This window comes from Anomaloglossus baeobatrachus, chromosome 4 (assembly GCF_048569485.1).
Source record: "Anomaloglossus baeobatrachus isolate aAnoBae1 chromosome 4, aAnoBae1.hap1, whole genome shotgun sequence".
Classification (NCBI taxonomy): domain Eukaryota; kingdom Metazoa; phylum Chordata; class Amphibia; order Anura; family Aromobatidae; genus Anomaloglossus; species Anomaloglossus baeobatrachus.
Window position 1 is genome coordinate 652,044,534 of NC_134356.1, and position 60,948 is coordinate 652,105,481.

General features: G+C 46.4%; 15 non-coding genes across 15 annotated transcripts; 5 read left to right on the top strand and 10 right to left on the bottom strand.

Moving 5' to 3' along the window:
* Positions 1-14,573: 14,573 nt before the first annotated feature.
* On the bottom strand, positions 14,574-14,646 carry TRNAK-UUU (transfer RNA lysine (anticodon UUU)). Its single transcript has one exon. It is a non-coding gene; the product is annotated as a tRNA-Lys (tRNA).
* A 1,744-nt stretch (positions 14,647-16,390) lies between these two features.
* Positions 16,391-16,463, bottom strand: TRNAK-CUU (transfer RNA lysine (anticodon CUU)). Its single transcript has one exon. It is a non-coding gene; the product is annotated as a tRNA-Lys (tRNA).
* Positions 16,464-21,070: 4,607 nt separating this feature from the next.
* TRNAE-CUC (transfer RNA glutamic acid (anticodon CUC)) lies at positions 21,071-21,142 on the bottom strand. The gene has a single exon. It is a non-coding gene; the product is annotated as a tRNA-Glu (tRNA).
* A 12,531-nt stretch (positions 21,143-33,673) lies between these two features.
* Positions 33,674-33,745, top strand: TRNAE-CUC (transfer RNA glutamic acid (anticodon CUC)). The gene has a single exon. It is a non-coding gene; the product is annotated as a tRNA-Glu (tRNA).
* A 1,409-nt stretch (positions 33,746-35,154) lies between these two features.
* Positions 35,155-35,227, bottom strand: TRNAK-UUU (transfer RNA lysine (anticodon UUU)). The gene has a single exon. It is a non-coding gene; the product is annotated as a tRNA-Lys (tRNA).
* Positions 35,228-35,825: 598 nt separating this feature from the next.
* TRNAK-UUU (transfer RNA lysine (anticodon UUU)) lies at positions 35,826-35,898 on the bottom strand. Its single transcript has one exon. It is a non-coding gene; the product is annotated as a tRNA-Lys (tRNA).
* A 4,564-nt stretch (positions 35,899-40,462) lies between these two features.
* Positions 40,463-40,535, bottom strand: TRNAK-UUU (transfer RNA lysine (anticodon UUU)). Its single transcript has one exon. It is a non-coding gene; the product is annotated as a tRNA-Lys (tRNA).
* Positions 40,536-41,130: 595 nt separating this feature from the next.
* TRNAK-UUU (transfer RNA lysine (anticodon UUU)) lies at positions 41,131-41,196 on the bottom strand. Its single transcript has one exon. It is a non-coding gene; the product is annotated as a tRNA-Lys (tRNA).
* A 3,648-nt stretch (positions 41,197-44,844) lies between these two features.
* Positions 44,845-44,917, bottom strand: TRNAK-UUU (transfer RNA lysine (anticodon UUU)). Its single transcript has one exon. It is a non-coding gene; the product is annotated as a tRNA-Lys (tRNA).
* A 1,104-nt stretch (positions 44,918-46,021) lies between these two features.
* TRNAK-CUU (transfer RNA lysine (anticodon CUU)) lies at positions 46,022-46,094 on the top strand. The gene has a single exon. It is a non-coding gene; the product is annotated as a tRNA-Lys (tRNA).
* Positions 46,095-47,609: 1,515 nt separating this feature from the next.
* Positions 47,610-47,682, bottom strand: TRNAK-UUU (transfer RNA lysine (anticodon UUU)). The gene has a single exon. It is a non-coding gene; the product is annotated as a tRNA-Lys (tRNA).
* Positions 47,683-48,746: 1,064 nt separating this feature from the next.
* On the top strand, positions 48,747-48,819 carry TRNAK-CUU (transfer RNA lysine (anticodon CUU)). The gene has a single exon. It is a non-coding gene; the product is annotated as a tRNA-Lys (tRNA).
* A 2,300-nt stretch (positions 48,820-51,119) lies between these two features.
* Positions 51,120-51,192, bottom strand: TRNAK-UUU (transfer RNA lysine (anticodon UUU)). The gene has a single exon. It is a non-coding gene; the product is annotated as a tRNA-Lys (tRNA).
* Positions 51,193-52,305: 1,113 nt separating this feature from the next.
* Positions 52,306-52,378, top strand: TRNAK-CUU (transfer RNA lysine (anticodon CUU)). Its single transcript has one exon. It is a non-coding gene; the product is annotated as a tRNA-Lys (tRNA).
* A 7,110-nt stretch (positions 52,379-59,488) lies between these two features.
* TRNAE-CUC (transfer RNA glutamic acid (anticodon CUC)) lies at positions 59,489-59,560 on the top strand. Its single transcript has one exon. It is a non-coding gene; the product is annotated as a tRNA-Glu (tRNA).
* The last annotated feature ends 1,388 nt before the right edge of the window (positions 59,561-60,948 follow it).

Below are 60,948 nucleotides of genomic sequence, written 5' to 3' on the forward strand. Positions count from 1 at the left end.
CAATTTTGTTTTACGCATTTGGTGAAGAAAACATAGTACCAAAAAAGTGAATGAGGTGTCTGAAATATTATGCCCATTATATTTTCCTTGAAGATTAGCAGTAGATGCAAATCTGCAGCATGTTAATTGTTAGGGTATGTGCGCACGTTGCTTTTTACCTGCTTTTTACCTGCTTTTTTGCTGCTTTTTCTTCTGCGCTGTTTAATGCCAAAATGGATGTGTTCTTCTATTCAAGCAAAGACTATGGGAATTTGGGTTTCTTGTTCACACTATGTTGTTCAAAATGCTGCCTTTTTGTGGCAGAACTTTGGTCAAAAACTCAGCTTTGCAGTGCAAAACCCAAATGGCAAAAACAATTGACATGTTGCTTCTTTGAAAAGCTGAGTTTTTGACCAAAGTTCTGCCTCAAAAAGGCAGCATTTTGAACAACATAGTGTGAACAAGAAACCCAAATTCCCATAGACTCGGCTTGAATAGAAGAACACATCCATTTTGGCATTAAACAGCGCAGAAGAAAAAGCAGCAAAAAAGCAGGTAAAAAGCAGGTAAAAAGCAACGTGCGCACATACCCTTACAGCAGATTTCACCCATACCAATGATAGGGGGAAAATATGCAACAAAACTGTATATTTTACTCATTGTTTTCCTACATCAAGATATGCAGCAAAATTTCAATTCCTTAATGTGTGCACATAGGGTTAGTCCCTGTCCTGTGTCCTCCCCCCACAATTCAATATTAGTTCCTGTATACTTACTGCCCGACCCCCCAATTCATTATATGTCCCTTATAGAATCATATTGAGCTGGGAGGTGGTAGTAGCTGAGAGCGCTGTCCCTGGGTAGTAGGGCTAAGAAAGCTGTCCTTGGGTAGAAGAGCTGAAAACGATTTGTCCCTACTTAGTAGGGCTAAGGGTGCTATCCCCGGTTTGTATGGCTAAGTTGGCTGTCCACGGATTGTAGAGCTAGGGGTGCTGTCCCCGGATTGTAGGGCTAAGGACATTATCCTTGACATCATAGTCCAAGATTGATTGCTCTTTTTGCTAAGTATTTGCTGCATCTGCTCTAAATCGAAGATGGAACCTGCTCCCTTTGCTTTTGCCACACTGTATTCTAAGTGCTGGCTACATCCGCGCTGATTTAATGATTCAAAGATGGAACCTGCTTCCTGTGCTTATAACACCCCCATTAAGTGTCTGGTGACTGCGTTCCTTCCATGTCAAAAATAGCACCCGCTTCTTATGTTGGTGCTGCCCCCTCCATTGGCTGTATCCGTTTCAATTCCAAGATGGTGTTAGGTTGACCTAACCCAGTATAATAACCCAGTATCTACTCACAGTGTTCCTCTTGCGCGTTGAGGAGAGGGGAGATCAGATGTGGGGAGCATAAAGAGAAGAATAAGGTTCAACTCTTACCTGGCCAGGTGTTTCTGGTCCCCATGTCTGGTCCACTCCTCCTCTGAATGGCAAGACAGTCCACTGCGTCCTGGGATTAACACGGGTCCCTGTTCGGGCGCCAGATAATGTTAGGTTGACCTAACGGTCACAGCTGTTGCCAGCGATGTCCGAATGCAGAGAGGGTACCGGTGACCCCCCCCCTCTGCTACTCCGTCTCAATGAAAACAAGCGGACGCTGTTATACACATAAGACTGAAGATGTGCGGCTCCGAATAGAAAGTGTATTGATATTGTTTACATTACAAAGTTATACAAAGTTGATTAGGGCGTAACTATGCAACATACATATTCATTAAAGGCGTGAATTACATATTCCCAGCAAGAGAAATTAATATAATGACTTGTACTCCAATAACAAGATGTTTTTCAGTCGTCTCTAAGTCAAAACATTCTGCGTCCTTGAGGTTGGTCTCACAGTTTATTACGCAAATAAGTCTGGTTCGGTCTTGCCAGGGAGAATGAATTTCTATTATTTTCTAAGTCAGTGAAAAAGGTTAAGGCTATGTGCGCACTAGAAATGTGAAGTTTCTCAAGAAAATTTCTTGAGAAACTTCTGCCAGTGAAAGATTTCCGGACCTGCGGAAAAAATCCGCACCAAATCCGCATGCGGTTTTGCCGCGGATTTGCCGCGGATTTACCGCGGATTTACCGCGGATTTACCGCAGGTTTGTCCCTGCAATAAATAATAAAGATAATCGATAGACAGATAATGGATAGAGGGAAAGATGGATAGATGAATAGATGAATAGATAGATAGATAGAGGGATAGATAGATAGATGAATAGGTGAATAGATAGATAGATAGATAGATAGAGGGATAGATAGATAGATGAATAGATGAATAGATAGATAGATAGATAGATAGATAGAGGGATAGATGGATAGATAGATAGATAGAGGGATAGATAGATAGATAGATAGATGAGAAAAACCTATATAATGTTCCACCCCCCTGCATTTTCTAAGCTGGCACCCTTTAGTGACTTTCATGTGGCACTAAAGGGTGCTTAGCCTTGTATTTAGCCATAAAATAAATAAATAATTAAAAAAAAACGACGTGAGGTCCCCCCATTTTTTGTAGCCAGCTAGGGTAAAGCAGACGGCTGCAGCCTGCAGACCACCGCTGGCAGCTTCACCTTGGCTGATAATCCAAAACAGTGGGCACCCCACGCTGTTATTTTAAATTATATAAATAATTTAAAACAAAAAACGTGCGGTCTCCCCCATATTGGATCACCAGCCAAGGTAAAGCGGACAGCTGGGGTCTGATATTCTCAGACTAGGGAGGTCCACTGTTATTGGACACTCCCCAGCCTAAAAATAGCAGGCCGCAGCCGCCCCAGAAGTGGCGCATCCATTAGACGTGCCAATCCTGGCGCTTTGCCCCAGCTCATCCCGCGCCCTGGTGCGTTGGCAAACGGGGTAATATATGGGGTTGATGCCAGATGTGTAATGTCACCTGGCATCAAGCCCTGGGGTTGGTGAGGTCAGGCGTCTATCAGATACCCGACATCACCAACCTAGTCAGTAATAATTAAAAAATAGACAACAAAAAAAGTTTTATTTGAAAAAACACTCCCCAAAACATTCCCTCTTTAACCAATTTATTGAAAAGAGCACAATCAATTCCACGTCCGGCGTAATCCAATAAGGGGGGGGGGGCACGGCGATCCATACCATAGTCGCTGTCCCAGTCAATGAAGAACAGAATGTTCCCCATTGGCTGGGAGAGCAATGCAGTGACCTGAGCTAACATCAATAGGTCAGCTCAGGTCACTGCAGGGGATGGCGAGCGCTGCCATCAGGAGCATAGATGAGATCATTACCTTCTGTGATCATCTCCTGTACTGCTGACGTCAGCGCTGTCACTGACTTCTATGCCCGCCGCGTTGTCAGAAGTATCGCGAGAGCCCGTGACGTCACCGCTAGTGACAGTCTCGGGCCGCTCGCGAGACGGGCATAGACAGCAGTGACCGCGGTGACGTCAGGAGGCAGGAGATCGTCACAGCAGGTAATGATCTCACCTCCTGACAGCAGCGATCGTCATCCCCGCGGCTCCCAGCACTGCAGGATGTCAGTGTCTGCCTGCGCTGCCGCGTGACAGGCTGCTGACACTGCGGGCAGACACTGACACGCTGCAGTGCAGGCAGCCGCGAGGCTGGAGCGGGACACAGACTGCACGGGCACCTGGAGGTCGCACGGAAGTGCTTCTGTGCGGCGTCAAGGGAGTGTGACGTGTGTTTACTCTGCTCCGCCTCCTCTTCCTGGCATAATGACATCGCTTCCTGCAAAACCGCAGGCAGCGATGTGCATTCCCGCAGGTAATTCGCGGCTATTCCGGTGGTATACCGCACATCATTGCTACCTGCGGAATACCCCCGGAATACCGCAGGTACCTGCGGAAATTAATGGACATGCACATTTTCTCAAGAAAGTTTCTCGAGAAAATTTTCTCAAGAAATTTTCTTGAGAAAAATCCGCACAGTGCACACAACTATTTTTTTTTCTCATTGAATTTCATGGGAAATGTCTGCACAAAGATTGCAGACATTTCTCAAGAAATTTCCGGGGCAAATCCGCGGGTAAATCCGCAGGTAAAAAGCTCTAGTGCGCACATAGCCTAACTCTTTCGTCACAATCCCCCCTATTGGCGTGATTGATGGACACGGGGCCATCGAGAAGCTGTGGACTATAGAGAAAGCAGGCTAGCCTCCAGATACTTTCTGAGCCGCGGGTTTGCTCAGGGAGTGTCGTCTCACATCCGTCACCCAGGACTGCCTGCATGCCTCTCGATAGGAGTCTCATCATGATACGCCAAGGTGATTTCTAGAGGAAAGAGTAGAGAAGAGAAAAAAGGCATATTAGTGATTTCATACAGGTGCTGAATAATTATTGTATCTACATTGTTTCACGCTGCGGGAAAACAAAGCCATTAGCAACTTGAACACTACATAAGCAACTAGTAAACAGAGTAACACTTGGAACACTGATAGTCTGTTGTAACAGCCTCCCCATTGAAACACTTTGTTTATTGGGACTGGTATGGCTAAGTATGGCATGGAAGAGGCTGTTACAGGTGCGTGTGTACATATCCAGCAGTCTGTGATCTCAAGTTTTTCAGCTAACACTTCATGATGGGTCTCAAATAAATTCTGCCGTGGTGTAGAAGGCCCCAAAAAGGGAGTACACATAGAAATACTTATCAGCAGTATTAGGCCTTCTTGCAGTGGCTGGCATGGACCCATGTCGATCTCCCCTCAAGTTTGACGGAGGTTGGAGTGGTCAGCTGGACAGTCAAAGGCCCTTCGAATCGTGGCTCAAGGGTCTTTTTCACGTGCTTCTTTAGGTAGACCCGGTCACCAGGCTTTAGAGAGTGGGTTCCTGGAACGGCATCAGGATCAGGTAGAGAAGAGTAGACCCTTTGGTGGGTTTCAGTTAGTCTCTTCTGCAGGGAAACAACATAAGACGTTAGGCTATCACATTGCAGGTGTAACTCCTGTGGGAAGTAGCATCCTAATCTGGGTGCACTACCAAAGAGTATTTCAAAGGGTGAGAGCCTGTGCTTTCCCTGCGGGGTAGTCCTTATAGAGTAAAGAGCTCTGGGGAGACATTCTGTCCATGGTCTACCAGTCTCCTCCACTGCCTTGGCTAGTTTGAGCTTTAGAGTTCCATTTAACCTTTCCACTTTCCCTGATGACTGTGGGTGGTAAGGCGTGTGTAAGGCTGACTGAATGCCTAACAGGGCACAGGTGTTCTGGAAAACTTGTCCAGTGAAATGGGTACCTCGGTCTGACTCTATGACTTCATGGAGTCCAAACCGGGGTACCAGCTCACAGGCCAATTTCTTTGCTGTAATTCGGGCCATGGCTGAGCTTACAGGATAGGCCTCTGGCCATCCTGAGAAGAGGTCTACACAGACAAGTACAAACTCGTAGATGCCATGTTTTGGCAACTGTATATAGTCTATTTGTACTCTTTGAAATGGGGCAAACGTCTTTGGCATGTGTCTTTGCGGGGTTTTAGTTAGCTGGCCTGGATTGTGTTGTTGACAGATGTGACAAGCTTTTATTCTCTGGGAGGCGTATTGTCTGAAGCTGGGGGCTACCCAATATGGTTGCATCTGGTTCATGATTGAGTTTGTGCTACCGTGTGTGGGATAGTGGAGTACTTGGAAAATGGCAGGGAACCAACTGCGTGGCAGGACGGGAAGTCCGTTTAGGCGCCAAATCCCCTCCACCTTTTCTGCCCCCTTGGCCCGCCATCCGGCCTTTTCTTCCTCAGAGGCGTTTTCCTGTGTCTCAAAGAGGTTCTGCATTTCTTCCTCCGTCGTTGACACTGTTTCCGTCTCCTTCAAAGGGAGTAAGGCGGCTTGTTTTGCTGTTTGATCGGCCAAGCGATTTCCCCTTGCCTCGGGTGTTTGAGCCTTGGTGTGGGCAGCAACCTTTATAATTGCTAGCTGTTTTGGTATCAAGGCTACTTCCATTAGTTTCTTCACTGAGGCTCCATGCCTGATGGGATTTCCTGTTGCTATGAGGAATCCTCTTGTCTGCCAGATAGTGCCAAAATCGTGCACAATGCCGTGTGCATAGGCTGAGTCCGTGTAGATGTTCGCTGTTCGTTCTTCCAGAAACTCAATTGCCCAGATGAGAGCAAGAAGTTCTGCTTCTTGAGCAGATATGCGTGGAGGTAGCGGTTGCTTGGCTAAGACTGCATATAGAGTCACTACTGCAAATCCGGTGTGGAACTTGCCTGCTTCATCAGCGTATCTGCTACCATCCACAAAAAGTTCAAAGTCTGAATTTGTAAGTGGTGTTGCCTGAATATTGTGCAGGGGCTTTGCCTCATGTTCAATGAGTTCCTGACAATCATGATCAAATGGTGCGCTGGTACGTTTGTCACTCTTTTCTGTCCTCTCTTCTGTCCCCCCTTCTAAACTTGTAAAGATCAACAAGGTTTAGACTTGTAACTCGAGCAAATGAGATGTTTGGGGGTAGCAACAGCGTGCACTGGAGTCTGACTTGTCTTGCCATGGAGAGGTGTTTCAACTGCACTTGATTGAGAACAGCATAAATGTCATGGCTGGTAAGGATGGTAGTCGGGAAATCGAGTGAGATTTCAGATGCTTTCTGCAGTATGTTTGAAACTGCTGTAACAGCACGGACACAGGTTGGTGCTGCTTTTGTGACGTTGTCAAGTTGAGAGGAGTAGTACCCGATTATGTGATGTTTGTCCGTCTTCTGGTGGGTGAGTACTCCTACGGCAAATCCTTGAAGCTCTGCTACGAACAGATTAAAGGTGAGATCATAGTTTGGTAGTGCCAGAGCAGGTGCATCAATCACTAGTTCCTTGAGCTTTTGAAAGTTTTGTCGAGCTTCTTCTGTAAGGGAAAAAGGAACATTCTTTGTGCAATCATACAGCGGTTGCATGAGTAGTGACGCATTGGGAATCCACCGTCTGCATTTATCTCTGCTTGCTTTGCATCCTACTTCTGCCAGAAAGGTAAGCATTCCTCTTCACTAGGGCAGCACAGTAGTAAATCATCCACGTACTGGTAGATGTACTGCGAGAGGTAGCGGGAGGGGGGATAGTCTCAGCTGCGGTGGCGTAATTCCAGGCTTGACTGAAACTTTTACTGTGGGCACGGGTAGTGTGCCGAGGTCACTTTTTGATGTGGACCAGAGTTTTGCAGGAACTTGTAGAAGTATTGGATCCGTGTTTACTTTACGTGTAACATCAGATTCTGGTTGATCTTCTATCATCTGGAGAGTGCACAGGATTTCTTCTGGGATATCTTCTGGAATTTGCAGGATAGCAGATCCATCTTCATTGTAGACAATCTGAGCTTGTAGTCTTGATAGTAGATCTTCTCCCACTAGGGCATCTCCACCCAGGGGGGACACTAAGAATTTAGACACGAACATGTGTGGTCCCAGTTTCACCTTCAGTGGATGTGTTATTGGGATTATCTGGGCTTGTCCATCAAATCCGGATACTACAGTAGCTTCAGATGAGATGGATCCTTCAGGCACTAGGTTCCTGGGGTTCAAGAGCGTGAGGCTCCTGAGTCCACCAAAGCTCTTATTTCCTTGTTGCCAATGTGAAGGGGGACGTGTATAAATGGACCTCTGGCATCCCTATCCCGTGCTGCCACAAGTCAGGCAGTCTTCTCCTCCTGACTCTCGGGTTGGTTTTGAGTGTCCCTCTTCTTCTTTCTACAGTCTCTGATCACATGTCCTCTGATCCCACAATAGTAGCAGGTCGGTGCCTTCCTTCTTGTACCTTCTGGCTGACCGTCCACTGCTGCTATGACAACTTTCTTGTTGCTCCTTTTATCCTTTGCGTCGGTTTCTAAGCCACTTGCTTTGTTGACTAGAAGATCTATGTCTTCCATGTTTCTCCATTCTGGGCAGCATGCTTTCAATCTTTCTGCCAGAGGTGCATGTATTCCATCCATGAAGGATCTTACCATCAGCCGACGTATTGCACCCGCTTGTAAGTCCAGCCCTTCATCTGCGAATGACTGCATTAATCTGTAGTAAAATGAGCTGACATTCTCCACAGGACCTTGATGCACTGGTCCCATTGTGCCCTTAGTTCTTTGCTCCTGGGCGCAGAAGAGATTGAGTCTTATCATGAAATCTTGGCCCGATTCCACATTACGGGTATTGTCCGGAACATGTCCTGTCAGGTGGGCAGTGAGTTTGGCATACAGTTCGGGAGACATTTTAACTCTACACAAACCTTCCATGTCCAACCAAGTGCTTCTGTAGGAGACCTGTATTTGGTTCAGGTAACGTGAAAAACTGACTGGGTTTCTAGTCGGGTCTGGAGCATTTTGCAGGAAAGCCATCTGCTCGGCTGGAGTCCAGGGTACGAAATCTTCATACGTACGAGTAACTGCATCTCTGGGAGCATCTGGGTTTTGTGGATTAACAGGTGGTCTTATCAGGACTCTTCTTTCCACTACGGGATAAAGAGGCACTGGTGCTGTGGCTTGTAGCTTGTGCTGTGGGGCTCCACAGGCTAGGCATGTTTCACTCCAGTCCGGATTTTGTTGGCCACAGTTTGTGCAGGTCCATCCCGGGGATCCTGCTATTTTTGAAGCTGTTCCAGGAGTAGCTGACAGGTACAGCGGAGGCTGTTGATCCTTATTAGTCTGCTTCCCAGCTTCTTCCCATGTGTCTGATTCTTCATGATATATCCAACCTTGATCGTGGGCTGTATTTGCCATGTCAGAAAGAGTTCTGACTAGTTTAGTCCATGATTTATGTGCTATCACTCCTGCTCTAGTAGCTGTTATTGTGTCCCATTTGTTGGGGTCCAATTGATCCTTCCCCTTCAATCCAAATGTCTTAAAAACTTCCTTGGACTGACTGGCTGTTCTTTTGCCATGATAACACATAATGAGATGCTGCAGGGTGCATCCAGCTCTTCTGTCTTTTGATATTCCTTGCCCCATTCTTCTTCTTCTATCTTCTTCAGCTTTTAGACCCTTGAACGTCCTTTGGACTAAACCTACCTATCCTGGAGATACTCAGAGACTAACTCCTTTTGTATTCCCACCTAAGGTGAGGTCTAGAATCACCTTTCCTGGAAGTACCCAAAGACTGATTCTTGATCTTTATTCCTACTGAAAGGTGGTGTCCTAACTTCAGAGGGGGCTGAGTATGTTGAATGGTGCTGGGTTACCCTTCTTGTACCAGAGATACACTCTATATCCGATAGCAATGGCAAACAGAGCTATTCCCACTAACACTAGGGCAGTGAATATCACATCCATTGGACAGAGCAGGTACACTATTCCCTTTCAACACTCACTGATGTATGGGATCTATGACAACCAACAAGGACAACAGCACAGAAGTAAAGCGCAGGAGAGCAGACACGCGACACACGGAGAGGCAGAGAAACACAGAGAAACAAACAAGCAAACAAGGCACAGAAAACATCAGCTGGCAAGGCTCTCTCAGAGTTCAGTAGAAATCCGCCAATAACCCAGTATCTACTCACAGTGTACCTCTTGCGCGTTGAGGAGAGGGGAGATCAGATGTGGGGAGCATAAAGAGAAGAATAAGGTTCAACTCTTACCTGGCCAGGTGTTTCTGGTTCTCATGTCTGGTCCACTCCTCCTCTGAATGGCAAGACAGTCCACTGTGTCCTGGGATTAACACGGGTCCCTGTTCGGGCGCCAGATAATGTTAGGTTGACCTAACGGTCACAGCTGTTGCCAGCGATGTCCGAATGCAGAGAGGGTACCGGTGACCCCCCCCCTCTGCTACTCCGTCTCAATGAAAACAAGCGGACGCCGTTATACACATAAGACTGAAGATGTGCGGCTCCGAATAGAAAGTGTATTGATATTGTTTACATTACAAAGTTATACAAAGTTGATTAGGGCGTAACTATGCAACATACATATTCATTAAAGGCGTGAATTACATATTCCCAGCAAGAGAAATTAATATAATGACTTATACTCCAATAACAAGATGTTTTTCAGTCGTCTCTAAGTCAAAACATCCTTGAGGTTGGTCTCACAGTTTATTACGCAAATAAGTCTGGTTCGGTCTTGCCAGGGAGAATGAATTTCTATTATTTTCTAAGTCAGTGAAAAAGGTTAACTCTTTCCTCACAATGGCACAGTGTCAAAATTGCAAAAAAAAATTCCCCATTTTGTCCCACTTTGAATTCTTTTCTCATTTTTCTGTACATTGTTTTGTAAAGGCAATAGTGTCATTCAAACCTATAACTTGTCCTGCAAAATATTAAGCCCGCATAGAAAAATAAATTAGTTTTACCTCTTGGAAGAAGGGGGAGGAAAGAAAATCAAAAATTAAAATTTCACAGGCTTTTAAGGAAATCTATCACCAGGTTTTTGACACCTAATCTGAGAGCAGCATAATGTAGGGGCAGAGACCCTGATTGCAGTGGAGTTCCAGGAGTGTTTCACTTACTGGGCTGCTTAGTGTAGTTCTGATATAATACCTGTTTAATCAGCAGTAGATGATCATTTGAGGACTACTTGGCGTGCTGCATATTCATCAACTCTGGAAAACTGCTAAATCTGCAGCAGAGAAAAGAGTGATTTTATTGAAATTACAGCAAACAGCTCAGTGACACATCACTGGAATCAGGATCTCTGCCCCTGCTGCTCTAAGATGGTGGAGCAAAACCCTGGTGACAGATTCCCTTTAAGGCAGAGGTTGGGATCTTTTCTGAGGCCCCTGAGTAGATTCCCAGGGACCACAGTGATGAGGTCAGCTGCCTGCAATGCACTCTCGTCCCACAGAAAAAAAGAGGAGCAGCATCCTCACTGTCTCCAGTGCTGTACTTGCCTCCTGGTGCTGTGTGACCCCCTCCAGGGCTGTGTGCCACCCCCCACTGCCATCTGTATGCTCCCCTGTGCTGTGTACTCACCCCCCCATGATGTGTGCCCCTCCAGTCCTGTGTGCCACCCCCAGTGCTGTGTGCCACCCCCACTACTTTGTATTCTCCCCATGCACTGTACTCCCCCACTTCTGTCTCTGCCCCGCCCAGTGCTGTTCATACCCCCAGTGATGTTTGTGTTCCTCCAGTGATGTCCGTGCCTCCCAATGCTAAATAGGATAACTGAAGTGAGCACTAATATATATTATGAGTGCAAGCCAAAAAAATACATAGTACATAAGGATAAGGCTGCACATCAAAGTTAGATAATAGTATAATGCTATAAGCATACCGAAAAACATTGAAGCATACAATGAAAAATGCCACTTGCTAACTTGAAAGTGTGAATAATGAAATGCATACCTGCCATGAATATTAGGAAAAAGGAGATATTTAGCAATCGCATTGATCAATGTAACTGAGCCCCAAAACCTCGTCTAGGTATATCTCTATATTGGGGTCCTTAGCTCTATGACCCTAACTGTGTGTCATCTCATTGCAATGAGTGCCTGCCAGTGCTGTCCATGCTCCCTTTGTGATGTCCGTGTTCCCCTTGTGATGTCCATGCCTCCTAGTGATGTATATTCCCCTCCCAATGCTGTCTATGCCTCCATGATGTATATACCCTCCACTGATATCTGTGCCCCAAAGTGATGTCTGTGCCCTCCAGTTCTGTTCATGCCACCCAGTGATGTCCATGCCTCCCAGTGTTGTCTGTGCCTCCCCAGTGCTGTATGTGCCCCCCGTGCTGTCTGTACCTCCCAGTGCTGTCTGTGGCCCACAGCCATATATATACTTCCTAGTGATGTATATACCTTACAGCGATGTCTGTACCTCTCAGTGATGTATGTACCCCCAGCATTTCCTGTGATGTATATGCCCCCAGCAACTCCCATCATGTATATGCCACAGTATCTTTTGTGATGTATGCACCCCTCCTTTGCTGTATATTTCCCAGCCCTTCTGTGATGTATATGCCTCTAGCCCCTCCTGTGATGTATATACCCCCAGCTTCTCCTATTATGTATGTGCACCCAGCCTCTTCTGTGATGTCTATGCCCCACATTCTCCTGTGATGTATACACTATAATCTCCTTGTCTCCTGTGATGTATGTGACCCAGCCTCTTTTTTGATGTGTATGCCCCAACTTCTCCTGTGATTTATATACCCCAACCAATTCTATGAAGTCTATGCTCCAGGCTCCTCTGTGTTGTACTGTATATTCTGTAGCCCCATGTCTCCTGTGATGTATATGCTTCCAGCCTCTCCAGTGATGTATAGATGCCCCTGCCCCTCCAGTGATGTGTATGTACCAGCCCCTCCTCTGATGTATATATGTTACCAGCCCCTCCTGTGATGTATATATGTTCCCAGCCCTTCCTGTATACACAGGAGTCCCCAGTGTATCCTATGTGATTTATTTACAGAAGTTCCCAGAGTCTTAGGGGTGCTTCACACACGGCGAGCTCGCTGCCGAGATCGCTGCTGAGTCACGCTTTTTGTGACGCAGCAGTGACCTCATTAGCGATCTCGCTGTGTGTGACACTGAGCAGCGATCTGGCCCCTGCTGCGAGATCGCTGCTCGTTACACACAGCCTTGGTTCATTTTCTTCAAAGGCGCTCTCCCACTGTGACACACAGATCGCTGTGTGTGACAGCGAGAGAGCAACAAATGAAGCGAGCAGGGAGCAGGAGCCGACGTCTGACAGCTGAGGTAAGCTTGTAACCAAGATAAACATCGGGTAACCAAGGTGGTTACCCGATATTTACCTTAGTTACCAGCCTCCGCAGCTCTCACGCTGCCTGTGCTGCCGGCTCCGGCTCTCTGCACATGTAGCTGCTGTACACATCGGGTTAATTAACCCGATGTGTACAGCAGCTAGGAGAGCAAGGAGCCAGCGCTAAGCAGTGTGCGCGGCTCCCTGCTCTCTGCACACGTAGCTGCATTACACATCGGGTTAATTAACCCGATGTGTACTGTAGCTAGGAGAGCAAGGAGCCAGCGCTCAGTGTGCGCGGCTCCCTGCTCCCTGCACACACAGCTAAGCGGTGTGCGCTGGTAACTAATGTAAACATCGGGTAACCATACCCGATGTTTACTTTAGTTACCAGTCTCCGCAGCTTCCAGACGGCGGCTCCGTGCAAGCGCAGCGTCGCTTGCACGTCGCTGCTGGCTGGGGGCTGTTCACTGGTCGCTGGTGAGATCTGCCTGTTTGACAGCTCACCAGCGACCATGTAGCGATGCAGCAGCGATCCTGACCAGGTCAGATCGCTGGTCGGATCGCTGCTGCATCGCTATGTGTGAAGGTACCTTTATTTGTGATGCATATACAGCTGTCCCAGAATCTTTTATGTGATGTGTATACTTTACAAAACTTATTATCACAAAGAGTTAACAATGTTCCAGACAGAGACAAACCTGGAAAAGCAGTTGTGAGAAGCAACATGATCAATGTCACCGAAAATTAATCGCCGCACCAAAGAGAAGCAGCTCCAGCCACCACAGTATGGGTGAGTAATTACTTGCTTGACCAAATATAGCAGGGTAGTTTTCAAGTTCATCATTTTCATTGGCTGCCGAAGGTTGGCAGAAATTTCAAAACGACTCTTGACAAAAAAAAAAAGGTTTTTAACCTCTACTTTAAGGGGTTGAACCCTTATGCGGGCGTCACACGAGACGATATATCGTGCGATATGTCATCGGGGTCACGTCGTAAGTGACGCACACCCGGCATCGTGATATATCGTAGCGTGTGACACGTATGACCGACGGTGAACGAGCAAAAATACTCACCTTATCGTTGCTCGTTGACACGTCGCTCATTTTCAAAAAGTCGTTTCTTCTCTGCGCCAGTAGTTCATAGTTCCCGAGGCAGCACACATCGCTCCGTGTGACACCCCGGGAACGATGAACACAGCTTACCTGCATCCCGCCGGCAATGCGGAAGGAAGGAGGTGAGCGGGATGTTTACGTCCCGCTCATCTCCGCCCCTCCGCTTCTATTGGCCGGCCGCTGTGTGACGTCTTTGTGACACTAAACGTCCCACCTCCTTCAGGAAGTGGATGTTCGCCGCCCACAGCGACGTCGCTCAGCAGGTAAGTACGTGTGACAGGGGTTTAATGACTTTGTGCGCCACGGGCAACTAATTGCCCGTGACGCACAAACGACGAGAGCGGGTGCGATTGCTCATGCAATCGCACTATAGATCGTCTCGTGTGACGCCCACATTAGATTGCTGCTATTGATTGTGACTGTAGAAGCTAGGCAGGTGATTAACGGAAGGAGACCTCCTTTTTCACCCGACTGGTGCCCTAACAATGCAACATTTGACAGTATTTTTGCTCAGAAATTACTGTAATATTGTAATTATTGGAGCAAGAAATAGATGTGTTTCGATTCATCGCACCTTTCACACCAGAATTCTGACCCAAAAATTTTGAAAAGTTGCAAAATGTAGGTGCAACTCCATTATTTTGTATCAAAATAGTTGGACTAGTCGTGGCTCCTTCTATGATCCATGGCTGGATATTTAATTTTTTTTTTTTTCTTTGAAACACTGGTTTGGGCAGCACTACTTAGATGGGAGATTCCCTTTAATTAGACTAAAAGTTGGGGTTTTTTATGCTATAGATTTTTCAGAGTTACCTTCTCATTCGTAAAAAGGCATTGAAATAAAAAAAAAAAAAGCTTCCGCCCGAACAGGGACTTGAACCCTGGACCCTCAGATTAAAAGTCTGATGCTCTACCGACTGAGCTATCCGGGCTTCTATTTGTACTTTGTTTTGTTCCGTATTGTAAATGATAGCACAAAAGCAAACAAAGAAATTAACTTAGTGCAACAATGTATTTCGTTTTATAACCCCTTCACGACTTACTGGTGTGTCATTGGTCGTCTCGCGGTAATCACCACCGGCTGTTGCGGTGAGCCGCTGGTGATCCCTGCACATGTCTGCTGATTTGAACAGGAAGCATGTGGGGCTAACAGGCGCGAGGTGGATCTCGGATCCACCCGTGCCTGCTTGCCACGTAGATCATGCTGTCAAATACTGACAGCTCGATTTAAGTGGCCATGGCGGGGATTGCGCCGTTCCCCGCCGCCATGAGAGTTCCTGTGATGTGATCACAGGGAGCTGATTGTTGTCATGGTAGCTCGGTGTGATATGATGACCCCTGATGGGACCATGATGTATTTTCTGCCAACAGAGCGGCGGCTCACATAGGAATTCTCCATTTCTGCTGATTAAAGCTGTACAGCCCTGATCAACAGAAATGAAGAAGCAACCAGACTGCTGATCCTTATAGTCCCCTATGGAAACTAGTAAAATAAATAAAAAGTGTAAAAAAAAAAAAGGTTTTTCAAAAAATGAAACAAACCCTAAAAGTTCAAATCACCCCCATTCACCCCATTGAAAACAAAACCGTTAAAAAATAAAATATGTATACTTATGTGGTATCGCCGTGTTCAGAAATGCCCGATCTATCAAAATATCAACTCAATCTGATCGGTACACATTGTGGCACTGAAAAATTTGTTTAAAATGCAATAACAGGCGATCAAAAATTAGCATTCGCACAAAAATTTTATGATTAAAAACGTCAGCTCAAAACACAAAAAATAAGCCGTCACTGAGCCTCAGATCCCGAAAAATGAGAGTGCTGCGGGATTCTGAAAATGGCGCCAAAAGCGCACTTCTTGTTTTGGAAAAGCTTCTGAATTTGTATTCATGTTTGGTGTCTACGAACTCGTACCGACCTGAGGCATCACAGAGACACATTAGTGTTACCATATAGTGAACACGGTGAATGAAATAGCCCCAAAACAATCGTGCAATTGTATTTTTTTGGAATTTCACCACACTTTTTCAATACACTATTTGGTAAAACTAATGGTTTAATTCAAAAGTACAAAAAATAAGCCCACATGTAGCAATATTGATGGAAAAATAAAAAAAAGTTACTGCTCTTGGAAGAAAGGGAAGAAAAAATGAAAACAGAAAATCGGCCAAGGTGAAGGGGTTAAAGGGGAGACAATTATGGATGCACTTACATTGCCACACACCCTCTCTTTTTTCTGTAGTAAGTCACAATATCTAATGAAAGCTGAACTACATCACCTGTAAAATAAAATTAAACTTATTATGATAGTATTAATAATATTACATTATTCATATAGAAACTTTTAGATTAATGAAGAAAAAAAGTAATTTCCCTGACCGGTAATCAAACCCGGGCCGCGGCGGTGAGAGCGCCGAATCCTAACCACTAGACCACCAGGGAAGGATGACTCCATTGCCTGTAGATTACAATGGCAAACTGCAGTGAGGTGGTGAGCAGCAGATTACCTTCCCTGAGACGGTTTCTGATAGTAGGACACATGTGTTTTATATGAGAAGAGTCAATTGGTGGTGCTAGAGTTTGCTTCTGGGAAGAGTGAAACAAGTGGAACAATATCTGATAACATCGTAGGGAGGACAAAAATCAGGGCAGAGGAAGAGTGACAAAAGAAAGCGCCCAACGTGGGGCTCGAACCCACAACCCTGAGATTAAGAGTCTCATGCTCTACCGACTGAGCTAGCCGGGCTCTTTGTTTGCAGTAGTGATCTTGTTATGTGTGACACCTACCAGCGATCAGGCCCCTGCTGTGAGATCTCTAGTCGTTGCAGAATGGTCCAGGCCATTTTATTCAAAGGCGATGTCCTGCTGGGCAGGACACATCGCTGTGTTTGACACTGTGTGACAGGGTCACAGTGACTGCTGAGATCGTTATACAGGTCGCTACTGTGACCTGTATTGTTCCTGCATCGCTGGTAAGGTCTGACTGTGTGACATCTCACCTGCGACCTCCCAGCGACTTAACCTGCGATCCCTATCAGGGACCGCTGGTAAGTCGTTGTGTGTGACTGGGTCTAATATTTCAGCTGTAGACCTTTAGTTTGATCTGACATGGAGCAGATCACCTGGTGCCATATTTCTGACAGCTCAGCACAGTATAGACTGGTCTCTACACCTCTGATAAGATTGTTTATTAATGTCGGAAACAAAGAAAGATAAAGGCAATGGGAATTTAGAGGTGTGAACAGACATGTGAGACGTCTCCTCCCAGCAGTGTTATTTGATCACCAAAGCAAAGGTCAGTATGAGACATGACGGACACCGGGAGACAATATGGAGCCCATTCTCTCATAGCTCCAATTACAGGACGCGCTGGTATCACTGAGCTCTTCACCACCAGCTGTTCTTTCACATGGTAGTAAAGGCAGCTGACACGGCCTTATGTTATACACGGTGGAGGGGGCTGAATTAGAAGCCTTAATGTAGAACTTGTGTCCATCATGCGCACCTTCTTCCAAAATCACAATCGAAGGCTTTGCACATGGACATCACCAAATGGGTCCTATAAGAATCAGATAAACTACGAACAAAGATGGAGGTGGTCGATCATTACCACGAAAACGAGGCCAGGAGCTGACTGTGGAACTGATCATGAACTTTTGACAGCAAAGACAGGAGTAAAGCTGCACAAAAGAAATAGACAACAAGTCACTTGCAACTATATTTGACCAACATACCTAAAGTATTTTGGAAAAGTCTGCACACCCGATTTATAACAGCGTCAAAAGTAATATATAAATATTAATTCAACATTAAACAGATGTTTTGAACCCTTAGATTGCTGCTATTGATTGTGACTGTAGAAGCTAGGCAGGTGATTACCGTGTTTTTCCAAAAATAAGACCTCCCCCAAAAATAAGCCCTAGCAGGGGTTTTCAGCAATGTCGGAGCAAGGCTTAAATATAAGCCCTCCCCTGAAAATAAGCCCTAGTCGCGGATAAATAATGACGTGTCCGTGTAGCTAAAAAAAGATAGATACTGCAGGACACTTCATTATATACAGCGGGCACCCCGTAATCATACTCACCTGACGCTGAGCGGCAGGACCTGCAGTGATTGCACACACACACACACACACACACACACACACACACACACACACACACACACACACACACACACACACACACACACACACACACACACACACACACACACACACACACACACACACACACACACACACACACACACACGCCACATCCAGGAACACCGATCTCTTCTCACCAGCAGAATCCTGAGAGGCAGTGCGGTGGAGCGCAAGGACCTGCAGAACAGGACCTGCGGCAGGACACGTGACTTCCTCCCATCATTCCCTGCGGCCGGAAGCGTTGGATGTGATGTGGTGTGTGCGATCTGCTGTGTGTGTCTGAGATCTGCTGTGTGTCAGCGTATCAGCCAGCAGGAGGGTAGGACGGCGTGCAGCACCGACCGGAGATCACAGGAGGACCTGGGAGACATGCAGACGTCCGGGTCTGGTGAGTATGAGTCTCCTGGGAAGTAAGGGGAGTCTGCTTTTTTGGGGGGCAAAAAAAACATGTTTCTCCAAGAATAAGACCTTCTCCAAAAATAAGCCCTAGTGCTTTTTGGGGGACAAAAAAAATATAAGACACTGTTTTGTTTTTGGAAAAACACGTTAACGGAAGTAGACCTCCTTTTATACCTGACTGGTGCCCTGACAATGCAATATTTGACAGTATTTTTGCTCAGAAATGACTGTAATATTGTAATAATTGGAGCAAGAAATAGAGGTGTCTCGATTCATCGCACCTTTCACACCAGAATTCTGACAAAAATTTGAAAAATTGCAAAATGCAGGCGCAACTCCATTATTTTGTATCCAAAAAGTTGGACTAGTCGTGGCTCTTCCTATGATCCATGGCCGGGGCTTTACAGTTTTTTTTTTCTGTGAAACACTGGTTTGGGCAGCACTACGCAGATGGAAGGTTCCCTTTAATTAGATTGTAAAAGTTTGGGTTTTTTTATGCTATAGATATTTCAGACTTACCTTCTAGTTCATAAAAAGACCTTGAAATAAAAAAAGATTAGGGTACGACCGCACTTTGCATTTTTATCTGCGTTTCCGCAGCATTTTGAGCAGCAGCGTTTTTGTGCCACAACGCATGCGTTTTGGTTTTCCAGCAAAGTCTATGGAAAAAGAAGAAATCCTGACCGCACTTTGCGTTTTTCTTAAGCAGCGTTAAATTTGCATATTTTGTGGCAAAAAACATGCGTTCAAAGAAGCAGCATGTCAATTGTTTTTGCCATTTTGGGTGCGTTTTGCTAACATTGCAGTCAATGAGAAATGGCAAAAACCAAGATTCCTTCAAATTCCTGCGTTTTACCTGCTTTTTTGGTGCTGAAAACATGCATTTTGGACTTCAAAAACGCATGCTTTCTGCATCAGAAAATAATGATTTCTTATGTCCCTTTACACACACACAAAATCCGACAATTAAAATAAAGAAAATCATGACTTTATTGCTATTTTTCCTTAAATTATCATATTACCGCAATAATTTAATGAAATAAATAGAATTCCCTGAAATTTAAATAAAATATAGATTTTACTCTTTTTTTCCTATTTTTTCTTTGAGTTTGACTATTTAAACTTTATTAAGCAGTGTCATCATGTTCAAAATGCATCTATCAGAACGCAGGTGAAAACGCAGGTAAAAAGCGCTGAAAACGCATCAAATACGCGGTAAATACGCATGCGTTTTCAGCGCTAAATTTCTGGAAAAGGCAACTTTGGTCACATCAATTAAGCCAAAAAAGTGCATTTTGAAATGCAAGTAGGAGAACGCAAAGTGCGGTCGTACCCTAAAAGTCTGATTCTTTACTGACTGAGCTATCCGGGCTTCTGTTGGTACTTTGCTTTGTTCCATATTGTGAATGGTAGCAGAAAAGCAAACAAAAAAATTACTTTAGTGCAACAATGTATTTCTTTTTAACCCCTTCATGACTTACAGGTGTGTCATTGGTCGTCTCGCGGTAATCACCGCTGGCTGCTGCGGTGAGCCAGTGGTGATCCCTGCACAAGTCTGCTGATTTAAACAGCAAGCATGTGGGGCTAACAAGCGTGGGTGGATCTCGAATCCACCTGTGCCTGCTTGCCACTTAAATTGCGCTGTCAAATACTGACAGCGCAATTTAAGTGGCCATGGCGGGGAATGCGCCGTTCCCCGCCGCCACTAGAGATCCTGTGAAGTGATCACAGGGAGCTGATTGTTGTCATGGTACCTCGGTGTGATATGATGACCCCTGATGAGACCATGATGTATTTTTTGCGCGAGCCAACAGAGCGGCGGCTCACATAGGAATGCTGCATTTATGCTGATCAGAGCTGTGCAGCTCTGATCAACAGAAATGAAGAAGCAATCAGACTGCTGATCCTTATAGTCCCCTATGGGAACTAGTAAAATAAATAAAAAATGTAAAAAAAAAGTTTCTCAAAAAATGCTAAAAGTTCAAATCACCCCATTGAAAAATAAAACTCTTAAAAAAATAAAATCTATACACATATGTGATATCGCCGCGTTCAGAAATGCCCGATCAACTTAATCTGATCGGTACACGTTGTGGCACAGAAAAATTTGTTTAAAATGCAATAACAGGCGATCAAAAAGTATCATTCGCACAATAATTTTATGATTAAAAACGTCAGCTCAAAACACAAAAAATAAGCCGTCACTGAGCCTCAGATCCCGAAAAATAAGAGCGCTGGGACTCTGAAAATGGCGCCAAAAGCGCAATTCCTTTTTTGGAAAAGCTTCTGAATTTTTTTAACCCCTTAGATAAAAGTAAACCTATACATGTGTGGTATCAACAAACTCGTACCGACCTCAGACATCAAAGAGACATTAGTTTTACCATATAGTGAACACGGTGAATGAAATAGCCCCAAAACAATCGTGCAATTGTATTTTTTGCAATTTCACCACACTTTTTCAATATACTATATGGTAAAACGAATGGTTTAATTCAAAAGTACAAAAAAATAAGCCCACATGTAGCAATATTGATGGAAAAATAAAAAAAGTTAATGCTCTCGGAAGAAGGGGGGGGGGATGAAACAGAAAATCGGCCAGGGTGAAGGGGTTAAAGGGGAGAAAGGGATGATACAATTATGGACGCACTTACACTGCCCCACACCCTCTTGTTTCTGTAGTCAGTCACAATATCTAATGAAAGCTGAACTACATCACCTGTAAAATAAAAGTAAAATTATGATAGTATTAATAATATTACAATTATTCGTATTTAAACTTTTAGATGAATGAAAAAAAAAGTTATTTCCCTGACCGGGAATCGAACCCGGGCCGCGGCGGTGAGAGCGCCGAATCCTAACCACTAGACCACCAGGGAAGCTGTGGGATTGCATGTGTACTACAGACTCTGAGAGTAACGTATTTCAGCTGTAGACCTGTAGCTTGAGCTGACATGGATCCACATGGAGCAGATCACCTGGTGCCATATTTCTGACAGCTCAGCACAGTATAGACTGGTCTCTACACCTCTGATAAGATTTCTTTATTAATGTCAGAAGCAAAGAAAGATAAAGGCAATAGGAATTTAGAGGCGTAAACAGACATGTGAGACGTCTCCTCCCAGCAGTGTTATTTGATCACGAAGGCAAAGGTCAGTATGAGACATGACGGACACCGGGAGACAATATAGAGCCCATTCTCGCATAGCTCCAATTACAGGACGCGCTGGTATCACTGAGCTATTCTCCAACAACCGTTCTGTCACATGGTAGTAAAGGCAGTTGGCATGGTTAGGGGTCTAATGTTATACACGTGGTGGGGGGCTGAATAGAAGCCTTAGTTTAGGACTTGTGTCCATCATGACACCTTCTTCCTAAATCACAATTAAAGAGGTAGAGACGGGTTTTTCATATGTCGCGCCAATGATGACTGATCACAAAGGTATGATTAATGTATCTTTATTTTGCACAGGTCAACGCGTTTCTGGAGGCTCAGCTGAGCCTCCAGAAACGCGTCGACCTGTGCAAAATAAATATACATTAATCATACCTTTGTGATCATTGGCGCGACATATGAAAAACCCGTCTCCACCTCTCTCTGCTATCTGCCGCTTGGGTTGCTGCTGCCGTGATCAGGATTTTTCATGCTTTTACAGTAGTTGTGACTTTCACAACTCCATCTGCTAGAGATGAGGAAACAAAAGGCGCAAATAGGGTCTTACCCGGCAATAACCGTTTAGAAAAACACGAATGAGAACACTCACCTGATGAGGTTGTGCCAGTCACAACCCCTTGAAAAGCCTGTGAGTGTCAGCGTGGTTCCAAGCAGCGGCCCCGAGATGATCGTGACAAAGATTTTTATATATGTATATACATATATGAGAAACGGGTTTATGCCGCGCTCAAGAATCACTGTATCCAAGGAATTTACTTTAAATCTCTTTTTTTATTTCAGTTCCAACGCGTTTCAGGAGACGGTATATGTCTCTGAAACGCGTTGGAACTGAAATAAAAAAAGAGATTTAAAGTAAATTCCTTGGATACAGTGATTCTTGAGCGCGGCATAAACCCGTTTCTCATATATGTATATACATATATAAAAATCTTTGTCACAACTCCATCTGGTGAGTAGTACTGCTCATTGATCGCACCCTATATATATTGGGGTAAGACCCTATTGTGCTTTTTTTCCACAGCTTCTTCACCTGTAAATCACAATTAAAGGCTTTACACATGGACATCACCGAATGGGGCCTATAAAAACCATATTGACTACACATGTGTTTGAAAAATATGGAGGTGGTCAATCATTACCATGAAAACAAGACCAGGAGCTGACTGTGGAACTGAAAAATTAGTTTCCAAAATTGTGTTTCTGTAAAGCAGACATGTGGAAAATGTTATTTATTAACTATTTTGTGTCACAAAACTCTCTGGTTTAACGGTATAAAAATTTGAAAGTTGAAAATTGCTAAATTTTTGCCAAAAATCAATTTTTTCAGAAATAAACGCAAAAAATATTGTCCAAAATTTGGTACTAACATGAAGTCCAATATGTAACGAAAAAACAGTCTCAGAAACACTGGGATCCGTTGAAGCGTTCCAGAGTTATTACCTCATGAAATGACATTGGTCAGAATTGCAAAATTTGGTCCATCACTAAGGGGCTAAATATGCAGATGATACAACATTGTTAGCAACAAGCGTAGATGGAATGAAGGACTTGTTATGGAGTGTCAAGATGGAAAGCTCAAACATGGGACTGCTACTCAATACAAAGTAGAAAAAAGGTTTTTATCCGGCTCACCTGCTCAGATGGAGACCCATATGCTGTGGACCGTGCAGGGAAAATTTTTTGCTTGGACAAGTTTGCTTGAAATTTCTCTTCAATACAAAGAAGACAAAGATATTGCCTACTGCCAGGTAAGACCGTGACACATTTGAGATGGACGGCGACAAAGTGGAAGTGATCAATGATCACGCAAATGCAGAGACTACACTGGAAATCAATAGGAGAATAGCTAAGGGAAAATCAACAATTAAGGCTACTTTCACACATCCGGCTTGAGCTCTGCGGCTCAATCCGGCTGTGAAGCCTATGCAACGGATGCGGTGAAAACACCGCATCCTTTGCATAAGTTTTTTACATGCGGCCGGTCCGGTTTTTGCCGCTTGCGGCATGCTACTGAGCATGCGCATTGGCAAAAACTGCATGCGGCGGCCGGATGCGGTTTTTGCTGCATCGCGCCGCATCCGGCATCCATAGGGATGCATTGGGAAAAGCGCCACATCGGCCGGATGCGGCGCGATGCGGTTTTTTTTGCCGGAGCAAAAAACGTGCCAGGGAACGTTCCATCCAGCCACCGCATCGGCTAAATCTGCCGCATGCGGCAAAAGCCGGACCGAACGCAAGCCCATGCGGCACAATGTGGCACTAATTAAAGTCTATGCAGGAAAAACGCAACCGGCAGCAAAAAAAACCGGTTGCGGTTTTCCTGCAAAGTGCCGGATTGTGCCGCATTGCAAAAGCCGGATGTGTGAAAGCAGCCTAAGTGACTGGAGACGGTCTCAAATCGATTAACATTTCAATGGTGACAAAGACAAGGCTTGTACATGATCTGGTCATTTCTGTATTAACATATGGATGTGAACCTGGATAATAAAGAAACAAGACAAAAGAAGTATCAACACCATTGAAATGTGGTGCTGGAGAACGAGGCTATCAATACCATGGATGGCAAGAAGAACAAACAATCAATTTTGGAACAAATGAAACCAGATATGTCGCATGAAGCAAAGATCACCAAGCTACATCTTGTCTACTGTGGACACATCATATAAAGAGAGCAATCACGGAGAAGAACATCATGGTCGGAAGAGTAGAAGGAACAAGGTGAAGAGAAAAACAGTAACCTGATGGCCTAATACAATAAAGATAACGGTGGAGAAGACACTAGTGGACCTATCTAGGAGGAGAAGACCTTGGTGGACCTATCTAGGAGGAGAAAACTTTGGTGGACCTATCTAAGCGGAGAAGATCCTGGTAGACCTATCTAGGCAGCACAATATCAATCTACCTAAAGTGTGTTCATCCATCATGTCACCATGGATTGAGATTGAGCTGAAGACCGTTAGCTAACTAATTACCATTCTCCCCTTCTTCTAGATAAAATGCTTGCAGTATAATTTTAATATGATAAGGGATAATATTTTTGCCAAAGTAATTAAAAATATTTTTTAAGGTGAAGTCACTAGACTGCTCTTCTCTTGGTTGACGTTAATAATACACATACATGTTAAATGCAGGCAACTGGACATATCTTTTGAATGGAAAGAGTTGAATATTGACACTGGATCAGTAGGGGAGACATCGATGGGAGTGGAGGAGTGGTATTTTTCAAGAAATTGGCTAAAGCAAGCACCTAACATTGGGTTCAAATGGCACTGGACTTATAAATGGCTGTCAGTCTTAAGACTGTTTTTTTTTAAGTTCAGCTAAAGAGAATTTATCAATGTTGCGGGCGGAGGAGGGGACGCTGCGCTCTCCCACTGCTCGGCTCCGGCTGCCGCTGCTGCTGCGGCCTCTGCTGCTCGGTGGCTCGAGCGACGGGCCGGATCCCGGGGACTCGAGCGGCGCTCCTCGCCCGTGAGTAAAAAGGGGATTGGTTTTGGGGATTTATTGTCCGTGACGCCACCCACGGTTGTGGTGATTGTGTGGACACCACCGCTGCTCTGTATGGGGATCCCGGGAGCGGTGACAGGGAGCAGCAGAGTTGTTAGTTCTCCCCTCCGTGGGTAGGGGTTGGTTGTCCCGGGGCCCAGTGATGGGGTGGAGGATGAGGGATGGCAGGCCAGGTGCGGGGCCTGGTGAGGTGCAGGGTCGCGGGGGGGCATCGCTGTGCCTCACAGCACGGTGGTACTCACTCAGCCTGAGACGGTGACACAGTTCTCGGTAAAACACACGGCTGGAAAGACGGTTCCCACGGACGGCTGCTGTTGCTTTTCCCCGGTAGTTAACGGTGACTGTCTCTTTCCCTGCACCTTGTGTAATGTTGGTAGCGATGGGTTCCCACCGGTAACCCGCTCCCCGAATTGGATATGGGCCGGAGGAGCCCCTCTTTGCCCGCAGGCGCTGGCCCTGAGAAACTGGTGCCTTGGCGGTGTCGGTGTCTCTCTCATACGGTTGGACGGTTGCCTTCAATCGGGACTTAGTTGTTTGGAGACCCGGAGGTCCCCTTCACTAACGGATTTGGCAAATTCACGGCGACTCCTAGCCTTGCCGGGATCCGAAAGGCCCCTGCCAATGGTGCTGGCTTCTCCTTGTGTACCGGTCCGGTACCGCCGGGCCACCACCCGTCCACGGTCCTTACGGCACCTCCGATAGGCCACTCCTGCAGACGGTCACCGCCGTCTGCTAACCTTGCTGTCTCTGTTCGGGGCACACAGCCGGACCAACTTCAGGCTGCTCTTTTACTACTTTCCTTGCTTCACTCCCACTCCTCTCACTTGCTCCTCTACCACTCACCTCCAACTTCAAAACTCATCTCCCTGTTCTGCCTGGTTTTCCCGCCTCCAGGACTGTGAACTCCTCGGTGGGCGGAGCCAACCGCCTGGCCCACCCCCTGGTGTGGACATCAGCCCCTGGAGGAAGGCAACAAGGATTTCTGGTCTAGCTTAGGTGTACCTAACCGGGGTGTAGGGTGTGGTGATGTCATTACCTGTGAACCCTGGCTTGCCCAGGGCGTCACATTCCCCCTTAGCAAAATGCAGACCATCCGCGGGCTGCCCGTCCAACACCGGTTTTATTTTTCTGAAAAAGATAAAAAACGGTAACACATACAATCATATTAACATCATCCCACAACGGGAGGCACTTTTCTTAAACGTTGCAAACGGTAAACGGTTACGGCTTCCGCTCTCACCCACCCAAGTAACCTGGCCCTGATGCTGCCCCTAAGAAACAGGCAGCACCCCTTGACCCCAGTCCAGCACCAAGTTACCTGAGCGGGATCTGTCCTTTCCAGGGGATCCACGTCCATGGGGAGCCCCTGGAACCCCCAGAGGGTAGCCACCAGCCCGCTCCACTGCGGGCCCTCCCTCCAATCTGCCTCTCCGGAGGCGGCAACGGTGGAAGCTGCAACAACAACTTATTTACATCCCACTAACATTTGTGGTTACCCTGCAAGTTCACGGGCTTGTCCGTAAGGAGTCCCTTACGCAACCTTAAACGGTCCCCACGGGGACAACGGTGCCGGCAACGACAATCAGATGACTTCCTCAGTTGATCACTTATCATTTTCTCATAACTTTCAAAACCTTTAAAACTTTTAACACACATGTTCACCCCCCCCTCTAAATAGTGGTCTCCCTGTACCTAAGTGGGTGTCTACCTAGGTTGGGGCGAGTGGACCTCCGGGGTCCAGTGTCAGTGGTGACAGGCAGTGGGGGAGAGAGAACAATCAGTCCCGCTTCCCTGTTATCGGGTGGGGCAGGCGGAGGCATAGGGGAGCTGGGCACAGGTTCATCCCTGGGCACTGGCACTGGTTCTGGCTCACGGTTGACCGCTTCCATCATTTCTTCATCCACGGGTTGTGGGAATAGTATCACTGGAAGAATCACCGCGCCGTTCTGTGTAGGCCAGTCCGCTGGGAAGTCACCCATCACGATGTGGATTACCTCTTTTGCCTTCTCTGCTGGTGGAGAGACCGGTACTTCAGCCGTTGCCCTCAATGCTGGTGGGCACCTTTTCAGATGGTCCCAGGAAACCGTGGCCAAAGTGCCCCCTTGGTCACGACTGATCTGGTAGGCCTTCCCATCTTCCCATCCTGTGGGCTGTATGACGTATGGGGTTTGTTCCCATTGATCATCCAGCTTGTGGGTTCTCCTCTTCCGCTTCAGCAAAACATCTCCAGGCTGGAAAGGGCCAGCAGACACCTTCTGGTTGAAGCGCCGCTCCTGTTGTTCCCGACTCTGACTTAAGTTCTTCTCCACATATTCCTGAATCTGTCGGTACTGAACCCTCCGCCGGGTGTCCCAGTCAGCCGTCGAGGGGAGTGTTTCTGTGGCTTCCAGTCCCATTTCCAGGTCCACCGACAGTCGGCCGGGGCGAGCCCTCATCAGATATGCTGGGGTGCACTTCGTTGAGCTGGACGGGATATGGTTGTACATATCGACCAAGTCAGGCAGCTTCTCCGGCCACAGGTTCCGCTCTCCTAGCGGCAACGTCTTGAGGAGGCCAAGGACCAAATGGTTCATCTTCTCACACATACCGTTGGTTTGGGCATGGTAAGGCGTGGTCCGGATCTTCTTGCAGCCGTACAGCTGACAGAACTCATGGAACACCTCCGCTTCAAAGGCTGGGCCTTGGTCAGTAAGCACCTTCTCAGGGTATCCATGTGGTCGACAGAAGTAAGCTTGGAACGCTCTAGCGGCGGTACGGCCGGTTAGGTCTTTGACCGGGACAACCACCATGAACCTTGAATAATGATCCACTATGGTGAGAGCGTAAGTGTACCCGCTTTGGCTGGGGGTGAGCTTCACATGGTCCAGGGCGACCAGCTCCAGCGGTTGATGTGTAACGATCGGGTGCAGGAGTGCCTTCTGGCTGGCCTCGTCCTTCCTTCTCAGCGTACACGGGCCACACTCTCGGCACCAGGCCTCCACAGACTCCCGCATCCCACTCCAATAGAACCGCTCCCTCAACAGCATTTCCAATTTCTTCCATCCAAAGTGTCCGACACCATCATGGTACGCTTGTAGAATGGTGGGCACATTAACTTGGGGAATCACCAACTGGCGGATTTTCTCATGAGTCTTTGGGTTAATCAGCTCACGGTACAACTTCCCTTGGTGTAGATACAGCCGGGTCCGTTCTTTCCACAGACGTTGGGCTTCATCTGGGGCGGCAGGGTCTATTCCAGCAGCGCCTTCCTCCACCAGAGTCTTGACTAGGCGGACAGCGGGTGCCTGGTTTTGAGCTTCCTGCCACTCCTGGCTGGGCAGTGGATCCAGGTTCACCCGTTGTTGGTGGACATGTACCTTCTCAGTTGTTGGCTGGTGAAATGCAGGCAACTCGATCTCTTCGAGGTCGTCATCCTCGCACCCTTCTTCTGACAAGTGGGGCATCCGAGAGAGTGCATCAGCATTAACGTTGGCACAACTGGCCCTGTATTTAATTGTGAAGTCGTAGTTGGCCAGCCTGGCCACCCACCGTTGTTCCAGCGCACCCAACTTGGCCGTGTCCAGATGGGTCAGCGGATTGTTATCCATGAAAGCGGTGAATTTTGCTGCGGCCAAGTAATGGCGGAACCTCTCGGTGATAGCCTACACCAGCGCCAGGAGCTCCAGCTTGAAAGAGCTGTAATTTTCAGGGTTCCTTTCAGTCGCTCGGAGCTTTCGGCTAGCATAGGCAATCACTTTTTCCTTCCCATCCTGGACCTGGGACAAGACTGCCCCCAAGCCCACATTGCTGGCATCGGTGTAGAGGATGAACGGGTGGCTGTAATCAGGATACACTAGGATCTCCTCCCCGGTCAAGGCCGCTTTCAGCCGATGGAAGGATTCCTCATGCCTCTCTTCCCACACCAGTGGGGCTCTGAGGGGTCTACCACCTTTGGTCTGTCCCACGAGGAGGTCTTGCATGGGGGCAGCCATCTTCGTGTATCCCTTGATGAAGCGACGGTAGTACCCCACCAGACCCAGAAACTGCCTTACTTCCCTCACTGTGGTTGGCCTCGACCAGTCTTGCATGGCAGTGACCTTCTCGGGGTCGGGGGCGACACCTTCTGCTCCCACCACATGCCCCAGGTACTGCACTCTGGGTTTCAGCAGATGACACTTGGAGGGCTTCAACTTCATCCCGTACTTGGCAAGTGACGCGAACACCTCGGCTAGGTGTTCCAGATGGGCTTCATATGTCTGTGAATACACAATTACATCATCCAGATACAACAGGACGGTCTCAAAATTCAGGTGCCCCAAACAGCACTCCATCAGCCGTTGGAAGGTACCCGGGGCATTGCACAGCCCGAACGGCATACTGTTGAATTCACAGAGTCCCATAGGGGTGGTAAAGGCAGTTTTCTCTCGGTCTTCGGGCGCCACGGCCACCTGCCAATACCCACTGGTGAGGTCGAGGGTGGAGAAGTAGTTGGCGGTTCTCAGCGCGGACAAGGACTCCTCGATACGGGGCAGAGGGTAGGCATCCTTATGTGTTATCTGGTTAATCTTCCGGTAATCCATGCACATCCGCATGGTGCCGTCTTTCTTCTTAACCAGCACCAATGGGGCGGCCCAGGGACTACAGCTGTCCCTAATAACCCCTGCCTCCCTCATATTCCTCAACATGTCCTTGGCGCACTGGTAGTGTGCAGGGGGAATGGGTCTGTACCTCTCTTTGATAGGGGGATGTTGACCGGTAGGGATATGGTGTTGGACCCCTTTAATCTGCCCAAAGTCTAGGGGATGTTTGCTAAAAACTTGCTCGTACTCCCGTACCACCCTGTATACCCCTTCTTTGTGATATGTAGGGGTATCGTCAGTGCCCACGTGTAGCTGTTGGTGCCACTCCTCTGACTCCCCTTGGGGCGGGTGAGTGCTGGCAGTAGGTAGTGAAACTGGAGGAGCTGCTTCATGGATGGTGTGGGGATCTAGGGTGAGCAACTTGGCAAGTGTAGCATACCGGGGAAGCCTGACTTCTTCCTCCCCACAGTTCAGCACCCTCACGGGCAATCTCCCCTTCTACCACCCCTCGGGCGGCCATCACTGTGGGCCAGTGTGCGAAGGGCATGGGCTCTATCATGGCAGGGTAGTGACGCCCCTGAGGCCCTACTGCTGCCCTACACCAAATCATCATCTCACTCCTAGGGGGCACAGTCAACGGGGCAACATCCATCACTCTCACTCCACCAATCTCCCCTCCTGTCGAGTTTACATGCTGGCGGTACATCAAGGCTCGGATCTCACGCTGCACAGCTCTTTGTCGGCTCCCCGCCGCCGTGGCGGCCAGCTGCTGCAGTAGGGCCAACACATCACTCATACAGTGCTCCATCACATTGGTTCCCAGCACTATCTTCGGGTTATGATCACTGGTTTCATTCATGATCACAATCATACCCTGGTGTTGCAGTTCAGCTCGCCCCACCGTCATGGCCACTTGTTTATACCCCACTTGGGTCAGTGGGAGTCCATCAGCAGCAATCAGTGTTATACTAGTATCTGGGGGAGCCAGCTCGTCTGTCCCCCAACACCGTTGGTACAATGTGTATGGTATGGTGGTTACCTGTGATCCAGTGTCCAAGAGAGCCATGATGGGCCGATATACCGGTCCCGCCAGTCTGGGGGGCCACGGGGTTCTACTCCTGAGGATTGGCCCGTGGCCCCAGGGGTTGCTCGTTTAACGGGCACTGTCGGAAGTAATGGCCAGGCTTGCTGCACCTGTAGCAGGTTGGAAGTCTGTTCCGCGAGTTGTTAGCACTTCTCCGCTGCATCCAGGGAACATCCTCAGGGCTGTTGGCGAGCTGTATCTTGGTTGAAGGCTGGGATCTGGTCAGAGGTTGGAGTGCGTCGAGAATCTTGGTGAGGTCTCCATCCATGCGGCGGACCTGGGCAGCCAGTTCTTCCATCGTGCTGCTTGGAGCTGTAGGCACTGGAGAGGCTGGTAGGGCAGGGGCCACCACGACGGGGGCCATCTCAACTGGCCACGGGGCTGGTTCCAAGACTTCCGAAGCTGGGGGTTGCAGAGCTTTAATGGCCCGTTCCTATAACACAGCAAAGTCCACATCAGGGTGTTCTAGGGCCCACAGCCGGAGTTGTTTGCGATCCTCAGAGGACCTCATCCCCTGCACAAATTGCTCTACTAGCATTTTGTTGCTGTCCACCTCATTGATGGTGTCCACCCGCTTCAGTGTGCGGAGGGCGGTTTGCAGACGTAAAGCGTAGTCCCGAATGCTGTCCACAGACCGTTGCCGACATTGGTAAAACTGCATCCTCAGCTCATCTTCGGTGCGGGTCTCAAAGGCAGTCTGTAGTTTCTCAAAGATGGTGGCTACAGAGAACCGGTCCCCCTCAGCCCAGGTCTCCGCCTCTTGCTCAGCCACGCCGGTTAGCTGGCCCAGCACTACCGCTGCACGTTGCTTATCAGTCAGGGGGTACAATTCCAGGAGCGGGTTAAGCTTTTTCCGGAAGACCTGTAACGCATCAGGCTTCCCGTCGTACTGCGGTAGCCAGGTAGCTCCGGGCACATAGGGCTTAAGAACGGCATCACCTGAGCGAGAGCTGGGACCGCGGCACCCCCCGCCAGCGCGGCCGGGACCTGGGCAGGCCCATTCCCATGCACGGGTACCACTGCGGCTGCGACCGCCGCTCCTCCAGCAGCTCCGTCGGGCGCAGACATCTTGTTTCCGTCCCCCTTAGCCTCTTTCCGGCTCCTCCTCTGTCGGGGCGGGATTTTGGCCTTCGCGCCTCCAATAATCGAGGAGACGCTCGAGCGGGAACTTTTCGCGCCAAAGATGGCGGCTTCGGAAATTTTTCGGCCAGACGCCTCCGGCGGTAACAAGGCGCACCTCTACCAGACGGCAGAGCGGTAAGATCCTGTTCGTGACGCCAAGTTCTCGCGCGCGGAGGAGGGGACGCTGCGCTCTCCCACTGCTCGGGTCCGGCTGCCGCTGCTGCTGCGGCCTCTGCTGCTCGGTGGCTCAAGCGATGGGCCGGATCCCGGGGACTCGAGCGGCGCTCCTCGCTCGTGAGTGAAAAGGGGATTGGTTTTGGGGATTTATTGTCCGTGACGCCATCCACGGTTGTGGTGATTGTGTGGACACCACCGCTGCTCTGTATGGGGATCCCGGGAGCGGTGACAGGGAGCAGCAGAGTTGTTAGTTCTCCCCTCTGTGGGTAGGGGTTGGTTGTCCCGGGGCCCAGTGATGGGGTGGAGGATGAGGGATGGCAGGCCAGGTGCGGGGCCTGGTGAGGTGCAGGGTCGCGGGGGGGCAGCGCTGTGCCTCACGGCACGGTGGTACTCACTCAGCCTGAGACGGTGACACAGTTCTCGGTAAAACACACGGCTGGAAAGACGGTTCCCACGGACGGCTGCTGTTGCTTTTCCCCGGTAGTTCACGGTGACTGTCTCTTTCCCTGCACCTTGTGTAATGTTGGTAGTGATGGGTTCCCACCGGTAACCCGCTCCCTGACTTGGATATGGGCCGGAGGAGCCCCTCTTTGCCCGCAGGCACTGGCCCTGAGAAACTGGTGCCTTGGCGGTGGCGGTGTCTCTCTCATACGGTTGGACGGTTGCCTTCAATCGGGACTTAGTTGTTTGGAGACCCGGAGGTCCCCTTCACTGACGGATTTGGCAAATTCACGGCGACTCCTAGCCTTGCCGGGATCCGAAAGGCCCCTGCCAATGGTGCTGGCTTCTCCTTGTGTACCGGTCCGGTACCGCCGGGCCACCACCCGTCCACGGTCCTTACGGCACCTCTGATAGGCCACTCCTGCAGATGGTCACCGCCGTCTGCTAACCTTGCTGTCTCTGTCCGGGGCACACACCCGGACCAACTTCAGGCTGCTCTTTTACTACTTTCCTAGCTTCACTCCCACTCCTCTCACTTGCTCCTCTACCACTCAACTCCAACTTCAAAACTCATCTCCCTGTTCTGCCTGGTTTTCCCGCCTCCAGGACTGTGAATTCCTTGGTGGGCGGAGCCAACCGCCTGGCCCACCCCCTAATGTGGACATCAGCCCCTGGAGGACGGCAACAAGGGTTTCTGGTCTAGCTTAGGTGTACCTAACCGGGGTGTAGGGTGTGGTGATGTCATTACCTGTGACCCCTGGCTTGCCCAGGGCGTCACAATCAAGACTGGCCTTCTTCATGTCTGTCTTGATGATGGGGGTGGAGTGCTAGGTGCCACTTAATGAATCAGATGAGGCACAAAGTGGCAGGTGCCTCTTGTTTCTCCTTACCATGAATCTTACTCCAGTAAGAACCCCCATCCTGGAGCTCTGCCACTTTGTCAACCAAAAAAATCAACTTTTGGGGCTTTTCAAACCTTTTTAAGGCTAGTTCTCTGTGATGAATTTGGGCCAATATATCATAATATTCATCACTATGTCTAGCTGCTAATAAAGAGCAAATCTGTTCTGCCCCAGCTGCAGTTTGATAGAAAAAAAAATGACAACAAATTGTGTGGTATTTAACTTCCCCAAGTCCACTGTCAAATCTCTGGCATGGCTCTCAGGGTCGATCATTGGCTGTGATCTCACATATGCAGCTCTGCTGCCAATCAGTGAGCTCAAAATCTCTGACGTGGTATTCCACATACAAGGGCACATCTACTGAGCTCACGGATTGGTTGATGCGATGTCAGCGACACAACCAACGCCAGACACCTGGAGCAGCGTCAGACACTTGAACATCTTCCCTGGTGGTCTAGTGGTTAGGATTCGGCGCTCTCACCGCCGCGGCCCGGGTTCGATTCCCGGTCAGGGAAACAATTTTTTTTTCCAATAATGATCTACCACAAACTTTATACATGAATAATCCAACATTATTAATACTATCATAATCATTACAGTTTTTATGTTACAGGTGATGTTCAGCTTTCATTAGATATGACAGAAACGGGATCACGGTAATAGGGTGTGGGACAGTGTAAGTGCATCAATATTTTGCATTTTAGGACATTTCAGAATAATGCAGACACAAATTCGTCAATTCTGGTGTTTCGCTGAGGGCTGCACCGGAGTAACATGTGCCTCTAAGTGACTTTAAGCATCTGTGAGCTGTCGAATCCTCCCGCCAGTCAGTAAATTTCTCATAAATTCGGCAACTATTTGGACTAATGTATGATAAATTAATTGTCTGCGCTCGACCATGCACCTTCCTGGCTTACATGATAACTCACAACACGTTTGGGCAAGTAAAACTTGTGCAAAAAAAATATTTAGACATTTCAAACATTTTTACACCTGTTAAAAACTGATGAACTCAGACCAAAGGCCTGGGGAACGCTGAGACTGTAGCAATACTGATTGATTTATATTATAGAGCTGCAGCTGGCATCTGACTGAGTGAAAATCAGTCATTAGTGCTACCTACGAAAAGTATTTGACTCTACAGTCTTCAGTGAGAAGAAAAATACCGATGACCTTGCTAAACAACAAGTGAATAAGGCTAAGAATATCAAATAACTAAGGCCCCCATCACACAGATACACCACTTCTGGGGCAGCTGTGGGCTGCTATTTTTAAGTTGAAGGGTCCCAATAACCATGGACCTTTTCAGCCTGATAATACCAGCCCCCAGCTGTCTACTTTAGCTTGGCTGGTTATCAAAAATATGGGAAACACCACTGTCTCCACACGTCACCTCTGTTCCCGCTCAGCTGACTCCACCCCTCGGTCTGGTTTGGGTATAATCACGCCCTACCATGTTTGGTGATGTGTGGCTGAGTGAGTGTGCTGTGCTTTTGCATGGATCGGTATTGACCTCCTCCTTACCCCAGATGGGATACCACACCTCTGGCTGAGGTGCAGTACCTCTGTGGTGACTGAAGCCTCAGGGGCGCCACACTTATTACGGCAGCTGGTGGATGCCCAAGTTCCCAAAGAGGCACATCTTACTCATCAAGACTGGAATGTAAAACACCGGCATTGAAAAATTGTGGTCTGCATCTAATACATCATTCTGAAATGTCCTAGAAAAATATATATAAGCATTTATACATACAGTATTTCACAAAATTAAGTACACCCCTTACGTTTTTGTAAATATTTTATTATATTTTTTTGAGGGACAACACTAAATATCTGACATCATCACTGTGTTTGTTTTATAGCTCACTCCCATAAGTAACAATTTTCAAAACAAAAAATGAAGGTACTTTGCAAAAATAATCAGCGCCCGAACAGGGACTTGAACCCTGGACCCTCAGATTAAAAGTCTGATGCTCTACCGACTGAGCTATCCGGGCTCATGATTTTGCTTTTGTTGGTGGCATCATTGTCAGTTCTACCAGTATGGCTGATATGTTACATTGATGAAAATGTAAGATTTCCGAATGAAGGTCCTGGCTTGTCTGTATATCACACAGGACACTTGGCGGCATTTACCAACGTAATGAAATGGTTTTTTTAGATAAAACAAAAGCAGTGCAGATATGATGTTTATTGGGGCAAAGTCTCCCATATTTGGGTGGAAGTTGAGTTTTAGGGATGATAAACTCCCTTTACTTTGAAGATTCCCCTTAGAATAACCAGGAAGACATGGCGATGGGACGCCGACCAAACTTTGCTCTTCACTTTTCACCACAGACTCACAAGTAACTTCTTACGAGTCACCACCTTGATCTATATTATCCTTCTGTTTTGGAGCCCATAACTCAGTAGTAGGAAATGTTTTATTATATCTTTTCATGGGACAACACTAAAGATCTGACCATTTGATACAATGTAACGCAGCTTGTAAAAAGAAGTTTCTTTCCATCATCACTGTTTGTTTTATAGCTCACTACAATAAGGAACAATTTTCAACATAAAATATGATGGATGTTACGTTGCAAAAATATTCAGCACCCGAACAGGGAATTGAACCCTGGACCCTCAGATTAAAAGTCTGATGCTCTACCGACTGAGCTATCCAGGATCACGTGATACTTTTGCTTGGTGACATCATTGCCCCGCCAGTCTGGGGGGCCACGGGGTTGCTCGTTTAACGGGCACTGTCGGAAGTAATGGCCAGGCTTGCTGCACCTGTAGCAGGTTGGAAGTCTGTTCCGCGAGTTGTTAGCACTTCTCCGCTGCATCCAGGGAACATCCTCAGGGCTGTTGGCGAGCTGTATCTTGGTTGAAGGCTGGGATCTGGTCAGAGGTTGGAGTGCGTCGAGAATCTTGGTGAGGTCTCCATCCATGCGGCGGACCTGGGCAGCCAGTTCTTCCATCGTGCTGCTTGGAGCTGTAGGCACTGGAGAGGCTGGTAGGGCAGGGGCCACCATGACGGGGGCCATCTCAACTGGCCACGGGGCTGGTTCCAAGACTTCCGAAGCTGGGGGTTGCAGAGCTTTAATGGCCCGTTCCTATAACACAGCAAAGTCCACATCAGGGTGTTCTAGGGCCCACAGCCGGAGTTGTTTGCGATCCTCAGAGGACCTCATCCCCTGCACAAATTGCTCTACTAGCATTTTGTTGCTGTCCACCTCATTGATGGTGTCCACCCGCTTCAGTGTGCGGAGGGCGGTTTGCAGACGTAAAGCGTAGTCCCGAATGCTGTCCACAGACCGTTGCCGACATTGGTAAAACTGCATCCTCAGCTCAGCTTCGGTGCGGGTCTCAAAGGCAGTCTGTAGTTTCTCAAAGATGGTGGCTACAGAGAACCGGTCCCCCTCAGCCCAGGTCTCCGCCTCCTGCTCAGCCGCGCCGGTTAGCTGGCCCAGCACTACCGCTGCACGTTGCTTATCAGTCAGGGGGTACAATTCCAGGAGCGGGTTAAGCTTTTTCCGGAAGACCTGTAACGCATCAGGTTTCCCGTCGTACTGCGGTAGCCAGGTAGCTCCGGGCACATAGGGCAAGAAGAACGGCATCACCTGAGCGAGAGCTGGGACCGCGGCACCCCCCGCCAGCGCGGCCGGGACCTGGGCAGGCCCATTCCCATCCACGGGTACCACTGCGGCTGCGACCGCCGCTCCTCCAGCAGCTCCGTCGGGCGCAGACATCTTGTTTCCGTCCCCCTTAGCCTCTTTCCGGCTCCTCCTCTGTCGGGGCGGGATTTTGGCCTTCGCGCCTCCAATACTCGAGGAGACGCTCGAGCGGGAACTTTTCGCGCCAAAGATGGCGGCTTCGGAAATTTTTCGGCCGGACACCTCCGGCGGTAACAAGGCGCACCTCTACCAGACGGCAGAGTGGTAAGATCCTGTTCGTGACGCCAAGTTCTCGCGGGCGGAGGAGGGGACGCTGCGCTCTCCCACTGCTCGGGTCCGGCTGCCGCTGCTGCTGCGGCCTCTGCTGCTCGGTGGCTCGAGCGATGGGCCGGATCCCGGGGACTCGAGCGGCGCTCCTCGCTCGTGAGTGAAAAGGGGATTGGTTTTGGGGATTTATTGTCCGTGACGCCATCCACGGTTGTGGTGATTGTGTGGACACCACCGCTGCTCTGTATGGGGATCCCGGGAGCGGTGACAGGGAGCAGCAGAGTTGTTAGTTCTCCCCTCTGTGGGTAGGGGTTGGTTGTCCCGGGGCCCAGTGATGGGGTGGAGGATGAGGGATGGCAGGCCAGGTGCGGGGCCTGGTGAGGTGCAGGGTCGCGGGGGGGCAGCGCTGTGCCTCACGGCACGGTGGTACTCACTCAGCCTGAGACGGTGACACAGTTCTCGGTAAAACACACGGCTGGAAAGACGGTTCCCACGGACGGCTGCTGTTGCTTTTCCCCGGTAGTTAACGGTGACTGTCTCTTTCCCTGCACCTTGTGTAATGTTGGTAGCGATGGGTTCCCACCGGTAACCCGCTCCCCGACTTGGATATGGGCCGGAGGAGCCCCTCTTTGCCCGCAGGCACTGGCCCTGAGAAACTGGTGCCTTGGCGGTGGCGGTGTCTCTCTCATACGGTTGGACGGTTGCCTTCAATCGGGACTTAGTTGTTTGGAGACCCGGAGGTCCCCTTCACTGACGGATTTGGCAAATTCACGGCGACTCCTAGCCTTGCCGGGATCAGAAAGGCCCCTGCCAATGGTGCTGGCTTCTCCTTGTGTACCGGTCCGGTACCGCCGGGCCACCACCCGTCCACGGTCCTTACGGCACCTCCGATAGGCCACTCCTGCAGACGGTCACCGCCGTCTGCTAACCTTGCTGTCTCTGTCCGGGGCACACACCCGGACCAACTTCAGGCTGCTCTTTTACTACTTTCCTAGCTTCACTCCCACTCCTCTCACTTGGTCCTCTACCACTCAACTCCAACTTCAAAACTCATCTCCCTGTTCTGCCTGGTTTTCCCGCCTCCAGGACTGTGAATTCCTTGGTGGGCGGAGCCAACCGCCTGGCCCACCCCCTAATGTGGACATCAGCTTCTGGAGGACGGCAACAAGGATTTCTGGTCTAGCTTAGGTGTACCTAACCGGGGTGTAGGGTGTGGTGATGTCATTACCTGTGACCCCTGGCTTGCCCAGGGCGTCACAATCAAGACTGGCCTTCTTCATGTCTGTCTTGATGATGGGGGTGGAGTGCTAGGTGCCACTTAATGAATCAGATGAGACACAAAATGGCAGGTGCCTCTTGTTTCTCCTTACCATGAATCTTACTCCAGTAAGAACCCTCATCCTGGAGCTCTGCCACTTTGTCAACCAAAAAAATCAACTTTTGGGGCTTTTCAAACCTTTTTAAGGCTAGTTCTCTGTGATGAATTTGGGCCAATATATCATAATATTCATCACTATGTCTAGCTGCTAATAAAGAGCAAATCTGTTCTGCCCCAGCTGCAGTTTGATAGAAAAAAAAAATGACAACAAACTGTGTGGTATTTAACTTCCCCAAGTCCACTGTCAAATCTCTGGCATGGCTCTCAGGGTCGATCATTGGCTGTGATCTCACATATGCAGCTCTGCTGCCAATCAGTGAGCTCAAAATCTCTGACGTGGTATTCCACATACAAGGGCATATCTACTGAGCTCACGGATTGGTTGATGCGATGTCATCGACACAACCAACACCAGACACCTGGAGCAGCGTCAGACACTTGAACATCTTCCCTGGTGGTCTAGTGGTTAGGATTCGGCGCTCTCACCGCTGCGGCCCGGGTTCGATTCCCGGTCAGGGAAACATTTTTTTTTCCAATAATGATCTACCACAAACTTTATACATGAATAATCCAACATTATTAATACTATCATAATCATTACAGTTTTTATGTTACAGGTGATGTTCAGCTTTCATTAGATATGACAGAAACGGGATCACGGTAATAGGGTGTGGGACAGTGTAAGTGCATCAATATTTTGCATTTTAGGACATTTCAGAATAATGCAGACACAAATTCGTCAATTCTGGTGTTTCGCTGAGGGCTGCACCGGAGTAACATGTGCCTCTAAGTGACTTTAAGCATCTGTGAGCTGTCGAATCCTCCCGCCAGTCAGTAAATTTCTCATAAATTCGGCAACTATTTGGACTAATGTATGATAAATTAATTGTCTGCGCTCGACCATGCACCTTCCTGGCTTACATGATAACTCACAACACATTTGGGCAAGTAAAACTTGTGCAAAAAAAATTATTTAGACATTTCAAACATTTTTACACCTGTTAAAAACTGATGAACTCAGACCAAAGGCCTGGGGAACGCTGAGACTGTAGCAATACTGATTGATTTATATTATAGAGCTGCAGCTGGCATCTGACTGAGTGAAAATCAGTCATTAGTGCTACCTACGAAAAGTATTTGACTCTACAGTCTTCAGTGAGAAGAAAAATACCGATGACCTTGCTAAACAACAAGTGAATAAGGCTAAGAATATCAAATAACTAAGTCCCCCATCACACAGATACACCACTTCTGGGGCAGCTGTGGGCTGCTATTTTTAAGTTGAAGGGTCCCAATAACCATGGACCTTTTCAGCCTGATAATACCAGCCCCCAGCTGTCTACTTTAGCTTGGCTGGTTATCAAAAATATGGGAAACACCACTGTCTCCACACGTCACCTCTGTTCCCGCTCAGCTGACTCCACCCCTCGGTCTGGTTTGGGTATAATCACGCCCTACCATGTTTGGTGATGTGTGGCTGAGTGAGTGTGCTGTGCTTTTGCATGGATCGGTATTGACCTCCTCCTTACCCAAGATTGGATACCACACCTCTGGCTGAGGTGCAGTACCTCTGTGGTGACTGAAGCCTCAGGGGCGCCACACTTATTACGGCAGCTGGTGGATGCCCAATTCCCAAAGAGGCACATCTTACTCATCAAGACTGGAATGTAAAACACCGGCATTGAAAAATTGTGGTCTGCATCTAATACATCATTCTGAAATGTCCTAGAAAAATATATATAAGCATTTATACATACAGTATTTCACAAAATTAAGTACACCCCTTACGTTTTTGTAAATATTTTATTATATTTTTTTGAGGGACAACACTAAATATCTGACATCATCACTGTGTTTGTTTTATAGCTCACTCCCATAAGTAACAATTTTCAAAACAAAAAATGAAGGTACTTTGCAAAAATAATCAGCGCCCGAACAGGGACTTGAACCCTGGACCCTCAGATTAAAAGTCTGATGCTCTACCGACTGAGCTATCCGGGTTCATGATTTTGCTTTCGTTGGTGGCATCATTGTCAGTTCTACCAGTATGGCTGATATGTTACATTGATGAAAATGTAAGATTTCCGAATGAAGGTCCTGGCTTGTCTGTATATCACACAGGACACTTGGCGGCATTTACCAACGTAATGAAATGGTTTTTTTTAGATAAAACAAAAGCAGTGCAGATATGAGGTTTATTGGGGCAAAGTCTCCCATATTTGGGTGGAAGTTGAGTTTTAGGGGGGATAAACTCCCTTTACTTTGAAGATTCCCCTTAGAATAACCAGGAAGACATGGCGATGGGACGCCGACCAAACTTTGCTCTTCACTTTTCACCACAGACTCACAAGTAACTTCTTACGAGTCACCACCTTGATCCATATTATCCTTCTGTTTTGGAGCCCATAACTCAGTAGTAGGAAATGTTTTATTATATCTTTTCATGGGACAACACTAAAGATCTGACCATTTGATACAATGTAACGCAGCTTGTAAAAAGAAGTTTCTTTCCATCATCACTGTTTGTTTTATAGCTACAATAAGGAACAATTTTCAACATAAAATATGATGGATCTTACGTTGCAAAAATATTCAGCGCCCGAACAGGGACTTGAACCCTCAGATTAAAAGTCTGATGCTCTACCGACTGAGCTATCCGGGCTCAATGATACTTTTGCTTGGTGACATCATTGCCAGTTCTTCCAGCATGGCCGATAAGTGTTACATTGATCAGAATTTAGGCTTTGCCTATGAAGCTCCTGCCTTGTCCATATATCACACAGGACACTTGGTGTCACATGCACCGAGGAGCCTCGTTTACCAATGTAATAAAATGGTTTTTAGATAACCCAAAAGCTGTGCAGATATGATGTTTATTGGGGCAAAGTCTCCCATATTTAGATGTAAGTGGTATACGTTAAGTTTTGGAGGTGATAAATTCCCTTTACTTTCCCCTTAAGTGCTAAAAATTCCCCTGAGAATAACCAGTGATTGCAGGAGGGCATGGTGATGGGACGCTGACCAAACCATGCTTTCTGCTCTTCAACACAGACTCATTATTATTATTATTATTATTATTTATTTATAGAGCACCATTAATTCCATGGTGCTGTACATGAGAAGGGGGTTACATACAAAATACGTATACAAGTTACAGTAGACAGACTAGTACAGAGGGAAGAGGGCCCTACCCTTGCGGGCTTACATTCTATAGGATTATGGGGAGGAGACAATAGGTGGGGTGTAGGTCAGGCGGCAGCTCCGCACGGTGGTCGGGCGGCAGCTCTTCTTACGAGTCACCACTTTGGTCCATATTATCCTTCTTTTATGGAGTCCATAACTCAGTAGTAGGAAGAAGTGTGCACAATTATATGCAAAAGTCATCAGTTTATGACTATACTTCATAGTGCCCACTCTTCATCAACACATATCAATCACAATCCCATCACAGAACTCTAGAAGCCGACACAAGAAGCCGACACACACAAGAAGCCGACACACACAAGAAGCCGACACACACAAGAAGCCGACACACACAAGAAGCCGACACACACAAGAAGCCGACACGCCGACACAAGAAGCCGACACAAGAAGCCGACACAAGAAGCCGACACAAGAAGCCGACACAAGAAGCCGACACAAGAAGCCGACACAAGAAGCCGACACAAGAAGCCGACACAAGAAGCCGACACAAGAAGCCGACACAAGAAGCCGACACAAGAAGCCTGGCTAGCTCAGTCGGTAGAGCATGAGACTCATAATCTCAGGGTTATGGCTTCGACCCCCAAGTTGGGTGCTTGTTTTTGTCACTCTATTCCTCTGCCGTGATTTTTGTCCTCCCTACGATGTTATCAGATATTGTTCCACTTGTTTCATTCTTCCCATAAGCAAACTCTAGCACCACCTATTGACTCTTCTCATATAAAACACATGCGTCCTACTATCACAAACCGTATCAGGGAAGCTCATCTGCTACTCATCATCCTCATTAGGGTCTCCACCTTACTGCAGTATGTCATTGGAATCTACAGGCAGTAGAGTTATCCTTCTCTGGTGATCTAGTGGTTAGGATTCGGCGCTCTCACCGCCGTGGCCTGGGTTCGATTACCGGTCAGGGAAATAGCTTTGGTTTTTTTATATATTAATCTACAACAAACTTTATATATGAATACTGTAATATTAAATAATTCTATCATGATCATTTTACTTTTATTTTTACAGGGGATGTTGTTCAGCTTTCATTAGATATGACTGAAACAGGATCACAGCAAGAGGGTGTGGGGCAGTGTAGGTGCATCCATATTTTGTATTTTATTAAGCATGGGCCTCTCCAACCTGAGAATATCAGCCCCAGCTGTCTGCTTTATAATGGTTGGGAATCAAAATTGGGGGGATCACATCCTATTTTTTAAAATTATTTATTTCAATAATACAAAAAAGTTACATGGGGTCCCTCGTATCCTGATTCACAGCCAAGATAAGTGCAAGGCTTGGGTCTGCATATATAAGCTTTGTAGAATAATCAGGGTCAGGAAATAACTTTTTTTTTTTTCACTGATCTACAATAAACTTTATATATGAATAATTTTATATTAGTCATTCCATCGTAATCATTTTAGTTGCCCACTCTTCATCACCACAAGGCAATCACAATCCCATCGCAAAGCTCTAAAACTGCAGTCTAGGAGACTGACATCAAGGAGACACAAAAGAGCCTGGCTAGCTCAGTCGGTAGAGCATGAGACTCTTAATCTCAGGATCCTGGGTTCGAGCCCCACGTTGGGCGTTTAATTTTGTCAAAGTCTCAGGGAAGCTCATTTGCTGCTCGTCATACTTGTTAGAGTCTCCCCCTGACTGAAATTTGTATTCTACAGGATATGGATTTGTCCTTTATTGGTGGTCTAGTGGTTAGGATTTGGTGCTCTCACCACCACGGGCAATTTTCAATTCCTGGTCAGCTAAATACTTTTTTTTTTCATTAATAATCTACAACAAACTTTATATATTAATAATTTAATATTATTAATACTATTATAATCATTTCAGTTTTATTTTTCCAGGTGATGTTGTTCAGCTTTCATTAGATATGACAGAAATGGGATCACAAGAGGGTGTGGGGCAGTGAAAGTGCATCCATATTTTGTATTTTAGGACATTTCAGTATAATGCAGACACTAATTCGTCAATTCTGGCGTTTCGCTGAGGGCTACGCCGGAGTAACATGTGCCTCTTAGTGACTTTAGGCATCTGTCAGCTGTCGAATCCTCCCGCCAGTCACTACATTTCTCATAATTTTGGCAACTATTTGGAGTAGATTATGATACATTTGTGGTCTGCGCTAGGCTATGCCCCCTCCTGGCTTAAATGACAAATCACAACAAGTAAAAGTTGTGCAAAAATAAGAATTTAGACATTCAAACAATTTAACTCCATTTGAAAACTGATGAAGACCAAACGCCTGGGGACTGCAGCACCACTGATTGATTTATACTATAGAGCTGCAGCTGGCAGTCAGAAAAGTGTTTGACGTTACAGCCTTCATTGAGAAGAAAAACACATATGTCTCTGCTAAACGACAAGTGAATAAGGCTAAGAATATCATATAACTAAGGCCCCCTTCACACAGATACACCACTTCTGGGGCAGTAGCAGGCTGCTATTTTTAGGCTGCAGGGGCCCAATAACCTTGGACCTCCTTAGCCTGATAATACCAGCACCCAGCTGTTTGCTTTACCTTGGCTGGTTATAAAAATAGTGGAAACACAACACCATCTTTTTTAAATTATTTATTTGGATAATACCTGTAAAATCTATCAGTTTAGGTGAATCCTCTAAGGTCTTCGCCGGTAACTTATACAACAAAATAGCTATAGAAATATTTTTTTTTACCCGAACAGAGTTTTTTATGCATTGATGAAAAGGTGTAAATTATGACAGACCTTGACTCATATACAATTATTACGGCAGCTGGTGGATGACCCAGTTCTCAAAGAGGTATATAAAACACCGGCATTAAAAAATTAGGGTCTGCATCTCATACATCATTCTCAAATGTCCTATAAAAATATACATAAATACATATATATACATGCAGTAGATCACAAAAGTAAGTACACTCCTCACATTTTTCTAAATGTTTTATTATATCTTTTCATGGGACAACACTGAAGATCTGACTGTGTGATACAATGTAACGCAGCTTGAAAAAAGAAGTTTCTTTAGATCAACACTGTTTGTTTTATAGCTCACTCCCACAAGGAACAATTTTCGACATAAAATATGATGGACGTTACTCTGTAAAAATATTAAGCGCCCGAACAGGGACTTGAACCCTGGACCCTCAGATTAAAAGTCTGATGCTCTACCGACTGAGCTATCCGGGCTCATGAGATACCTTTGCTCGGTGACATCATTGCCAGTTCTACTAGTATGGCCGACAAGTGTATCATTGATCCGACTATAAGATTTCCCTATGAAGCTCCTACCTTGTCCATATATCACACAGGACACTTGGCGTCACAGGCACCGAGAAGCCTCATTTACCAATGTAATGAAATGGGGTTTCTTTTTTAGATAAAACAAAAGCTGTGCAGATATGATTTTTATTGGGGTAAAGTCTCCCATAGTTGGGTGTAAGTTGAGTTTTGAAGGTCATAAATTTCCTTTACTTTTCCCTTAAGTGATAAAGATTCTCCTGAGAATATCAAGTGATTGCAGGAGGACATGGTGATGGGACGCCGACCAAACTCTTCATCACAGTCTCATAAGTGACTTCTTACGAGTCACCACCTTAATCCATATTATCCTTCTGTTGTGGAGTCCATAACTCAGTAGTAGGAAGAAGTGTGCACAATTATATGCAAAAGTCATCAGATTATACTTTATTGGGCGCAATCTTCACCACCGCATATCAATCACAAACATCAAGGAGGAGACAAGAAGCCTGGCTAGCTCAGTAGGTAGAGCATCAGCCTCTTAATCTCAGGTTAATCTCTTAATCTGATTATTGTCCTCTCTACAATCTTATCAGAAATTGTTCCTTTGTTTCACTCTTCCCATATGCAAAGTCTCTTCAATGAGGAAGGAGACAAACTCTAGTGCCACCTGTTGACTTTTCCCATATAAAACACATGTCCTACTATCAGAAACCTCAGAGAAGGTCATCTGCTGCGCATCATCCACATTAGGGTCTCTACGTAACTGAAGTTTGCCATAGTAAGCTACAGTAAATGGAGTCCTCCTTCCCTGGTGGTCTAGTGGTTAGGATTTGGCGCTCTCACTGACGCGGCCCGGCATTCCTGGTCAGGGAAAAAATTTTTTTTTTTTCAACGATCTACAACAAACTTTATATATGAATAATTTTATATTATTAATTCCATCATAATCACTTTAGTTGCCCACTCTTCATCACCACAAGGCAATCACAATCCCATCACAAAACTCTAGAATTGAAGTCTAACAGACTGACATCAAGCCCCAGACAAGAAGCCCGGCTAGCTCAGTCGGTAGAGCATGAGACTCTTAATCTCAGGGTCGTGGGTTCGAGCCCCACGTTGGGCGGTTAATTTTGTCCAAGTCTCAGGGAATCTCATCTGACTGAATTTCACCATGGTAATCTACATGATATAGATTCATCTTTCCCTGGTGGTCTAGTGGTTAGGATTTGGTGCTGATTAGGCAGGTTTTAATTCCTGGTCAGCTAAATACTTTTTTTTTCATTAATGATCTACAACAAACTTGATATATTAATAATTTAGTATTATTAATCCTATTATAAGCATTAAAGTTTTATTTTTCCAGGTGATGTTGTTCAGTTTTTTTTAGATATGACAGAAATGGGATCAAAAGAGGGTGTGGGGCAGTGAAAGTGCGTCCATATTTTGTATTTTAGGACATTTCAGTATAATGCAGACACTAATTCGTCAATTCTGGCGTTTCGCTGAGGGCTGCGCCGGAGTAACATGTGCCTCTTAGTGACTTTAGGCATCTGTCAGCTGTCGAATCCTCCCGCCAGTCACTACATTTCTCCTAATTTTGGCAACTATGTGGAGTAAATTATGATACATTTGTGATCTGCGCTCGGCTATGCCCCCTCCTGACTTAAATGACAAATCACAAGTAAAAGTTGTGCAAAAATAAGTATTTAGACATTTCAAACAATTATTCTCCATTTTTAAACTGATGAACTAGGACCAAACGCCTGGGGAACACTGTGACTGTAGCACCACTGGTTGATTTATACTATAGAGCTGCAGCTGGCATCTGCTAGTGAAAATCAGTCATTAGCGCTACCTACAAAAAGTGTTTGACGTTACAGCCTTCATTGAGAAGAAAAACACAGATGTCCCTGCTAAACGACAAGTGAATAAGGCTAAGAATATCATGTAACTAAGTCCCCTTTCACACAGATATACCACTTTTGGGGCAGTTCCGGGCTGCTATTTTTAGGCTGCAGAGGCCTAATAACCATGGACCTTCCCAGCCTGATAATAGCAGCCCCCAGCTGTTTGCTTTACCTTGGCTGGTTATAAAAATAGTGGAAAGACAACACTATTTTTTTTAAATTATTTATTTGGTTAATAGATTTTACAGCTATCAGTTGAGGTGGATCCTCTAAGGTCCTTACCGGTAACTTATAGAACAAAATAGCTATAGAAATATTTTTTTTACCCGAACAGAGACTGGTATTTTATGCATTGGTGAAAAGGCGTAAATTATGACAGAAATGTATTCAGCCCCTGACTGATGTACAATTATTAAAACAGCTACTGGATGCCCCAATTCCCAAAGAGGCATATGAAACAGCGGCATTAAAAAATTGGGGCATACATCATTCTCAAATGTCCTATAAAAATATATATAAATACATATATACATACAGTATTCTGTATTTTCTAAATGTTTTATTATATCTTTTCATGGGACAACACTGAAGATCTGACTGTGTGATACAATGTAACGCAGCTTGAAAAAAGAAGTTTCTTTCCATCATCACTGTTTGGTTTATAGCTCACTCCCACAAGGAACAATTTTCGACATAAAATATGATGGATGTTACTTTGCAAAAATATTGAGCACCCGAACAGGGACTTGAACCCTGGACCCTCAGATTAAAAGTCTGATGCTCTACCGACTGAGCTATCCGGGCTCATGTGATACCTTTGCTCGGTGACATCATTGCCAGCTCTACCAGTATGGCCGACAAGTGTTATATTGATCAGAATGTAGGATTTCCCTATGAAGCTCCGACCTTGTCCATATATCACACAGGACACTTGGCGTCACGTGCACTGAGAAGTCTCATTTACCAATGTAATGAAATGGGTTGTTTTTTTAGATAAAACAAAAGCTGTGCAGATATGATTTTTATTGGGGTAAAGTCTCCCATAATTGGGTGTAAGTTGAGTTTTGAAGGTCATAAACTTCCTTTACTTTTCCCTTAAGTGATAAATATTCTCCTGAGAATATCAAGTGATTGCAGGAGGACATGGTGATGGGACGCCGACCAAACTCTTCATCACAGTCTCATAAGTGACTTCTTACGAGTCACCACCTTGGTCCCTTGGTCCATATTATCCTTCTGTTGTGGAGTCTATAACTCAGTAGTAGGAAGAAGTGTGCACAATTATATGTAAAAGTCATCAGACTATACTTCATTGGGCGCAATCTTCATCACCACATATCAATCACAAACATCAAGGAGGAGACAAGAAGCCTGGCTAGCTCAGTAGGTAGAGCATCAGCCTCTTAATCTCAGGTTAATCTCTTAATCTGATTTTTGTCCTTTCTACAATCTTATCAGATATTGTTCCTCTTGTTTCACTCTTCCCATATGCAAATTGTCTCTTCAATGAGGAAGGAGATGAACTCTAGTGCCACCTGTTGACTTTTCCCATATAAAACACATGTCATACTATCAGAAACCTCAGGGAAGGTCATCTGCTGCGCATCATCCGCATTAGGGTCTCTACATGACTGAAGTTTGCCATAGATGGAGTTATCCTTCCCTGCTGGTCTAGTGGTTAGGAGTCGGCGCTCTCACTGCCGTGGCCTGGGTTCGATTCCCGGTCATTGAAATAACTTATTTTTTTCAACGCTCTACAACAAACTTTATATATGAATAATTTTATATTATTAATTCCATCATAATCATTTTAGTTGCCCACTCTTCATCACCACAAGGCAATCACAATCCCAAGGTACAGACAAGAAGCCCGGCTAGCTCAGTCGGTAGAGCATGAGACTCTTAATCTCAGGGTCGTGGGTTCGAGCCCCACGTTGGGCGGTTAATTTTGTCCAAGTCTCAGGGAATCTCATCTGACTGAATTTCACCATGGTAATCTACATGATATAGATTCATCTTTCCCTGGTGGTCTAGTGGTTAGGATTTGGTGCTGATTAGGCAGGTTTTAATTCCTGGTCAGCTAAATACTTTTTTTTTCATTAATGATCTACAACAAACTTTATCTATATATATATAATTGCCTTATTCTGTCTGTCTGTCTGTCTTGCTCCAAAATTCTGTCCTTACCGCGACAAGCGTCTCATTGGCCGCTCGCCTCTGCTCCGCCCCCCCCCGCACGGATTGGCCGCTCACCTCGCCTCGGCTCCGCCCCCCCGGACGGATTGGCAGCTCACCTCGCCTCGGCTCCGCCCCCCCGCACGGATTGGCCGCTCGATCAGGCCCCCTGCACGCATTGTTAACTCGGCAACGCCCCGCCCCCTCAAGCATTACACGCTCGCTATGGCCCTGCCCCCCGCACGCATTCCCCGAACCGACACGGAGCCCCGACTCCCAGGTGAGTGCTGTACCTCCGGGAGCCCACAACCCAGCCGACACATACCCTCGCATTGCTGGGGTTGCCAGCGTACGCTGTTGTGGGCTCCCGTGCGAGCGGGGGGCGGGGTACGCTGGTAACCATGGTACACATCGAGTAAAATTGTGTAGCATGGTTACCAGCGTACACCGGCTCCCAGGTGAGCGCATCAAGGTCCTGCAGTGGCGGAATACACACACACGCACACACATAACAACAGACACACACACACATCAGATCACACTCACTCTCACACACACCTCACACACACATCAGATCGCATCCACACACTCACAACTTCCAGTGATATCGCTTGCTTCTCGGCGGCGATACTGTGCAGTGACCTTCCAGGACCTGCCAGAAGATCACATGGCCAGAAGCATGTGGTATCTCCGGATGTTGTGAGTGTGAGCGCGTATGTGCGATATCGTCAATGTGTGTGTGCGTGTATGCGATCGGGTGTGTGCGTGTATGAGGATGGAGCACGATGGGGAATGCGCAGCATGGTCGATGGAGCACGATGGGGAGTGCGCAGCATGAGGGATGGAGCACGATGGGGAGTGCGCAGCATGGGGATGGAGCACATTTGGGAGTGTGCAGCATGGGGGATGGAGCACGATCGGGAATGCGCAGCATGGGGGATGGAGCACGATGGGGAGTGCGCAGCATGGGGGATGGAGCACAATGGGGAGTGCGCAGCATGGGGGATGGAGCACGTTTGGGAGTGCGCAGCATGGGGGATGGAGCACAATGGGGAGTGCGCAGCATGGGGGATGGAGCACGTTTGGGAGTGCGCAGCATGGGGGATGGAGCACAATGGGGAGTGCGCAGCATGGGGGATGGAGCACGATGGGGGGTGTGCAGCATGGGGGAAGGAGCACGTTTGGGAGTGCACAGCATGGGGGATGGAGCACGATCGGGAATGCGCAGCATGGGGGATGGAGCACGATGGGGAGTGCGCAGCATGGGGGATGGAGCACGATGGGGGGTGCGCAGCATGGGGGATGGAGCACGATGGGGGGTGTGCAGCATGGGGGATGGAGCACGATGGGGGGTGCACACCTCCCCCCAAAACACACACAAGCACTGCACAACACACCACACACACACTGGGAACCACAAACACCGCCCTACACAGACACCCACACACACAGACAACGCCACACACAACACCCAACACACAAACACCGCGGCACACACAAATATACGCACATACCGCACAACACACACATTGCACAAAACATACCTCCCACCAAAACACACACACACACCCCACACCCACACAAATCGCGCAACACACACACAACACTACAGACACACAGCGCTCCACAAACAACACAACACACACAACGCAACACACAAACAACACCGCTCTCACCCCCCGTCACACCCAGCCAACACCCAGAACATGTACAGCGCCCTACACAAACACTTGGTAACTACACACAACAACATCTATATATATATATATATAACAAAAATCATACATTAACTACACAATACGTAAATTCTAGAATACCCGATGCGTAGAATCGGGCCACCTTCTAGTATATTAATAATTTAATATTATTAACTCTCACATTTTTCTAAATGTTTTATTATATCTTTTCATGGGACAACACTGAAGATCTGATTGTGTGTTACAATGTAACGCAGCTTGTTAAAAGAAGTTTTTGTAGATCATCATTGTTTGTTTTATAGCTCACTACAATAAGGAACAATTTTCAACATAAAATTTGATGGATGTTACTTTGCAAAAAATATTTAGCGCCCAAACAGGGACTTGAACCCTGGACCCTCAGATTAAAAGTCTGATGCTCTACGGACTGAGCTATCCGGGCTCATGTGATACCTTTCCTCGGTGACATCTTTGCCAGTTCTTCCAGTATAGCAAGAAGAGAATGGCACTTCCTATATATGCGTCGGAGATATTGGGGTGCACTTCAGGTTCCAAAGCCAAACAGTGAGAAGTATACAAGGCACTCCCAAGATGATTTGAAGAAAAATTTATTCATGTGCGTAACAAAAACGTTTTCGGTCCTATGTGGACCTTCCTCAGTAGCACTATACAGAAATAAATAAATACAAAAATAAATACAAAATAAATGGTATACAACAAAGAGGAAAAAACCATACAAACGGTGGTAATAAATGACATACATGTGTCAATTCTGTATTATTCACAATATTCAAAATTCATATTGGGTCAAAAAAATGGATCAAAAGTACAAAAAAACTGAATATAAAATAAATATATATATATACATACACATATATATAAAGAGGCAGGAGAGGAGGATAAAAAAGAAAAGAATGAGGGAAAGGAGAAGATAAATGTCAAAAGAAAAGAGAGGAGAAATGAGTGAAAAGAAAGGAAGCAAAGAGGGATTCTGTTAGTGTCATGTATTTGAATGAAAGTTCTTCCAGTATGGCCGATAAGTGTTACATTGGTGAGAATATAGGATTTTCCTATGACGCTCCTGTCTTGTCCGTATATCACACAGGACACTTGACGTCACGTGCACCGAGGAGCCTCATTTACCAATGTAATAAAATGGTTTTTAGATAACACCAAAGCTGTGCAGATATGGTGTTTATTGGGTGGTTACATTAAGTTTTGTGGGTGATAAATTCCCTTTACTTTTCCCTTAAGTGCTAAAGATTACACTGAGAATAACCAGTGATTGCAGGAGGGCATGGTGATGGGACGCCGACCAAACTCTTCATCACAGACTCATAAGTGACTTCTTACGAGTCACCACCTTGGTCCATATTATCCTTCTTTTATGGAGTCCATAACTCAGTAGTAGGAAGAAGTGTGCACAATTATAAGCAAAAGCCATCAAATTATGACTATACTTCATTTTGCCCACTCTTCATCAACACATATCAATCACAATCCCATCACTCGGAAACTTGAGTCTACGAGACTGACATCAAGGCCCAGACAAGAAGCCCGGCTAGCTCAGTCGGTAGAGCATGAGACTCTTAATCTCAGGGTCGTGGGTTCGAGCCCCACGTTGGGCGCTTTCTTTTGTCACTCTATTCCTCTGCCCTGATTTTTGTCCTCCCTACGATGTTATCAGATATTGTTCCACTTGTTTCACTCTTCCCAGAAGCAAACTCTAGCACCACCTATTGACTCTTCCCATATAAAATACATGTGTCTCAAGTATCAGAAACCGTTTCAGGGAAGGTAATCTGCTGCTCACCATCCTTATTAGGGTCTCCACCTCACTGCAGTTTGCCATTGTAATCTACAGGAAATGGAGTCATCCTTCCCTGGTGGTCCAGTGGTTAGGATTCGGCGCTCTCACCGCCGCGTCCCGGGTTTGATTATTGTTTTTATACATATTGTATTAATCTGTATTATATATGTATTAATCTACAACAAACTTTCTATATGAATAATGTAAAATTAAATAATACTATCATGATCATTTTACTTTTATTTTTACAGGGGATGTTGTTCAGCTTTCATTAGCTATGACAGAAACGGGATCAGGGTAAGAGGGTGTGGGGCAGTGTAAGTGCATCCATATTTTGTATTTTATTAAGCATGGATCTCCCCAGCCTGAGCATACCAGCCCCCAGCTGTCTGCTTTATCATGGTTGGGAATCAAAATTGGGGGGGACCACATGCTATTTTTAAAATTTTTTAGTTTAATAATAAAAGAAAGCTACATGTGGTCCCTCGTATCCTGATTCACAGCCAAGAGTGCAGGGCTGGGGGTTGCAGCCTGTAGCCGTATGCTTTGTCTGTGCTGAGTATCATGATATTGGGGGGACCCTACGCCAATTTTTTTTATTTATTTTGATACCACTATAGAGACACAGACAGCATGTATGATTCCAACCAATCACAGATGCTGTCACACAGAGTGGGGCGCGGTCTGACTGCAACCAATCAAATGATAGTGGGCGGGGGAAGCAGTGAATATATATAAGGGCAATGAGCGGCCTTGGAAATAGTGTTACAGCCATGTTGTAAACTCAGTAAGTATAACACTCCTGCTCTAACCCACCCATCCCTTTCTACCACCATTTTACAGCACAATGTTCGGGTCCCCATAGACTATGGGTTTCGGCATACAGGAAGATGTTCAGGTAGAAATCTGTTCCCGAACTGGATATTTTTTTTTTTTTAAATCCGGCTGGACCCGTCGGACTTGAACATCTGCGGATTCGCCCATCTCTATTACTAATATATTATTCATATATAAACTTTGTAGAGTAATGGAAAAAAAAATCTTTTTCCCTGCCCGGGAATCGAACCCGGCCGCGGCGGTGAGAGCGCCGAATCCTAACCACTAGACCACCAGGGAAGCTACATCGTTGCTTCTTATATTTGCTTGTGTGCGATATGCTGCATGTGTACTGCAGTCTCTAAAATAGTAACGTATTTCAGCTGTAGACGTGCAATGTGATCTGACATGGATCCACACGGAGCAGCTCATGCGGAGCTATATTTCTGACAGTAGACTGGTCTACACATCTGCTAAGGTTTGTCTAAATATAACGGATGGAGCCATAGGCAAACGTGACAGAAAAAAAGAAGTCAATGTTGTTAATTTGTAAGCAATGCAAACATTTTCATAAAGTCGGCATACGCACAAACAGGGACTGGAAGTCAGATTGCAAGTCTGATGCTCTATCAACGCTTCTACAGTGTAAGGCTATGTGCGCACTGTGACGGGGTGTACAGCAGAGCAAGGAGGGGCAACAGGCCAAGGAACAATCCAAAGGGCTTTATTGGAACCACAAAGATAAAGCACCAAACATAAATATAGATCCTTAAAGTCTGCAAGGAGTCCACAACAAAACAAAAGATCCAGGGGCACCGCCTGGTATTCCGATGCCAGGGAAAATAGGGCAATGGTCCTTATATGAGTTCCTTCAGTCCAACAGGTGAACAACAAAACGCAATCCCACGTGGCCACTGATCTCCAGTCTGTAACTGTCCATATACCGGCTCTAGGATCCAGCCTCAGCTATTCCCTCCCAGAGGATCAATCTTCTTTCTTCAAGTTTCACACTGACTGAATCTCCCAGGTAAGCAGAGAGTTTACACTAGTTGGACTCTAGGCCCACCTCCCCCTACTCCCAGGGATGGAAGTGCCTCAAGAGGCTACAACCTTGCACTATAGGGGGTGATTACCTACAACAATAGAAATGTACACAGAAGTAGTTCAAATAAGACAATGAACCAAGCTTGAAATAGGAATCTGTGCAGCAAGATGCACCTCCCCCATATCCCACCATCACACGCACGCTGCAGTTTTTTCTGCACAAAAACTGCACCTTGTCAGGAGAGACCCCCCCCCCACCCCAGACTTATGTATTTGTTTTGCTCTTTGACATTCTTGTGCATATAATTGTTCAAAATCATTCATTGCACCTCAAGAACATCTCTAGAATCCGCCCCTTTCTCACAATGCAAACGACATAAACCCTCACCGTGGCCCTGATCCACTCTCGCCTTGACTACTGTAACTCTCTATTTATTGGTCTCCCCCTAACTAGACTCTCCCCTCTACAGTCCATCCTTAATGCAGCAGCCAGGGTCACCTATCTGGCTAACCGCTACTCGGATGCCTCTGCTCTGTGCCAGTCATTGCACTGGCTGCCCATATATCACAGGATCCAATTCAAACTGCTTGTTCTCACCCACAAAGCTCTCCACAGTGCGGCACCCTCCTTTCTGTCTATCACCCCACCCGTTCTCTACGCTTTGCAAATCACTTTGGACTAACATCCGCACTAATCCGAACCTCCCACTCCCGGATCCAAGACTTCTCCTGAGCTGCACCAATCCTCTGGAACGCTCTACCCCAAGAAGTTAGGACAAATCACAACTTACTCAGCTTCTAAAAACGCATCTTTTTAGGGAGGCCTATCACACTCCCTAGCCAAACTAAATTCACATAGTCCCTTCACAATGTCTCAGAACATAACCCCACGTCAAACTCCATGGCACCCAAATGCATCTCAAGGTTCTGGCCAACTGGTCCAGGAAGCCATTATCTATCCCCCATTTCCGTGAGATGGCTGGATTGTCATTGTAAATAAGCACTTGTACCTTACCCCCCCATCTCATTGTAGATTGTAAGCTCTCACGAGCAGGGTTGTCTTTTTTTCCCTCTAAATTTTGTATTTTTGTATAACTGTTACTTGTTTGTATATGATCCTCCTGAATTGTAAAGCGCTGCAGAATATGTTGGCGCTATACAAATAAAAATTATTATTATTGTTATTATTATTATTATTTTGCTGATAAACAATATTCCCTGGTTTATCAATGGTCATTATGTATTGTATTTTCCTTTTTTTCTTTCTAATATTTTTTCTCTTTTCTATCTTTTATAACTTTTTATTTTGTATTTGTTCATTATAGTGGAGAGTAGGAGGACCACATGGAGCACACCTGCTGGGAGCGCCCACCGAAGATCGCAGGAAGACCTAGGAGCGACGCAGACGCCCGAGGTCCAGTAAATATGATTCTCCTGGGAACGAGGATCTGCACTTTTTTGCATGGTAAACTTACCCCCAACCATTTTTTCCCTGAATGTAAGCCCTAGCACATTTTTGGGGGCAAAAAAAACGTACGAAGGTGTCTTATTTTTGGGAAAACACTGTACAAGTATGGCGGATAAGTGTTATGATAACTTTTTACATCTTTCATTAGATATAACAGAAACAGGATCACGGCAAGAGGGTGTGAGGCAGTGTAAGTACATCCATATTTTGCATTTTAATAACCATGGGCCTCCCCAGCCTGAGAATACCAGCCCCTAGCTGTCAGCTTTATCATGGTTCGGTATCCAAATTGAGGGGGACCACACACTGTTTTTTTAAATTATTTATGTAAATAATTTTAAAAAAAAGCTGCATGCGGTTCCTCTTATTATGATACACAGCCAAGATAAGTGCACGGCTGGGGGCTGCAGCCTGTAGCCATGTGCTTTATCGCACTCCAATTTATTTTATTTATTTATATTTACACCACTATAGAGACACAGACAGCGTGTGTGATTTTAACCAATCACAGACGCTGTCACACAGAGTGGGAGCGCGGTCTGACTGCTACCAATCACACGCTGGTACTGACAGTCAGTGGGATAAGACGTGAATATGTATGAAGGTTAATTGGCAGCCTCAGAAGTAGTGTTACCGCTGCACAGAAATCTCGGTAAGGCTAGTTACACACTTCCGACTTTTTGCCGATCTGCTGCCTCTGGCGCACGCCAGTGCAGTGTATACAGTACAGTGGCAGCGCGACAAGTGCCGGTCACATGCTGTCATGTGACCGGAGCATGTGACCCGGAAGTTACAGTGCTGCCACTGTACTGTATACACTGTACTGGCATGCGCCGGAACCAGGGAAAAGCCGGATGTGTGAAACTAGCCTAAGTATAACGCTCCTGCACTAACCCACCTATCCCTTTCTACCACCATTTTACAGCACAATGTTCGGGTCCCCATAGTTTTTATGGGGTTTGGCATCCAGGCAGATGTTCAGGTTCAAGTCCGTTCCCTAACCTGATTTTTTTTTAAAAAATTTGCGGGTTTTCCAATGTCTATTAATATAATATTATGACCAGGTACTCACTCAGACAGCGTCGGTGATGAAAGCAGACTCTGACAACAAGGTAAACCAAGTCTCTGGGTGCCGCTGCCCTCTTGGGGGAGCCCGTCCGGGTATCCGTCCCCTACAGTACTGCCTGATGGGCCGGAGCCTGCCTCCGTGCACAATTTTAGAAGTGTCCAAGTGGCCCGTCATAAGCATAAAGCTGTCTGGGCCTCGCTCCCTATTGTTAGTAGAGGTGCTTGCTCACGATTGGGATTTCTGTGGGCTGCTTGAATTGGAAATCCCTATCCCCCTTGTTGCGCTAGTACCCCTGATCTCTGAGCTTCGTGGGCACAGTCCATAAAGTCACTATCCTTCACAGATTAATTGCCGGGTTGCTTGAAGCTACTCCCTGACCTAGGGTCCAGTACCCCGCCGTGCTTTCGTTCCCAGATCGGCTATTGTACTCGAGCTGCTGCCCATCCTACAAGACTAGGTCCAGGCACCCAGTCCCAATATCCCGCGATCGGATCTCCGACTCCTCCGGGCCCAGACCATCGTCTGCAACCCAACCTCTTTACTCTCCGAGAGACACACGCTCCCTAGCTCCTCACTGCTCGAGGGCTACCACTTTACTCTTTTTGCTCCCCTGGATAAAGAGTGTCCAGTACCCTGTGATGACCTTACTAGTCCAGGGGCATCACATATGAAGAGGCGGATTATAAGGAGGGCAATCTGGGCTACCGCCCAGGACCCGAGGCTCCAGAGGGACCATGCTCCGAACAGTAAATTGCTCCCATTATAATCCGCATGAAACATTTTTAAGCTGCTGGGTATTTGTAGTCTGTATTTGATGTCTGTATTGTGCATTTTGTTGTGTGTATTATGTATTTGTTGTCATTGTATCTTGTTGTCTGTATTGTGTATTTGATGTCTGTATTGTGTATTTGATGTCTGTATTGTATTTTGTTTTCTGTATTGTGTTTTTGATGTCTGTATTGTGTTTTTGATGTCTGTATTGTGTTTTTGATGTCTGTATTGTATATTTGATGTCTGTATTGTATTTTGTTGTCTGTATTGTGTATTTGATGTCGGTATTGTATTTTGTTTTCTGTATTGTGTTTTTGATGTCTGTATTGTATATTGTTTTCTGTATTGTATATTTGATGTGTGTATTGTATTTTGTTGTCTGTATTGTGTATTTGATGTCTGTATTGTATTTTGTTGTCTGTTTTTGATGTCTGTATTGTATTTTTGTTGTCTGTATTGTATTTTGTATTTGATGTCTGTATTGTATTTTGTTTTCTGTTTTTGATGTCTGTATTGTATTTTTGTTGTCTGTATTGTATTTTGTTTTCTGTATTGTGTTTTTGATGTCTGTATTGTATATTTGATGTCTGTATTGTATTTTGTTGTCTGTATTGTGTATTTGATGTCGGTATTGTATTTTGTTTTCTGTATTGTGTTTTTGATGTCTGTATTGTATATTGTTTTCTGTATTGTATATTTGATGTGTGTATTGTATTTTGTTGTCTGTATTGTGTATTTGATGTCTGTATTGTATTTTGTTGTCTGTATTGTGTATTTGATGTCTGTATTGTATTTTGTTTTCTGTTTTTGATGTCTGTATTGTATTTTTGTTGTCTGTATTGTATTTTGTTGTCTGTATTGTATATTCGATGTCTGTATTGTATATTTGATGTCTGTATTGTGTATTTGATGTCTGTATTGTGTATTTTGTTGTCTGTATTGTGTATTTTGTTGTCTGTATTGTGTTTTTGATGTCTGTATTGTATTTTGTTGTCTGTATTATATATTTGATGTCTTTATTGTGTATGTGATGTCTGTATTGTGTATTTGTTGAGCGTATTGTGTTTTTATGTCTGTATTGTGTGTATTTGTGTGAATTAGTGATATTGAACGCCATACCGTCGGCAATGTATTTTGCCATCAGGGATACCCCAAGGTGCACAGGTTCAATTAAGGTACCAAACTAACCATACTGCCCAGTGGTGACGTCAGCAGAGGAGCGATGGGCGATGAGGCAGTTTGTATTGACAACCTACAACTCTGAGTGTGACTCCTTCATGGGAGCCACATTACTCTGCGGAATAAAGGTCTGGCAATCTACTTCCTTATTAAGCCAAGAAAACTTGACGGAGCGTACAACTGAGGGAATTGGATATAGTGCTGGAAGATGCGCCCCTAGGTCAGGAGGTGCTCAACAAGCTACTGGGGAAGAGACGATGGTCGACCCCAGTGTGATGGATAACTCTGTTGCTAGAGAATCAGACTTCCAGGCTCTGGGTGAATGCCGATTTTATGAAAATGTTTGCATTGCTTAGAAAGTAACAAAACTTTGCCTCTGGCTCCATCCTTTATATTTACACAAACCTTAGCAGATGTGTAGACCAGTCTACTGTCAGAAATATAGCTCCGCATGAGCTGCACCGTGTGGATCCATGTCACATCAAGTTACACATCTACAGCTGAAATACGTTATTTTAGAGACTGCAGTACACATGTAGCATATCGTACACAAGCAAATATAAGACACCTTTTCTCCATCTTCCCTGGTGGTCTAGTGGTTAGGATTCGGCGCTCTCACCGCCGCGGCCCGGGTTCGATTCCCGGTCAGGGAAAATATATATTTTTTTTATTATTCTACAACAAAGTTTATATATGAATAATATTATATTAATAGACATTGGCAAACCCGCAAATGTTTTTAAACAATTCAGGTTAGGGAACGGACTTGAACCTGAACATCTGCCTGGATACCAAACCCTATAAAAGTCTATGGGGACCCAAACATTGTGCTGTAAAATGGTGGTAGAAAGGGATAGGTGGGTTAGTGCAGGAGCGTTATACTTAAGCTAGTTTCACACATCCGGCTTTTCCCCGGTTTGACGGTTCCGGCACACTCCAGTACAGTGTATATAGTACAGTGGCAGCACTGTAACTTCCGGGTCACATGCTCCGGTCACATGACAGCATGTGACCGGCACTTGTCGCGCTGCCACTGTACTGTATACACTGCACTGGCGTGTGCCGGAAGTGGCAAACCGGCGAAAAGCCGGATGTGTGAAACTAGCCTTACCGAGATTCCTGCGCGGCGGTAACACTACTTCTGAGGCTGCCAATTAACCTTCATACATATTCACTTCTTACCCCACTGACTGTCAGTCCCAGCGTGTGATTGGTAGCAGTCAGACCACGCCCCCACTCTGTGTGACAGCGTCTGTGATTGGTTAAAATCACACACGCTGTCTGTGTCTCTATAGTGGTGTAAAAATAAATAAATAAAAGAAATTGGAGTGCGATAAAGCACATGGCTACAGGCTGCAGCCCCCAGCCGTGCACTTATCTTGGCTGTGTATCATAATACTGTAACTCTCTATTAATTGGTCTCCCCCTAACTAGACTCTCTCCTCTTCAGTCCATCCTTAATGCAGCAGCCAGAGTCACCTATCTGGCTAACCGTTACTCAGATGCCTCCTCTCTGTGCCAGTCATTGCACTGGCTGCCCATATATCACAGGATCCAATTCAAACTGCTTGTTCTCACCCACAAAGCTCTCCACAGTGCGGCACCCCCCTACATCTCCACCCTCCTCTCTGTCTATCACCCCACCCGTTCTCTACGCTCTGCAAGCGGTTTTCGACTAATATCCACACTAATTCGAACCTCCCACTCCCAGATCCAAGACTTCTTCCGAGCTGCACCAATCCTCTGGAACGCTCTACCCCAAGAAGTTAGGACAAATCACAACTTACTCAGCTTCAGACGGTCCCTAAAAACGCATCTTTTTAGGGTGGCCTATCACACTCCCTAATCAGATTCGATTCACATAGTCCCTCTACAACTTCTCACAACATAACTCCACATCAAACTCCATGGCACCCAAAGGCATCTCAAGGCTCGGGCCAACTGGTCGAGGAAACCACTATCTAGCCCCATTTCGGTGAGATGGCTGGATTGTCATTGTAAATAAGCACTTGAACCTTGCCCCCCCCCCTCTCATTGTAGA